The sequence below is a fragment of the Callorhinus ursinus genome, unplaced genomic scaffold (assembly GCF_003265705.2).
Source record: "Callorhinus ursinus isolate GAN/ISIS: 27379988/994484 unplaced genomic scaffold, GSC_fseal_2.0 scaffold16, whole genome shotgun sequence".
NCBI classification, from domain to species: Eukaryota; Metazoa; Chordata; class Mammalia; order Carnivora; family Otariidae; genus Callorhinus; species Callorhinus ursinus.
Window position 1 is genome coordinate 20961474 of NW_027397078.1, and position 72089 is coordinate 21033562.

Sequence of the window (72089 nt, forward strand, 5' to 3'; positions counted from 1 at the left end):
GTGTACTTCATATAACTGGTATCACACGATATTTGTCCTTTTGTGCCTGTCTTATTTCACTTAGCATAGTGTTTTCAATGTTCATCCATTTTGTGGCATGTATCAGAATTTTATTCATTTTTGAGGCTGACTAATATTCTAATAATATTCTATATGTATATATAACACATTTTGTTTATCAATTCATCCATCAGTGGACATTTGTTTTGTTTCCACCTTTTGGCTATTGTGAAAAATGTTACTATGAACATTGGTATATAAATATTTGTTCAAAGTCCCTGCTTTCAGTTCTTTTGGGTGTATACCCAGAAGTGGAATTGCTGGATCATATGGTAATTCCATTTTTAATTTTTTGAGGAAACTCCATAACATAAACTTTTGATACACTTTCCTCGACATTTGAATGTGACATAGACTCTTAAAAATAAAATAAAATGTTTTGTCTTTTCCCAAAAACATGGTCTTTCACAGGTATTTCCTTGGAGAATAGCACTGCCAACCAGGCAGGTATATAAACCAGAAAATAAGAAGTCACCTTTGATACAACCCTCTTTTTCACCTTTCATATCATTGTCTTGTCAGTTTTAACTCTGATATATTCCTTAAATCCACTTATTTTTTTCTATTCTTATTACCACTTCTGTAGACAGAATTCTCATTGTCATTTTGATTATTGGAATAGCCTCCTAACTGGTTTACCTGTATCCATTCTTACCTCCTTACAAATACTGCTCCACAGTATGGTTATGAAGTTCATGTACAATCATGTTACCCACCTGCTGAAAAATATTTAACCATTTAATATTTTTAGGATAAAGAACACAATTCTTAATATGGCTGGCAAGGCCCTGCATTATCTGACCTCCACTTCCTAAGCTTCATCTCACACAAAGCCTGCCTCTTTCTCCCATCTCCCATTATGCTGAATGTACTTGGATTTTTAATGAATCATCTACTACCTAGAACAGGAACATGGTAAATGATATTCACTCTAAGAACCCACCATTTGTTATCATCACCACATGGAAGCTATCCTTCATCTGTAAGACTAGTTTAAACTTCTTTTCATAAGATCTCACTAATACATGTTTCTTTTTCCTAACAACTTCTCATAGAAACATTTCCAAATTGTATTTGTTTGGGTTGTTTATTCAAATCTATCTACTCAGAAAATAAGTCTCAGTAGCTCATCACCATATCTCCTTTTTCAAACCTTTCTATATCTAACAGATAGCATAGTTCCTGGCACAGAGTAGACTCTTAGTACAGGAGGGATCAAGGAATGAATCAAGGTACATCTCAAAGTCCCTCATCAGAATTGAAGCTCCTTTCTCAGGCAAAGGTCTGGCATTATCTTATTCATGTTGACATCCCCAACATCTAGTTCATTTAGGGATCAGTCATATTTGCTGAGGTGAACACCATGATTCCAAGTTCAACAGAGCCTTTAAAATTGGCCAGAAGCATACCCTTATCCACAGTTGTGTTTCTACCCCTCTCTTTAAGAAAATCCTGTAAACTATGTCACCTTCCTTTTGTAGAGTAGTTAGCTCACTCTTCATTTTTTTCCCTAGAGAAAGAGTACAGTATTTTGTTTAGACAGGAAATTAAGACAAGCAGTGAAAAAAAAAAAAAAAAACTCTAGGGAGAGCTGGGAAAGAGAGGAAGTCCAGACAAATTTGTCCCAGAGTGAATGCAAACTATTTCTGGTTGCTCAATTTGTTGAAATGGAGAAAAATGCATTCACAAAATCAATAGATGAATGCTGAATGCCAAGAACTACACTGCTTTTCTCTAGTTAAGAAAACACATCTGCAACAGCAGCTACATTTGGAGTCATTGCCTCATTAAGGTCATGTTAATCTGTTATCCTTCTCCAAGTCTATAAACATTCTGTGCTGACCAAATTGAAGAAACAATGTGATGTGCTGACAGTTACCACTTCTGCTTCTTTTGATTCATTTGTGATGGTTCTAACCTCTGCCATTCTCCTGGGGATATTATATTCACTATTTTACCAGGAGGTTCAAAGGATTCTACTTGAGACTTCCTAAGCTAACAAAGCATTGATGTTAAGATTCTAGTATTTTATAAGTAGTTGTGCATTTAGGTATATATACATATGTACACAGATACTTATATATACTTCTATATCAAACCACATAGACTTTAATTGAAACTTCCTTTGAAATCTCAGCACTGAAGATTCCTACTCCAGAGTACAGTGACATTCGTGTCTTTAAAAATAAGTTTTAATCAATATCTTCTATAAGGGTACCTGAAATGTTTGGATTTCACTTTCTTAGCACCTAATGACTCAGGTAAATCAGTATAAGTCACTTTGGGAAGCCTAGGAAGAGATACATAGTACTCTTGGTGTTATAGGAGAGACTTCAGTGGTATCCCATACTACTCTGGGCTTGGGAACTGACTCAAGGATGGAAATAGGGTGATAAACTGTGACTCCCTTTCATGTTGTCTTAAGGCAGGACTAAAGTTATTTCATTTTGCTCTACATCTGATTATGCAAATTAAGGCAGACTTAAGGTATTTTATGACTAATTAGGCATAACTAGAGATCTTTGCAAGTCGGTATCCTTTGACAGGTGATTACCATACTTCCTTTGCTGCCTGTTGTGTCAATGATGTCCACTTTGTTTCTAGGGGTTAACTGCATTTTGCAACCTTTTGATCCCATGGAAATCTGGAGCCAATAAAATTGCATTTCATCCTACCACCATCCTGGCCTAAAGCCAATAAAGCACTCTTTAAATATTTGTGTGTTGTTATCATCTGTATCTTACTCAAGATTTTAGTGAAGCAAGGCTCTTTGAGTTTGAGAATGGATATGTGGGTCACATGGTATAAGTACCACATAGCATTCCTATTCCTCAAATAATCTGATTGCCCTCTCTACTATGTCAGTGCCATTTAAGATGTTTAACATAATTGCATCCAATTGCATTAGTCACCCAGAAAACTATTAAAGTTTCAGCCGTCTGCCCAACTAACACATTGGATGCACAACTTCTACTAAATTAATATGTGTAAAATAATCAGTCTGATCTAAGGATATACTATACCTTCCTTGGTCTAGCATTTTCACAATTTATTCCCATAATTATTTAGCAGATAGTTGATGTTCTTAACAAACTCCCTAAAATATTTTTGCCTGAATGTTTCTGTTCGCTATTTTTACTCTACACTTCACTGTCTCACCCCCATCCCCCACAGACCATGTTGAATATGGATGTTAATACCCAGGCAAGTAACAATAAGGGATATAAAAGGGGTCTCTGTTAGTGTCCTCTGCTAAGAGATGGAGAACTGCTTCCTGTGGCAAAGGTTATGTAATGGGATTTTGGAGGGTGTTTTGGATAGTCCAAGTCTTCTACATTTTCTAAATCTTAACATTACATTGATTGAAATGTTACTCTTTCAGATCAAGATCCTACGTTTTACATTTTGAGACTTCAAGTGGCAAAAGATAGTATTTGAAACAAGAGAGAATCACATGAAGTATTCATAAAAGCAATTCCTTGTTTGTCTTCTTCAGTACCTATAAACCTGCTCAGTGCAGGTGGTCCTCTTACCACAGGATGTTAAAAAGGGCAGGTTCCTTGATTTCTCAGCTTTTCAGAGGCATAAATTTCTGTGGTTACTCCAAGTCAAAAACAAGCCCTCAATTCTGCAACTGAAAGCATCCAGTCCAAAATATTATTTAACTCTTCCATCTCAATTTGTAGATAAATCTTCATGCACCTTTCTACAGCCTAACATTTTACTCCTACTCAGATTCCTTAAATGATGCTAGTGTCAAAGCATTGGTAGAGATGAACAGTAAGGGAAATAAGAAAGGTCTTTCCTGATGGGCATTATTGTATAATGGCTGCATGCTCTCTCAGCCTGAATGTGAGAAAGTCCATATATGCGTTTTTATAGGTTCTTCGGAGGTGCTCCTGCTTGGTTTTTATATTTCCTTTGGCAGAGGTGATACATTCTATTTCTCCAGCTTCTATTCCCTACCCAAGAACCTGGTTTTCTAGGATTACATTCTTTCTAATTTTGCTTCAGCAGAGAAAGCTGATATAATTAATATTTTTGACTAACGTGACTTACATTCTTCCTTGAAATTGGCAGAAAGGGCATAATAAATAAAATCAATACCATCTGTTGAAATTAATAAATGCTTAGAAATATGATGTTACACACTCACAGACATACAAACACATACCCATATATACATATATATTCTTTAATCTCTTACATAATAATACATTTTATTCCAATTTTATGGAAAATTAAATTATTAAACCAAGGCAAAGAGAAGTTAACTTGCTGAATGGCACTCAATATACTAAGTGGGTAAGTATGTCTGACTCAAAGTCCATGCTTTTAACTACTATGCTAGACTGATTCAATAAACAAATAACTAATTTGATTCTAACAAGCATCCATGTTTGGGAACATTTAGAAAAAATTTGTGAGTTAAGATGGGTGACTCAGGGTGTGGGGTGATATTTAAAGTCTTCTACTTTCTGTTTGTACAATCCTCAGCAAGACATTTAAAGACTATGCCTCAACCACCTTATCTAAAAAACAGGAATACATATAGAATATTGTATCTCTTGAAGGGCTAGTTATGAAAAATAAATTAGTTAATTACATGTGATGCATTTAGAAAAATACTTGACATATAGTAATGATGTAATACATACAGAGAGGTTCAGAAGTCTTTGGCATATGGAAAGGATTCAGTAAAAGTAAATATTGTTATTATTATTACTACCATCATCGTTATTATGATTACTAATCTTACTCCTACTCCAAAGTCTTATCTGAAGCTCAGATTGATCTTTGGATTCTTTAGAACTTGCAAGAAAAATTATAGTCCTATAAATATAACTGATGTGCATGAGACTACTTCCTAGCTGTGTTGCTTGAGGAATGGCGTGTGTATGTATGTGAGTGTGTGTCTGTGGGGGCAGAGGGAGGGGACAAAGTTACCCAAAACTTTTCAGGGGCTCATGGGGACTCCTGATAGGCTTCAATTGTATATTTAAGTCAGGATATCCCAAAAAGAAGTTTCAATTCTCTTCAATCTAAACCAGTATAAAAGCAGTTGCTAGGGCACCTGGGTGGCTCAGTTGGTTAAGCGACTGCCTTCGGCTCAGGTCATGATCCCGGAGTCCCGGGATCGAGTCCCACATCGGGCTCCCTGCTCAGTAAGGGAGGCTGCTTCTCCCTCTGACCCTCCCCCCTCTCATGTACTCTCTCTCATTCTCTCTCTCTCAAATAAATAAATAAATCTTTAAAAAAAAAATAAAAGCAGTTGCTAGCATTGTAACTAATTCAAATAATAGGCAGAGACTTTTTTTCTTTTCACTCCAACTTGAAATCCAAATTTGACTCAGGAAAGGGCAACTTGAGAGATTTTGAGGAAATAACCATGAATTACACTTTATCTGAAATTGAGAGATTTTATTTATCAAATATAAAGGTTTACTCTGGGGACACCTGAGTGGCTCAGTCAGTTGAGTGTCCAACTCTTGATTTCAGCTCAGGTCATGATCTCAGGGTCCTGGGATCGAACCCCACCTCGGGCTCTGTGCTCAGCAGGGAGTCTGCTTGGGATTCTCTCCCTCTCCCTTTGCCCCTCCCTCTGGACTCTCTCTCTCTCAAATAAATAAATAAATAAATAATCTATCTTAAAAAAATAAATAAATAAAGGTTTACCCTGTAGTTGTCTTGGCCTCAAGTCTTCAGACTGCATTAGTCAGAAATACTTTTTTGCCAATCGTGTTTATTCCTGCTATAGGTGAAGGCCATTTTCTCAAAGTGATTAGTTGGCAGTAGTACTCAATCCATTTATCCTTCTTAGGATCCCCTGTTGTAACGCATTGCGATACTCTCCCCTTTCTGTGAAGCAACAAATAAGCGGCAGCTGTGAAAACTTGAATTTGTAGTTTCTTAAAAATGAAAGTGTGAGACCTAATGAAATTGCTCCAACATAATGCTGGGAGTCTTTGAGAAAATGTTCTTCATCTTCTTGAGTGGTTTGCTTGGCAGATGTTGTATTTTAACTGATCTCAAGTCAGGGAAAATGATGTAAATGTCACTGAATAATTAATTAGGATAGGCTAGAAACCCTAGCCAAGGCAATCTTTAAAAGAGATTGCCCAAGTAACCCAGGTCCTGTGGTTTGTGTTACCTCAGTTTCATGACTACCTTTGATAAACTAACCTGTACACACTAGAGCTTTCAAAGAATGTTTCCACACTAATAATAACAGATTATTTTATAGCAATTCAAGCAAAAGCGAACACTCTATGTGATATGGAATCTTTATACATGTTGAAGTTATTTTGATATAATATTTCATCATGCTTTTCTCTAGGACTTGTCAGTTTCTAACATTGTATACTTAATTTTGTTTTTCCTTAGGGAGTTCCTTTCATCTGAATATTTTAGTCCCGTGTGAAGATAGATAGTTTAGGGGCTCACTAATCTTCTTTTAGTATAGCATGTAAAATTCACTACCTCATTCTGGGTTAATTGTTCTAAAAATTGACAAGTTTTGAGGTTTCAGTGAACTCAGTTCATGACATTTTGAAAATGGTGCTCCCTAAATATATAACACCACTGAGTAATTGTATATCTCAGAATTATTTCAGTTGAAAGTAATAGAAAACAGCCAAAATTTGCCTTAATAAAGAGAAATGCACAGTCTCAAGAATGTGCAAAGACCAAGTATGGCTTTTCAGGGATTTGGGTATATCTCTGGGCCTTGAACTCCCTCTTGTAATCCCTTGGTTCTCCTTCCTCAGGGTGGGTACCATTGAAAGTAGGGTCTCACCCCACTGAGGTTGAGAAACTATAATCAAAGGAAGCTGGAGTAGATGCCGGGTAGATAAAAATGTTCACTCTAATGTTTAGAAACATTCTTTTTTGTGTACTCAGGAGTGTTTCCCCATTAAGGCTGCAAATTTGGAGTATGGAAGAGAAGAAGAGAGGCCTAAATTTAAAGCATCATAGAAATTGCTCATAGATAATTCTGCTAAAGGCTCATGCACTGTTACTTAATGTTACCTAAGGGTTTAGTAAGTAAATAGGAAACACATAGCAGTGTTTGAGGCAGGATGAGGATGATTTACATGAAAACATAAGTTATCAGAAAAAATAGAAGGTTTAATTTTATTTTTTCATAGTTACAAGATGTAGTGAGGTTCTCCAAAGTAACCAATAGTAGAGTTTGCTCTGCTGTTGTGGTGTGAGCCAAATTAGTCTGACCCACTTGGATTAGTTTGCCAACTGGCCATGTCTGACATTATGGTAATACAGTAGAACCCTCTGGACTTGTGACTGAGAACATTGGGCAATCTCAGAACCTCACACCTCCCTCTCCCCAGGGTATTTGATCTAAAAGATGGACACATGATCCAAGCTGGGCATCAGAGAAGATTACTTCTCTGATATTCTTCAAACTGGTGCTGAGAAAAAGAAAGGAATCCTTTCAGCACGAGTCACAGCAATAACAGACTGTAAGCTCAGAAGAGCCTACAGTAACATCCTGCTTCAAGTGGAGATACTGTGTTGAGAGGATAATTTAGTAGATGGAGATTGGCAGGGATAAGAGATGGAGGGGAAGCCCAATGGCATTTCACTTACTAATTCTATTGCTCTCAGGCCAGCTCGATCTCCACCTTCCCCAGACAGTCTAGCCAATAAATGTCACTTGGTCATAAGCATGTTTCAGTCATGTGTTTGTTCCTTGCAATCGAAGTCCTGACTAAAACAAGCAATTTAGAAACAGTCTAAGACATTAGGAAAGATGTTCAGAAGCATTAGACAAACAAACAAAGCAAAACTCAGGAAGCATGGTAGCAACAAAGCAAACAGAATTTTAAAAACCATTATGAAACAAAAATGGAAGAGTTATGGAATTGGAGAAACTTGCTTCTCAGTTTCTTTTTAGAGATATTGGTTAGGTGACTTAGACTAAGCAACCCTGGGTCATTAAATAATCATTCTCCAAGAAAAAAAAAAACAACAAACAGTAAAGTGCTCTGAATGAAGCTCATCATTGAAAGAGACTCCTACACAGAGGCACCAATAACTTTTGGGGTGGGAAGGTCCAAGACCAAGGATAACATGTTACCAGAAAACTCTGTAGATAAGCAAAATCATGTTAAACAGTAACTGTAAAGGATTCCCCTTACTAATTTGGCACAAATGTATATTTTCCCTTTTTTGTTTAACAATATCACCTTCTTTTGATAGACCAAGGCAACACAAATATTAATTTTTAAAAATAAGCATTTATCTTATGGTCTCATTTTGAATAATTGGAAAGGGAAGACTATTCTGTGTTCGGCTCATGTCCTGTCTGCCCCTTTTACTATTTGTGTGCACATGGCTTCCTGGTAAGGTTTCACTCCTGTTCACCGGTACCTGTGTCATCTGGAAACTCCCCTCAGGCCACAAAACTGCTTTGCCTGAACAGAGAGAGCCAGAAGTTCCTGGTAATTTATGAACCCCAAGGTGCAGTCCTTAACTACTGAAGGCTGGTCAGCTAGTCGCAGGGGTATAAATACTCCAGCTTCTTTGCCCTCTGGTTGAGACAACTGGAGGTGTGATCTATAGTGTGTCCCAAAGACAGTGACTTTGACACTAATTCAGCTACCCTCTGTGGGACTTTGTTTGATATATTTCTTTTTGATACTTTTTTTTTGCCTTTTTTTTTCCCTGTCCCACTTCTTTCTATTCACTTATCAATTTTTTCCTTATTCATTTGCTTCTTTTTCCACTGAAAAGACTTCCTAATAAACCACTTTCATGCAAATTCCGATCTTGGGGTTGGCTTTTGGGAGACCAAACTGAGAACAGGATGCATCCTACAGGCTGACAATATGTTAGCTGTCAGGACATATCCAAGATTCAGTTTTGTTTTTGTTTTTTTCTAATGATAGTATTTCGTGGAGGCTATTTGTCCTGAATAAAGATGAATAAACATATTTTTTTCCACATGCCAAGTAATCTTGTGATTTTTATATTGGTAAAAATGCAATGACTGATAACAGGGATGAGGACCTTTTTTTCTGCTTGGGAAGGAGACTTACCGATTAGAACCATTTCTTTATCTTGAAAGCTTTGAGAGCCACAGTCGTCGCCTTTAGAAAGGCCACTCCAAACTGATAAGATACGCCTTGCAACTCCGTTCTTTTTCAGTGAAAAAACATCTTGATTTCTATCAATTCAGTTTTATACTCTGGAGCACTAATTCATGCCACAGAAGTCTGTATCTTTCATATGTAAAATAACCAAACAGGAATATTTGAAGTGAAACTTAATAAATTAACAAATTTGGTAATGATTATTCAAGAAAAGAATTCCTGGGAATTATTTTTCTTACCATAAAATGCTCACAGAAGAATAAAATTAACTTTTTAAGTATTTGACAAGCAAATAGCCTCCCTTTCAAACTGCATTGTTATTCAGTATTTAAAAAAAAACATAACCCAGGGCGCCTGGGTGGCTCAGTCGTTGAGCATCCGCCTTGGGCTCAGGTCATGATCCCAGCGTCCTCGGATTGAGCCCCCACGTCAGGCTCCCTGCTCAGTGGGAAGCCTGCTTCTCCCTCTCCCACTTCCCCTGCTTGTGTTCCCTCTCTCGCTGTCTCTCTCTGTCAAATAAATAAATAAAAATCTTTAAAAAAATAAAAGAAATAAAAATAAAAAAATCATAACACCAACAACTACTTACTAGCAAAATATTTGAGTCTGTCAGAATTTGATTTGCTCTAGTTGAACTAGACTTTGCCACTTCTATGTTGTCTTTGCTCTCTCATAGCTGCACATAAGTTACCTAGTACTGTGTCCTTCTCTGCCTGACTCTCCTTGATATTATAAAACAGACCTTTGAAATTACTGTTGGGCTCATTCTTTTTCCTGTAATTAATCTTAGTTTCCTCTCTTTTTGCTCAGTTCATTTATTTATTTTTTCGAGATTTTTTTAAAAAGGTGGCTGCTTACATATTCACTCACTGAACCTCATTTACAACTTAATCTAGTTGTAGTTTACCAGCTTATTCGTAATAATAAAATAACTAAAAACAAAACAAACAAGCAACCATTCACAGAATAAAAATCACCAAATCAATATCTGTACCTGTCAAAGGAAAGTTACAAATTTTTTTTTTCAGTTGCCTTGTATCTTTCCTTTAATACCCCTCTCCTCCCCATTCCCTCATTATGGACTTTTTTTTAAGTGTTTATTTTAATTCCAGTTAGTGAACATACAATGTTATATTAGTTTCAGGTGTACAATATGGTAATTCATCACTTCCACATGACACCTGGTGCTCATCACAAGTGCCCTCCTTAATCCCCGTCACCTGTTTCACCCATCCCCCCATCCACCTCCCCTCTGGTAACCAGCAGTTTGTCCTCTAAAGTTAAGAGTCTGTCTGGATTTCTCTCTCTCTCTCTCTCTCTCTTTTTCCCTTTGCTTCTTTATTTTGTTTCTTAAATTCCACGTATGAGTGAAATCATACAGTGTTTGTGTTTCTCTGATGCTGGCTACTCCACATGTAGCCTTTGGACCAGTAGCATCTGGAAGTATCGTCAGGAAACTGCTGGGCAATTTAGAATCTTGCACCTTCCCCAGACTTACTGAATCAGGATCTACATTTTAACAAGATTCTCCAGTAGATTCAAATGTACATTAAAGTTTGAGAAGCATTGGTGTAGAGAACAGGCTAGTGTTTATTATTGAAACCAATTAGCCCTTTTCATCTCTTGTGTGGGTAATATGTTACAATGAAAAGAAATAGCACTGGACTTGTATTCTTTCTAAAATGGCATTCATTTAAGGCATAAATACACTGTAGAGATAAAAGGTGGCCCATGCTGAAAACAACTATGTCTGTTACAAATTTAATAGGATTTTTGCTTCACATCATAGAAAACAAGATTATCTTTTAAACCAGAATTCAAAAAAGATTATCATCTTTCGGTTGCCCACATAGCATATTCCACAAAATAATACTAAAAAACAAATATATTCTGTTACCAGTAAGGTTTGTCTGAGTTAGAAAGATCTAAATTATTCAGACTATCTTGACACTTTTACACTGTAGAATATTTTCCATCCAAGCAAAAATATGGTATCTGTTACCTGGATAGTTATGACCTAAAATCATATAAGCTGTTTACTGGTAAGGTTAAGTAGCTACTTCTTATACTATTTTATAAAGTAGTAAGTGTCTCCTAAAGCAACCAAATGAATTCAAATACAATGTTGGCATTTCCAGAAAAAATAGTGGTAAAATAAAACTTCCAATTTTTTTTCTGAGCCTCTTTATTAAATAAAAACTGTATTTATTCTTATTGTCTAAAATGTTAGAGGCTCTACAGAGGTTGCATACTCCTTAAGAGATGATTTTTTATTGCAAATTTTAATAAATCATTTTGTAAACATTTACAATTTTCATATTTCTTTAAAAGGACACTAGAGTCAAATCACAATAAAATATAAAATTATTGATAAAAGTGGATATCACTCATTTTTATTACTTTTTAATTATTTTGAGCACATAATGCATGAGTTTTTTTCTTAATAGTACACATTTCCTGAGAATCTTTACCTTTAGTGAATTTTATTGTTCTTGTTGTTATATTTGCTTTAATTGCATTACTTTCACCCTATGGGATACCACTGTGACATAGTGGTAGATTGCCATTATCTGCTATAATTTACCCTATTCTAGGTCCTGAAGGTTGGGGTGATCAGAATTATTTTCATATGCTATTTGCTAATATTTCTTCAGCAAATATTTGAATGCATATAATGTGAAGAATGTAGGTTTTTTTTTTTAAGAATGTAGGTTTTATATTGGGAATACAGTAGTAAATAAAATATGGTCACTACCCACAACAACTCAGGCTCTAATTGGAGATGAAGGACAAGTAAAAATGTAATTGTTACTGGAAAAACACCCTTGCCAATCTGAAGCCTCAGATCATTATAAGCAAATAAGGAAGGACATGAGAGGGACACTTGAAATTCTATGCATCAGATCAATTTTTCTTTCCTTATTCTCTCTAAAAAAAAACAACTTGTACACAGTTCAGATAGATTATAAATTCATATAACCATGTTGTAAGATAGAGGCACAATATCACAAGTGTTTTGAATTGACAGTTTAAATTGTTTGTTTTGAACCAGCACTTCCACATCTAGGAATTTCCCTAGGTAACAAATGTGTGCACAAAGATACATGTACAAGAATATTCACTCTGGTGTTGCTTCGATAATGAGACAATGCTACAACTACATGATAATATGCTGCCTTTAAGATGATGTTGTGAAACATATTTAATAGCAATGAAAGATATAAATAATACATCAAATGAAAAAAACTACAAATTAAAATAGATATTATCTCATATTGAAAGAAAAGATATGTGTATGCATATGTGCAGAAAATGTCAAACTGTGTGTGTGTGTGTGTGTGTGTGTGTGTGTGTGTGTGTGTGTGTATTCAGAGTGGTTACCCTTAGATGGTAATACTGATTAAAAAATCAAGGACGCCTGGGTGGCCCAGTTGATTAAGCAACTGCCTTCGGCTCAGGTCATGATCCTGGAGTCCCGGGATGGAGTCCTGCATCGGGCTCCCTGCTCTGCAGGGAGTCTGCTTCTCCCTCTGACCCTACCCCCTCTTCTGTGCATGTTCTCTCTCTCTCTCTCATTCTCTCTCCCAAATAAATAAATTAAAAATCTTTTAAAAAATTGAAAAATTATTCATATTTCATTGCATATGTATATATCCATTCTTCTCGACAATAGACTAGTCTTTTTTATGTTTTGATATTTTATAAATGCCATTTTATTTCATGTTCCTCTATAGAATTCCTTATAAAATTGTTTATAAATCTGCTTCCCTACAGAAGCAAATATTCACAAACCTTAAACTAACTTTCCCTCTCCTTTCCTTCCCCCTCTTCCTCTTCTCCTCTCCCTTCCTGCACCTCTCTTTGGCCTATCATGACATTAGTCAAAATCCCCAAAATGGGCCATAATATCTAGCTCCAAGTGTCCTAAATATTTCTTGCACTTGATTTTGGAGTTGTCAGAATTTGAAAACATTCATTCTATTTCTGGTATAATTAAAACATTCCCATGACTGGTCTTAAATGCAATTTAATTTCCCCACATTGTCTTAGCTAGAAAACACTCTTGCTGATTTTATTACAATGTAATAAAAACTGAGTCTCTTGCATGTTTCCAGACATCCCAGGAAGTGGTTATTTACTCAAAACCTTCACACTATCTCTCTGACCCTCTTGCCACACAATCAGTGAAACATTTCTCAATGGTATTTTCTCTATTATAGGAGAAATGGTTATTACTATTTCTTTAGATCTAGGACAGATTTATTTTCAATGTTAATTGACTGGTCAATTAAACTTTCTACTTTTCCAAAGTGAAGTACTTACAAATCTCTTTTTATGATTCTCATTCTGATTTATCCTATCTAAATATTCTCCTTAATTTTGGTGGTAATATGAACTTTAATAACATTAAATCAACAAGCGCTTATTAATTACCTACTACAAGAACACCACATAATACCAGGAACATTAGGGAAACAGAGATAAATAGGAAAAGTCCACTGTATTAGATAAAGCTGATTATTGTTTAATTCTAAGACACAGCCTTGTTAGTAACTCTTCTAGCAGCCTGCCGACCATGGCTACTCCCTCTTCTGGAGAAACAACCAAATTTACTGGCTCTAAGTCAATTATCCTTAAACTAGATTTCAGGGTGTTCATAGACACCTGACATTTACTAAAATTATAGACAAAAGCAAATACACATTTTATGTGATAAAATAGGTTTTCATCAGATTCTCTGAAACAGTGATTCTTAATCCTGAGCTACACATTAGGAGTTGCTTGGGAACTTTTAGAAATTACTGATGCCAGCAACTCATCCCAGACCAAGTAGTGATCTTTGGGGATGTTTTAAAGGGCCCAGATTCAGAAAAATCTTAAAGGAGCCATTCTAGATGATGGAGTCCATATTAATGGTGAGCCACAGGGCACCAGGTGTGCAAACCCCTGGCAGTACAGGGTCTTTTTTCCTCCAAATAATCCATTCCAAATGCTTGTGATTGGCAGCAAGATTTAAGATTCCTTAAGATACCTCTTCTCATGTATGCTAAATCCAACCTAGAGGAGGAAAACTTAGGGACATTAGGAGGCGGTGTGTGTGTGTGTGTGTGTGTGTGTGTGTGTGAATTAATTCACCTGACCAGATATATATATATATATATATATATATATAATAGCACAATTTCTGTTTCAGATATTGACTTCCCCTAGCTCAGCAACTTGATTTGTAATTGAGCTTTAGAGAAAGAGGGGCTGCAGGCTGATGGACAAGAATGATCCTTCTACTTGTGCATTGATTACATAGACGCTTCAACGCAATGAGGACCCCAGAGAACGCCGTGTCGTTTGGGTACTCAGAGAGGCTGCAACATCAGAACAAAAAATAGCAGCATAGCATTCGGTATGGGCATATCCCTGAGGGTTAAGTGACAGCTTCATCCAGTTGGGAAAGAGTGGATCCTCAAGTGCTATTACAGGTCATGAGCATTAGTGGAAGGGTTTGATGTGGAGAAAGGGGAGAGGGCCTCTCATGAGTACATCTGAGGGACATTCAAATATAACAGGGAGAGATTTAGGGGGAAGGGACTGAAGTTCTGCCTCAGCAGATCGGGACCAGAATTATTAAATTCTGACATAATATAATTCCATTCTAAGTCATCATAAGTTAATGAATGTTGTGGAAATTTGGTTGTAAATAAATGTTTTAATTTCCTCCTCTAAACAACTTTGTGACATAGGTAGATTGTACCACCATTTCTACGGATAAAAACAAAGCAAAACATGGCTTTGTAGTATTAAATAACTTGACCAAGGTCATTCAACTATTAAAAATCCAGTTCTGTTTGAGTCTAGTGGTGTACAAGCTCATAATACTGCATTCTTTATTTTTTTATTATGTTATGTCAATCACCATACATTACATCATTAGTTTTTGATGTAGTGTTCCATTATTCATTGTTTGCATATAACACCTAGTGCTCCATTCAGTATGTGCCCTCTTTAATACCCATCACCAGGCTAACCCATCCTACCACCCCCTTCCCCTCTAGAACCCTCAGTTTGTTTTTCAGAGTCCATAATCTCTTATGGTTTGTCTCCCCCTCAGATTTCCCCCCCTTCATTCTTCCCCTCCTGCTATCTTCTTCTTCTTTTCTTTAACATATAATGTATTATTTGTTTCAGAGGTACAGATCTGTGATTCAACAGTCTTGCACAATTCACAGCGCTCACCATAGCACATACCCTCCCCAATGTCTATCACCCAGCCACCCCATCCCTCCCACCCCCCACCACTCCAGCAACCCTCAGTTTGTTTCCTGAAATTAAGAATTCCTCATATCAGTGAGGTCATAAGATACATGTCTTTCTCTGATTGACTTATTTCGCTCAGCATAATACCCTCCAGTTTCATACACGTCGTTGTAAATGGCAAGATTTCATTCCTTTTGATGGCTGCATAATATTCCATTGTATATATATATCACACCTTCTTTATGCATTCATCTGTCAATGGACATCTTGGCTCTTTCCACAATTTGGCTATTGTGGACATTGCTGTTAAAAAACATCAGGGTCCATGTACCCCTTCAGATCCCTACATCTGTATCTTTGAGGTGAATACCCAGTAGTGCAATTGCTGGATCGTATGGTAGCTCTATTTTCAACTTTTTGAAGAACCTCCATACTGTTTTCCAGAGTGGTTGCACTAGGTTGCATTCCCACCAACAGTGTAGGAGGGTTCCATTTTCTCTGTATCGCTGCCAGAATCTGTTGTTTCCTGACTTGTTAATTTTAGTCATTCTGACTGGTGTGAGGTGATATCTCATTGAGGTTTTGATTTGGATTTCCCTGATGCCAAGCGATGTTGAGCACTTTTTCGTGTGTCTGTTGGCCATTTGGATGTCTTCTTTGGAAAAATGTCTGTTCATGTCTTCTGCCCATTTCTTGATTGGATCATTTGTTCTTTGGGGGTGGATTTTAAGAAGTTCTTTATAGATTTTGGAAACTAGCCCTTTATCTGATATGTCATTTGCAAATATTTTCTCCCATTCTGTCGGTTGTCTTTTGGTTTTGTGGACTGTTTCTTTTGCTGTGCAAAAGCTTTTTATCTTGAGGAAGTCCCAATAGTTCATTTTTGCCCTTGCTTCCCTTGCCTTTGGCGATGTTTCTAGGAAGAAGTTGCTGCAGCTGAGGTCGAAGACGTTGCTGCCTGTGTTCTCCTTTAGGATTTTGATGGACTCCTGTCTCACATGTAGGTCTTTCAACCATTTTGAGTCTGTTTTTGTGTGTGGTGTAAGGAAATGGTCCAGTTTCATTCTTCTGCATGTGGCTGTCCAATTTTCCCAACACCATTTGTTGAAGAGATTGTCTTTTTTCCATTGGACATTCTTTCCTGCTTTGTTGAAGATTAGTTGACCATAGAGTTGAGGATCCATTTCTGGGCTCTCTATTCTGTTCCATTGATCGATGTGTCTGTTTTTGTGCCAGTACCATACTGTCTTGATGATAACAGCTTTGTAATAGAGCTGGAAGTCCGGAATTGTGATGCTGCCAGCTTTGGTTTTCTTTTTCAACATTCCTCTGGCTATTCGAGGTCTTTTCTGGTTCCATACAAATTTTAGGATTATTTGTTCCATTTCTTTGAAAAAAAGTGGATGGTATTTTGATGGGGATTGCATTGAATTTGTAGATTGCTCTAGGTAGCATTGACATCTTCACAATATTTTTTCCTCCAATCCATGAGCATGGAACATTTTTCCATTTCTTTGTGTCTTCTTCAATTTCTTTCATGAATATTCTATAGTTTTCTGAGTACAGATTCTTTGCCTCTTTGGTTAGATTTATTCCTAGGTATCTTATGGTTTTGGGTGCAATTGTGAATAGGATGGACTCCTTAATTTCTCTTTCTTTTGTCTTGTTGTTGGTGTATAGGAATGCCACTGATTTCTGTGCATTGATTTTATATCCTGCCACTTTACTGAATTCCTGTAGGAGTTCTAGCAGTTTTGGGGTGGAGTCTTTTGGGTTTTCCACATAAAGTATCATATCATCTGCAAAGAGTGAGAGTTTGACTTCTTTGCTGATTTGGATGCCTTTTATTTCTTCTTGTTGTTTGATTGCTGTGGCTAAGACTTCTAATACTATGTTGAATAGCAGTGGTAATAGTGGACATCCCTGCCATGTTCCTGACCTTAGGGGGAAAGCTCTCAGTTTTTCCCCATTGAGAATGATATTCGCTGTGGGTTTTTCATAGATGGCTTTTAAGATATTGAGGTATGTAACCTCTATGCCTATACTCTGAAGAGTTTTGATCAAGAAACGACGCTGTACTTTGTCAAATGCTTTTTCCGCATCTATTGAGAGGATCATATAGTTCTTGTTCTTTCTTCTGTTAATGTATTGTATCACATTGATTGATTTGTGGATGTTGAACGAACCTTGCAGCCCAGGGATAAATCCCACTTGGTCGTGGTGAGTAATCCTTTTAATGTACTGTTGGATCCTATTGGCTAGTATTTTGGTGAGAATTTCTGCATCCGTGTTCATCAAGGATATTGGTCTGTCATTCTCTTTTTTGATGGGGTCTTTGTCTGGTTTGGGGATCAAGGTAATGCTGGCCTCATAAAATGAGTTTGGAAGTTTTCCTTCCATTTCTATTTTTTGGAACAGTTTCAGAAGAATTGGTATTAATTCTTCTTTAAGTGTTTGGTAGAATTCCTCTGGGAAGCCATCTGGCCCTGGGCTTTTGTTTTTTGCGAGATTTTTGATTACTGCTTCAGTTTCCTTAGTGGTTATAGGTCTGTTCAGGTTTTCTGTTTCCTCCTGGTTCAGTTTTGGTAGTTGATATATCTCTAGGAATGCATCCATTTCTTCAAGATTATCTAATTTGCTGGCATAGAGTTGCTCATAATATGTTCTTACAATTGTTTGTATTTCTTTGGTGTTGGTGGTGATCTCTCCTCTTTCATTCATGATTTTGTTGATTTGGGTCATTTCTCTTTTCTGATAAGTCTGGCCAGGGGTTTATCAATCTTATTAATTCTTTCAAAGAACCAGCTCCTTGTTTCATTGATCTGTTCTACTGTTCTTTTGGTTTCTATTTCACTGCTTTCTGCTCTGATCTTTACTATTTCTCTTCTCCTGCTGGGTTTAGGCTTTATTTGCTGTTTTTTTTTTTTTTCTCTACCTCCTTTAGGTGTAGGGTTAGGTTCTGTATTTGAGACCTTTCTTGTTTTTTGAGAAAGGCTTGCATTGGTATAGACTTTCCTCTTAGGACTGTGTTTGCTGTATCCCAAAGATTTTGAACAGTTGTGTTTTCATTTTCATTTGTTTCCATTAATTTTTTTAATTCTTCTTTAATTTCCTGGTTGACTCATTTATCCTTTTGTAGGATGCTCTTTAGCCTCCATGTATTTGAGTTCTTTCCGTCTTTCCTCTTGTGATTGAGTTCTAGTTTCAAAGCACTGTGGTCCGAAAATATGCAAGGAATAATCCCAATCTTTTGGTACCAGTTGAGACCAGATTTGTGACCTATGATGTGATCTATTCTGGAGAATGTTCCATGGGCACTAGAGAAGAATGTGTTTTCTGTTGCTTTGGGATGGAATGTTCTGAATATATCTGTGAAGTCCATTTGGTCCAGTGTGTCATATAAAGTCTTTATCTCCTTGTTGATCTTTTGCTTAGATGATCTGTCCTTTCAGTGAGCGGGGTGTTAAAGTCCCCCACTATTATTGTATTGTTGTTGATGTGTTTCTTTGCTTTTGTTATTAATTGCCTTATATAATTGGCTGCTCCCATGTTAGGGGCATAGATATTTACAATTGTTAGATCTTCTTGTTGGATAGACCCTTTAAGTAGGATATAGTGTCCTTCCTCATCTCTTATTACACTCTTTGGTTTAAAATCTAATTTGTCTGATATGAGGATTGCCATCCAGTTTTCTTTGGATGTCCATTAGCATGGTAAATAGTTTCCCACCCCCTCACTTTCAATCTGGGGGTGTCTTTGGGTCTAAAATGAGTCTCTTGAAGACAGCATATTGATGGGTCTTGTTTTTTTATCCAATCTGATAGCCTGTGTCTTTTGATTGGGGCATTTAGCCCATTTACATTCAGGGTAACTATTGAAAGCTATGAAATTAGTGCCATTGTATTGCCTGCAAGATGACTGTTACTGTATATTGTCTGTGGTCCTTTCTGGTCTATGTTGCTTTTAGGCTCTCTCTTTGCTTAGAGGACCCTTTTCAATACTTCTTGTAGGTCTGGTGTTGTGTTTGCAAATTCCTTTAGTTTTTGTTTGTCCTGGAAGCTTTTTATCTCTCCTATTTTCAGTGACAGCCTAGCTGGATATAGTACCCTTGGCTGCATATTTTTCTTGCCTAGTGCTCTGAATCTATCATGCCAGTCCTTTCTGGCCTGCCAGGTCTCTGTGTATAGGTCTGTTGCCAATCTAACGTTTCTACCATTGTAGGTTACAGATCTCTTCTCCCGAGCTGCTTTCAGGATTTCCTCTTTGTCTCTGAGACTCGTAAGTTTTACTATTAGATTTCGGGGTGTTGACCTATTTTTATTGATTTTGGGGGGTGGCCTCTGTGCCTCCTGGATATTGATGCCTGTTTCCTCTCCCAAATTAGGGTAGTTCTCTGCTATAATTTGCTCCAATATACCTTCTGCCCCATTCTCTCTTTCTTCTTCTTCTGGGATCCCAATTATTCTAGTGTTGTTTTGTCTTATGGTATCACTTATCTCTCGATTTATGCCCTCGTGATCCAGTAGTTGTTTATCTCTCTTTTTCTCAGCCCCTTTATTTTCCATCATTTGGTCTTCTATATCACTAATTCTCTCTTCTGCCTCATTTATCCTAGCAGTTAGAGTCTCCATATTTGATTGCACCTCATGAATAGCCTTTTTTATTTCGACTTGCTTAGATTTTATTTCTTTTATTTCTCCAGAAAGGGTTTCTCTACTAACTTCCATGGTTTTTTTCAAGCCCAGCTAGTATTTTTAAAATCATCATTCTGAACTCTAGTTCTGACATCGTACTAATGTCCATATTGATTAGGTCCCTGGCAGTGGGTACTGCCTCTTGTTCTTTTTGTTCAGGTGACTTTTTTCCATCTTGTCATTTTGTCCAGAGGAGAATAGATGAATGAGAACAAAATGCTAACAGGGTAACAACGTCCCCAGACAATATACACTAAACAAAGCAGAAAACCCTGAAACTGGGGGACTAGAAAGGGAAAGAAAGAAAAAAGAAAAAGAGGGAAAAAAAGAAAAAGAAAAAGATAAAGACAAACAAAAACAAAACAAAAAAAACAGAATATGATCAAATATGATCAAGCTGGTGCATAGATCAGTGCCACACACTGGATTTTGGGTGTATTTTGGTCCGTTAGAAAAAAGTGCCTCCCAAAAGTTTAAGGGAAGAAAAACCTATATATGTACAAAAATAAGGGTTAATATGATGAAGGGATAGAATATGACTGTAAAGATGAAAATTATAAAAGTTTTATAAAAAGAATTGATAAGAAATTGTTTGAAAAAAGAAAGAAGAGGATTTAAAAAAAAAAAAGGGAGAGAATGTGATCAGGCAGTAGACTCGAACAAAGCCATACACTAGAGATTTAGGGTATATTTTGATCTGTTAGAAGAAACTGTACTCAAAATTTTAAAGACAGAACAACTTTATATATATATATATATATTTTTTTTTTTTACCAAAAATAAGGGTAACTACTATGAAGGGATAGTATATGACTCTAAAAATGAAAAATAAAAACATTTTTTTAAAAAGGGTTTGAAAAGATGTTGGTTGAAAAAGGGAAAAAGAAAAATTAAGAAAAAAGTTAAAAAAAATTTACTTCGAAAGACTAAAGAATCATGGTAAAAAAGCCATGAATTCTATGTGTAGTATTCCCCTAGTGCTGTAGTTCTGCCGTTCTCATTGATTGGTTAACTTGGTCTTGGATGGCTGTTCTTGCTGATCTTCTGGGGGAGGGGCCTGTTGCTGTGGTTCCCAAATATCTTTGCTGGAGGCGGAATTGCCCTACCCTTGCTGGGTCCGGGCTAAGTAATCTGCTCGGGTTTGCTCTCGGGAGCTTTTTTTCCTTGCAAGCTTTCTGTTTGGCTTTGGAGGATGAGAGTGAGAATGGCGGCCTCCCAGTCTCTGCCCTGGAGGAGCGGAGAGCTCAGGGCCCCATTCTTCAGTGTGCCCCCAGAGAAAAGCAGCAGCAGATCTATGTGGTGCGCTCCCGCGCCGCTCCTCCCGGGTGAGGAAGAGGAGTCTCCCCAGATCTGCTGCTTTTTGGGTCCCTGCTGGAGGAGCAGTGACCCAACTCTGCCACGGCTCACGGTTTATGGCAACCCCGAGCTGAGAGCTCACTCCTTGGCTCCGTCTCTGCAGCCGGCTTCCCTGCTCCGATACCTGGGAGCTCTGCCACACTCAGGCACCCCCGGTCTTTCTGTGACCCCGAGGGTCTTGAGACCACACTGTCTCAGCGAGGGTTCCACCCCTCGCTTAGCCACTGGAGCGACGTCCCTCAGCGGAGCCAACTTCTAAAAGTTCTGGTTTTGTGCTCCGAGGCTCTAACACTTGCCAGAAGCAGCCATCGGATATCCCCCTCCCCCGCCGTCCATCCTCCCAAATATCGCCTCCAATTCACTTCTCCGCTTGTCCTACCTTCCAGAAAGTGGTCGCTTTTCTGTTCAGAGAGTTGTTGCTATTCTTTTCTTCGATCTCCTGTTGAGTTCGTAGGTGTTCAGAATGGTTTGATCCTTATCCAGCTGAATTCCTGGGACCAGAGGAAATCCAGGTCTCCTACTCCTCTGCCATCTTGCTCCGCCCCTCCAATACTGCATTCTTTAAAAATAATTATTGAGTATTTATTATATACCATATGCTTTCCTCAGCAGAACAAACACACAGAAATGCTCTTAGCTTCCTAACTTACAGTCTGCATTTAATGAAATTCTGAAATGTTTTTGATGTGAAGTAAGGGAAGTGGACCAAGTGTGAGATTCAGTACAACTATTAATCTTGAAAAACATAAAAGTGTCTAAGACAAGGAGTCTATGTATTATTTCACATACTACACATAGACTTTCATTTCAGTACATTAGTATTCCAGTTTCTATGAATGCTGATCTTGGTCCCAAATAAAATCCATCTTTTCTCTGTGCATGACTTAACCTTGGGGAGGGATCTTGTGACTTGGAGGTTGGATTTATGTCAGAGTCCATCTTATTTAATTTTGCCATGTTGTTTTCATGTTTATTCCAGAATGTTAATAATTTGTGGTATTTACTAAGCCAAACTTTATACAATGAGGAATAGTAGGCAGACAATATAGAATTATCACTAAGTCCTATGTTACACACTTACTTTTTTTATTCAACTAAACTTCAGGTTTCTGAAAACAATTGGTTTTTAAATAAAAAATGGATATTTGCAAAATCAAGAACCAGTGCAAATACAAACATATTCCTTTAGACCACATTGTTATTGATTACCAAGAAGGCAATTAGGAAATACTTTAATTAGGAGTGTATTTACATTTCTGCTGGGACTGAAACAGTTAACTTCCAGTCACTAAAGTTCTGCGGTTATTATAGCCATTTGTGGCTTTTGGTTAATGGTATTTGAATCTACAAAACTGTATTTGTTTGGTACGCATTTTTTAATAAAATAGAACCAGTTATAATTTTATATGTGATGTTTATTGTCAAAGAAGAGGGTCTTTCTTGTTTTAAGGATTAATAACTGATCACAGAAAAAGTATAAATGGAAATTTAATTTATTAATTTGCCTGTGGTTCTTCCCTGCTGAGGATATTATCTTTATTCTGTCTCATGTATAAATGAATTTCAAGGCTGACTTAGAAATGAATAGTATTATCCCAGCAGAATTTTTGTTATGTTCTATCCTTAGTCATTATCATTATAATGATGACTGAATATTATATCCCATATCTTTATAAGCTCTATACTAAATATAGAAATATTCTTTGAAACCAGGTAGAATGGAACATTTGAGAAAATTGCATAGTGTTTAAGATCTGCTTAGATGTCAATCATTGCTTTATCATTTGCTGGCAGTGTGGTCCTACACAAGTTACTTAATCATTCTGAACTTCAATTTCTTATTTGTAAAATATGATAATAATACATGGGACTGCTCTGAAGACTAGATGAGATGATGTATGTAACATGCTAATAAAGGAGCCTGGCCCATTACGTGGGTAATAGATTGCATTATTGGCTTAAATTTTTCACCCCTCCTTTTGTCGTGTGACTTTTCAGTCTCTCTCACTAAAGAAAAAAAATGTGTATTTTCCTGACACTTGAATTTGACCAGAAGAATAAAGAGGAGGTGAGTGTTTTGGATCTTAGTGTAAGCTTTGAAGCCTCACATGTTCTGCTTGTACCCTTGTGCCTCTGCTAACCCAGGTATAGAGTATTACCTGGTTAGCAATAGGTCTAACGGGGTCACTCCAACCAACTCACAGATCTGCAGTGAAAAGGGTCCATGCTGGCTGTCACAGCCTGAAACAGAAATGCACGCTGAGCCCAACTCCCCAGATCAGCCAAACCCCAGTCAACCCATAGGCACATGAGCAATAATAGTTTATTGCTTTAAGCCAGTGATTTTAGAGGTAGTTTTTTATGCAGCAAGAACTGACTGATACAGTGTATGATCAATAAAGATTAGCTATTGCTGTGATTATTATTTACTATCATTTGAAATAAAGCCCCCAAAAATAAGGCAAAGCAGTATGATAATCAGTAAGGTACAGAACTCTGTTTTGCAAACCTGAGGTTGTTTTTAAAGAAATAGTTTTATCTACTCCTGTTTGTTTTCTGAAATTGCTGTTGGCAGACAGCACCTTCTTCAGGAAAAGGAAATGCATATGCTGGGGAGAGTTTTGTCTAATCTGCCACTTCTCCAAGGAAAATAGAGTCCTATAATAAACAATCTTGTGATCACAGATATATAAATGTAATGGCGGTGCTACAAATACATCACACATGCAAACTTCAAATACATATCTCCCTCCTACATATTCTTCCACAAATATTCTGCTGCATCTCATGGAATGAATCGGAGCATTTCTTCTGGAAGCCTCAATCTGTGGCTCTCTGCAGAAGCCAAGGCAGAAATATCCATTTGAGCTGTGACAGAGGGTGGGGTCAGGAGACAGAGGTTTTTACAAGAAATTAAAGGGCAGGGTAGGGAGAAAAATTAAAGGCAGAGGTGCTTAACTATCCGAACTTTTAACTGCTCACAAATTTGAAGCTTTTAAAAGCATATAAAAATAGAATGTCCTTCAGGGGAATGCATGGTACAACTTGGATTCCTCTTTTTGGGTAGATATTTAGCATGTAAACTGGAATAGTTTGTGGGTTTTGGTGTAAAGGAAGACTGCGTGATCAAATCTGGTTTAAAATACAAATAAAAGTTGTACTGTAATCCTGCACCAATCTGATTAGATGCTCTAAAAAATGGGGAAGAATCTTGTGATAATAGGTGAAATAATAATAATAAATGGTTTAAAAAGCTGTCCACCATTAAGTTAAATTGTGAAATCCAGAGGGAAATTGCAGTTTGTTTCTATATATTGCTTTGCCCTTCAGCTCAGCTGTTGGCTCTGCATTAATATTCAGGCAGCATCAGTGCCAGTCCTGGTGATTCACTGAGGTATTATGAATATGCAAATGAGCAAGAGCTTTTTATGTCTTTTTTTGTCTTTCTTAGATGTCTGAAGGACTAATTGGAGCCAATCAGCTACTGATAATTTGTACATAGATAACTATTGCTCTGGAACCCAAAACCATTTAATAATTATTCTTATACTAGGCCAAAGGTTTGATTTCAATCAATCTCTTCAAAACAGTGTTTCCAGTATGCTTTCAAATTGATTGACTTAGAGGTTAGAGTGTCATATTATTTTAGCTTCTTAGATTATAATGACAGCATTTTGGGGTGAGCTGTGCACAAAGTGGAATTTGTATTAGTCATTCACATTTTATTTTTCCTTGAGTCTTTACTAATTTTCCCTGATTATTTGAAAATCAAGGATGTACAGGTTGATGGAGTGTTCCAAGTAGATGAATTCTAGAGCTTCCGAAGTACAGAGACAGAATAGACAGAAAGGAGGTTGTAGGAGACAGAAAAAATAATTTCCCATATTCAACAGTCTTTCAAGTTTGATTTTAAAATCACATTAATGTTATCTTAATGATATACATTAAGGAAAAAGAATAAACCTTAACATTTCTGTAAAATTCAATTTAACACAAACAAGAATAACCTACCAAGAAAAATAAAAGTATATAATAAATGACCTAGGTAAAATTTAATGTAAGTTTTGGTGGCTCATATTACTTGATTAGGAATTTTGTAATGCAATTAAATAATTTTAATTTAGTTCTCAATCGGTGTGACACAGTTAAAAAAGCTGCAACAATATATATGTTTCTATTATTGCGCCCTGTGACTAAAACATTTGTGGTCATTTTCTTTTGATATGCTAGCACTGTCTCATTTCTATGAAGAGATAACTTTCAAATTGCCACTGCTTGCTGAATGTATATAGAGAACCACTTTATGACTGTGTGAAATAACCAGCATTCTGCTAACATTTAGCTACTTTGAATTAATTGAGAAATTATTTCAGCTATAGAAAATGGTTTTTTAAAAGAATATTGTATAGTTAGGTGATTCCTGTCTACCTAGAAAAGGACTTTTTAAAGTCTTTTTTTTTCTGTTTTTTATTAAAGGACAAGTACTAGGTAGTTCAGCCTCAGTCACGTTCTGTTTCACTTTTGTTTCTGCTTTTGCTGGGTTTGTTTGTTTGTTTTTAAAATCTCATTTTGAAACAACAAAGACTAATTTCTTGCACATGCTACATGTACCACTCAGGCTGGTAGAGGAGCTCTGTTAATTTTAAGTATTTAGACACCTAGATTGATGGGAGCTCCAAGTTCACTCCTGCCTGCCTACTTGCCAATGATAGAGGAGGAGCAGTCCTGGAAGTTTCTGTAGCAATAAACAATAACTTGATTAATTTAAGCCTTGTCTTGCTATATAATTATTCCCTGGACATTTAATAAGCAAGCAGTAAGCTGGTATCTATGGGGGAAAGAAATGAAATGTTCATGCCCTGAAGTGACACATGTCGCTGTGCCTACAGCTCATTGACTGCAATAGTCATATAGCCACACCCACCTACAAGAGGTGGAGAAAACAATAGAATATTCTCATGTACCTCAAAGAAAAAGAGAAAAGGAGTATTTATGCGCAATAATTTCAGCCTTTTGACACAGCATTCCTGCATTCTCAATAGAAAGGCCATGTTATTTACCGAAGTCATATTTCAAATTAAAGAAAAAAATCCATAAGACTCCCCCAAAATACTCAATAATTGGTAAAAGCTGAGACATATTAAAACTTTTCTAGAAAAATGTTTGTGTGTATTTTATTAGTATATGCCCTGTGACTGACTAAAAAATCATGTTTATTATATTTTACGTATTCTATTATATATATGTATTCTATATTTGGGGCTGGATTGAGTTGAGGCTAGACATGCAAGTGCTCAGCAGGAAACTATTACAAAGGGGACCTAAAATGTCAATGAAAATATAAAGAATTAGAGAAAATATATTTTTCAGAACTCTTCTTTGGAAGTATTCTGAATGCAATTGCAGGGTATGTTTTATTTTCGCAAGCCATTTGGGGTGAGACTATTAAAGTGTGGGTAGAAAAAGTTCTATTCTTACCTGAGTTTAGAGTGCTTTTTGCATAATTTTTTAAAGCTCTTATTTAAATTCCAGTTAGTTAACATACAGTGTAATATTAGTTTCAGGTGTACAATAAAGTGATTCACCACTTCCATACATCACCCTGGTGCGGTGCTCATCACAAGTGCCCTCCTTAATCCCCATCACCTGTTTCACCCATCCCCCCACCCACCTCCCCTCTGGTAACCAGCAGTGTGTTTTCTAGAGTTAAGAGTCTCTTTCGTGGCTTGTCTCTCTCTCTCTCTCTCTCAGTTAACTCTTTAGTAAAGGGTGACAGAGATCAAAGGAACAGACTGAATCAGATTGATTCCCCCAGAGAGGCTCTGGGCCCACTTCCTGCTGCTTGAGTTCTTGCTTCAGGAGAGATGAACAAATGGGAGAGTTCAAGCTGTGAGCTCAGGATTACCTTAAAAGGAAGAAACAGCCATCAAACTTACATTTAACTTACTTTATTAGAATAACATAATTGAGGAACCATCAGATATCTGTATTTTGTCTGGCACAGTAAAAATAAAATTAAAACCCAGATCATCAAGAAAATAAAGGGGGAAGGCGACAGTTTTTTTTTTCTTTTATCCTCCTTCATTTAACATCTTTTTTTCCCCAGCTTTATTGAGGAATGATTGCCAAATAAAAATTGAGTATATTTAAGGTATACAATGTGATGTTTTGATATACATAGACACTGTGAACTGATTACCACAATGAAGCTAATTAGCATATCCATCACCTCATCTAGTCACAATTTTTTTCTGTAGTGAGAACACTTGAGGTCTATTATCTTAACAAATTTCCACTACAATATACTACTATTAATTAGAGTCACCATATTATACATTAGGTCTCCAGGACTTAATCATTTTATAACTGAAAATTTGTATCCTTTGATCAAGTTCTCCCCTTTTCCCTAACTCCTTAGTCTCTGGTAACTACCATTCTATTCTCTGTTACTATGAGTTCAACATTTTGTTTGTTTGTTTTAGATTCCACATGTAAGTGAGATCAAGTCATGCAGTATTTGTCTTCCTGTGTTTGACTTATTTCACTTAGCATAATGTTCTCAGACTTATCTATGTTGTGACAAATGGCAGGATTTCCTTTTTTTTTTAAGGCTGAATAATCCATTGTGTATATATACACTGCATTTTCTTTATCCATTCATCTCTTGACAGACTCTTAGGTTGTTTTCATATCTTGGCTACTGTGAATAATGCTGCAGTGAACATGAGAGTGCAGCTATCACCGCATTAGTAATTTTCTTTCCTTTGTATGTATACTCAGAAGTGGAATTGCTAGATTATATGGTAGTTCTAGTTTTAATTTTTTGAGAAACCTCCATACTGTTTTCCATAATGGCTGTACCAATTTACATTCCCACTAACAATGTACAAGGGTTCCTTTTTCTTCATATCCTATATGGGACATCTAAAAGTAATAACAGAGGATCATTAGATTGTTTATTAAGAGGGTGGGGCCAATAAACAATGATCTGACTGATGTCAGTGAGTGGGGTATAGTAATTTTAGAGTCAGAGTTTTTGACAAGTAGATTTGCCCTTCTTACCCTTGCACACAACAATCAACTGTCCTCCAAATAAAAATTGAACAAATATTAAAAGAGTAGTGATTTGAATAAACCAAACTGTCAGGGATGTGGCAGAGAGATATACTGCCCATTAACCTCCAGAATATGACTTCATTGATTAGACTCTCTAGATGGCAGCTACCTCCTTCCTCACCACTCCAGTCAGAGCATCTCATCAAATACCATGCAACTCATCCTAGACAAAGGGAACATTATTATTAAGTCAGTGATACTGTGAATTAATGCATTAAGTCTATATAAGAAAACACAACTATATAAAAAGCAAAAAAAGTTAATATAAATGAGCTTAACTTTCTCTGCATTTATCCCTTATTTTTAATTTCTTAGGAATGGAATTCCTAATCATAGTAAAAAATTTTAACGATAACAGTAATTTGCCTTAAAGTAACTTGATCTAGGGACTTCTGAGTGGCTTAGTCAGTTAAGCCTCCAACTCTTGATTTTGGCTGAGGTTATGATTTCAGGGTCATGAGATGGAGCCCAAGTCAGGCTCTGCTCAGCTGGGAGTATGCTTAAGATTCTCTCCCTCTGTCTTTCCACCCACGCATGCCCTCTCTCTCTATCTCTCTGAAATAAATAAATTAATTTAAAAAAAAAAGTAATTCAGCCTAGGCACTTTATGCATTCTAACTAGGAATATGTGCTCCAGGGAAAGTTAGATATCACTTTTTCAAAGAGGAATCCCTTCTGTCCAGAGGCGATGAATACAAACACATTAGCTATCTTTGTCTTTGATCTTATCCATATGTTTTTCTAATCACCATATTTCATACCAGAAATGGGTTTCCATTGGTTAGGTCAGTGGCTAGCTTATTAATTAACATGACACCTGTTAAAAATGGATGGTAATTGATATAACTAAAAGCTTTCAACTTATACAAATTGGCTAAAATAGTACGAAGACACTCCTCATCTTTGAATAAGCTGGACATAAAATCTAGCAAGATTTGTAGCTTCTACCCTTGACGATGGTGCCAAAGACTTGGTCTGTAAACTATCCTGTATCCTGCCTTTGGGTTAGAGGGATTCTGATTGCCTAATACTGAGGATAGAGTAAGTCCTACTTCCTGGATGTTGTCCAATGTTGAGTCAATATTTCTTATAAGGGGAGAGGGGCAAAGCTTCTAAAATGACAGAAAGCTAGGAATTCATCAAGCTTGCAGAATAGGCTCTATGAACCATTTTTTCCTCTTTGCTAATAAGTGTTTCTATTATGAGAGAGCTTGTTGGTTACAACGTTTAAGGCAAGTAGCTAATCCTTATTCATATAAAATATTTTGTTGGCTACTATTTATTAAAAGCACACAAACAAAAACATCCCTGAGTTTTGCATGCTCAAATTTGCTTATGGTCATCCCCAACAGAATTAAATATTAATGGTATCTCCATTTTTACTACTCAACATTAGTAGAGCCCATCTACTAGAGTGATCTTTAAAACAGTACACTACTCTTGTACAATTTACATTAACTAAACTTTCATAACTGCTAATCACCATCTTCATCTCAAAACTTGACCTTCCATGAAAAACAATCAAAGTAAATCAGCAAGTTCTATGAGATAATAGCATCATTTTAGATGATGAGATTATATACTTTTTCATTTTTTATTATATAAACCAAATTTATTTTCTGAAAGATCATTTTACATACAAGAAGCCACTGAGTTAAGGTTTTAATAAATGTTATACAAATAATAACTGAATAAAGCTTGTAGATAATAATTAAAAATGGCAAATTCTCAGAGAGCTGTAGAAAATGTTAAGAAATAACATTCTCCATTACACCAAATTTCAAAAGCAAGAAACGAAACTGAAACTTTATGCCTCTTGATTGATAGCTCTCTATTTCCCCTTCCCCTGGTAACCACCATCTAAGTCTTTGATTTTATGAATTTGACTGTTTTCAATAAATTTTGTTACAAGAATTTAAAAAACCAAGAGACAAAACCTAATTATTTTGCTCAAAACTATCCCCTAATTAGATCAAGGATCAATCAAATGAGTTACTATCTGAATAAGTTAATGTTTCCCTAGAGAATCCAGGAACCTATTTTGTGGCTGCCATCTACTGTGTTGCATTCAGGGGATCCACTAATGAAAAAGATGGGTTCTGCCCTTAACAAATTCCAATCCAGCCAGACACCAATAAATAACTCTTGGTCATTATATGGTATAATCAAAGCTATATTGGAGACAGTATTATTTTTTTTTGAAACAGAGCTTTTTAGAAAAAGGTTCCAGTTTTAGTTTGGCATTTATTAAATGGGAAGCTTTGGGTAAAGCATTTAACTTCACTGAGACTCAGTTTATTCATTTTTTTAAAAATGAGATTATAATGTGTATCTCACAGAGTTCTCATGTCCTCATGAGGATTTAAATACACTAATGTTTTTTAAATGCTTACTTTAGTGCCTGCTATACTTTGCAACAAACAACTCTTAAGTACTTTTTTTTAAATTATGTTACATTAATCACCATATATTACATCATTAGTTTTTGATGTAGTGTTCCATGATTCATTGTTTGCGTATAACACCCAGTGCTCCATGCAGTATGTGCCCTCTTTAATACCTGTCAACAGACTATCCCATCCCCCCACCCTCCTCCCCTCTAGAACTCTCAGTTTGTTTCTCAGAGTCCATAGTCTCTCATGGTTTGTCTCCCCCTCTGGTTTCCCCCGCTTCATTTTTTCCCTTCCTGCTATCTTCTTCTTCTTTTTTTTATTTACATATAATGTATTATTTATTTCAGAGGTACAGATCTGTGATTCAACAGTCTTGTACAGTTCATGGCGCTCACCATAGCACATACCCTCCCCAGTGTCTATCACCCAGCCACCCCATCCCTCCCACCCCCCACCACTCCAGCAAACCTCAGTTTGTTTCCTGAGATTAAGAATTCCTCATATCAGTGAGATCATATGATACATGTCTTTCTCTGATTGACTTATTTCACTCAGCATAATACCCTCCAGTTCCATCCACGTCATTGCAAATGGCAAGATTTCATTCCTTTTGATGGCTGCGTAATATTCCATAGTGTGTATATATATATATATATATATATATACACACACACACACACACACACACACACACACACACACCACCTTCTTTATGCATTCATCTGTCGATGGACATCTTCACTCTTTCCACAGTTTGGCTATTGTGGACATTGCTGCTATAAACATCAGGGTGCATGTACCACTTGGGATCCCTACATTTGTATCTTTGGGGTAAATACCCAGTAGTGCAATTGCTGGGTCATAAGGTAGCTCTATTTTCAACTTTTTGAGGAACCTCCATACTGTTTTCCAGAGTGGCTGCACCTTTTTATGCATTAATTCACTGGATTGTGCAATTGTCCTCAATAAATCCATAAAACATTACTGAAAAATGTTCTGGACACCTTGAATGCTCATGGCTACAAGTCTACTCTCTACCACACCTTTGAACATCCATCTCAATCAATTGAGTTATTTGCTTATCAAAGAGGCACTTATGCTTTATCCCCTCACGTTTGTTGTGCCATTTTTACTTGTTTTAATTGTGTAATTTAATTCAATATGAAAAAACAAAACAAAACATTTAAGTGGTGAAGCAGGTTTTTGTCTACAAAAACTAGGTCGAATTCTTTTGCTAACATTTGATAAATGTGAGCTGCTTAAATATGTGAAGGAGACACTTGTAAAAAATCATAAAAATCACATTCTAGAAATATTTTTTACACAAAGTACTTCCCAAGTGTCTTTGGGCTTCCACTTAATGAATCATGGAACACCACATCAAAAACTAATGATGTACTGTATGGTGACTAACATAACATAATAATAATAATAATAATAGTAATAATAATAACAAAAACCCTAAAGCTAAAATGTGTGGATGACGCATATAACTGTGACTTCCATTTACAAAATCAAACTCAAGGGCGCCTGGGTGGCTCAGTCGTTAAGCGTCTGCCTTCGGCTCGGGTCATGATCCCAGAGTCCTGGGATCAAGCCCCACATCGGGCTCCCTGCTCGGCGGGAAGCTTGCTTCTCCCTCTCCCACTCCCCCTGCTTGTGTTCCTGCTCTCACTATCTCTCTCTCTCTGTCAAATAAATAAATAAAAATCTTAAAAAAAAAACAAAATCAAACTCAAAAAAAGAAAAAGGAACAGTCTTAGCACCACATCAAAAAAGTAAATGAAGGTATATTAAAGTTAAAATGAAGCACTGTAAATTAAAATATGTTGATATTTAAGTTAAATGAACATTTTAAAGTATACATTCATACATATGTAGTTCATACATAGTTCTATATAGTTCTATAGTAACTGTTGTTATTGCCTCTGTATTGGACTTTTTTGATTAACTGACCAGTCACCCATTTCTGGCTGCTTCAGAAAAGAGTGCAAAATCGTTGGTAGATATAGGTGCATGAAAGCTGGTTTTGTCCAGGGTGAAGGTTAGGGAATTGTTCTTCTTGAAGAATCTCAGAAATATAAGCACAGCATGTGTATTATGAGCATTCATTTAAAAACACAGCTATCCATTCACATAGCCAAAATATTAATTGAATGTTTAAATAAAAAATGGATGGCTTTCTTCACTAAGAATTATTTTATTAGGATTGTTTTTATAAGATGTTAGGCTTGGCTGCTGGAGGGGAGGTGGGTAGGGGACTAGGGTAACTGGGTGATGGGTATTAAGGAGGGCACTTGATGTAATGAGTACTGGCTGTTATATGCAACTGATGAGTCATTAAATTCTACTTCTGAAACTAATAATACACTATACATTAATTGAATTTAAATTTAAAAAAAAAGATGTTAGGATTATTTGTGTTTGTTAATTCTAGTTAGAGTTTTTTTGTAAATAAATATAATTTATATAATTTCTTCCCATAGCATTTTTCAGGGTTACTTGGATAAGATACATTTTTATAAAATGTGATAAAATATATTTTTCTAGGAACAAATGAATATCTGGAAATTACTGCTTTCCAGCTACTAAAATGAAGAGTGACCCTTTTAAATTTTATTTCCAGACTACTCAAAAAAATAAATCATATTATTTATTCCTAAACCCACAGGAGACATAAATGTCACAGAATGTGGCTAAGTTCTTTAATAATGCATGGTCACTTTGCTTCATAGACTAATGTGTCAATGAGTTGGTCTCATTCTGCAGAAATGTTACCTAAGATTTTTTTTCATATTTTTCTTTAAATTTTAAGGAATAAAAATGTATTAGAATGAACATTTACTAGCAGATGCTGCATAAATCCTTATTCATAAATATTTAGACCTTGAACTGACGAGAAAAATCTAAGATTACAGTATATGTCACAGTCTTTCCACCTAAGTGTATAACTGTATTCTTGAATTATTCCTAGTGCAGATGTAATGTCTTTAAAAGTATTTTATTATAGCAATGGATTTCCCCAAGGAGGAGTATTTATATATATATATATATATATATGAATCAAGGTGATGAATTTTTTTGGTATTATTTTCTTGCTTTCTTCCTGGATTTGCTTTCATAACTTACAAAATATTTTACAACAAAATGAACCAATAGGAATTGCCATATTGAAGTAGACAAAGGATCTAGTTATTCTGGGAACTGTTATATGAATGTGTCTTTTATTTTTCTTAAAACTAAAGAAATGCATACTTGCAACAAAATTACTTTAAATGATTAACTCTCTCCCAAATAATCTAAAAGTAAAGCTAATCTATTTAGAATTCTTCAGATTATGGTCACCAAGAAAACAATTTTTTATTGATAATTCTTTATTTAATTTTTTAAAATTTTAATTCCAATATAGTTAACATACAGTGTTATATTACTTTCAGGTATGCAATATAATAATTCAACAATTCTATATATTATTCAGTGCTCATCAATATTAAGTGTGCTCTTAATCCTCTAGAAAAAATTTTATATCCTAAATTGAACATGTACTTGGTCTTCATGTCAGTTTAATCCTGTCTCTGTTTTTCTGACATTAGAAGTATGTATAAAAATCATTTTTATCACTGTCACTTAGGAGTAATTGTGATCAATTTAGATGAATAAAACGAATCTAAATTTCTAAAAAAAATTGCAAGCAATTTGGTTTTGGCTCAGGTCCTGATCTCAGGGCTGTGAGATCAAGCCCCACATTGGGCTCCATGATGAGCATGGATCCTGCTTAAGATCGTCTCTCTCCCTTTCCCTCTGCCCCTGCCTCATTCCCCTCTCCCCCTGACTTGTGCACTCTCTCTCTGTCTTTCTCTCTAAATAAATAAATAAATAAATCTTAAAAAATAAGTAGCTAGCACTACCTTGTCAAAGTTACGTGTTCAAAACACCATACTTCTCCAGTTTCTGAAATTAAAATAATTATCTGGCATTAAAATGTCTACTTTTAATCCTAATATTTGCATTATTTTTATCAAGAAAATACTTAGAGTGATTTTATACATACCAATGAAGACAATAACTTAGGCAATTTTCATAAGCAGCAAAATAAATTGACTTATTTTGCCTTAAAATAACATGGTGAATAATGTGTTAAATGCTGGCATTAGTAGGATTTGAATTATTCCATGCTGTCCAAGAGAACTTTCTGTGTTGATGGAAATGATGTATATCTGAGTTGTCCAAGACAGTAGCTATGAGTCACATGAGGGTACTGAGTACTGGAAATGTAGCTAATGCTAATGAGAAACTGATTTTTAAATTTTATTTAATTTTAATGAAGTTAAATGTAAATAACCATATGTAGCTGATGGCCACCATATTGGACAGCGTAGATTTAGATACATGTCACGACATTCACTTCCCTTTTTTGGCAAAAGTATAAACGTGGGATCATGTTTTGTCAGTTACAGAGCTTTCATTTTCAGAAGCCAGTAAACCTAAACTAAAATGTATTATGAAATAGGATCCAACAATACATTAAAAGGATCATCCACCACGACCAAGTGGGATTTATCCCCAGGATGCAAGGGTGGTTCAACATTCGCAAATCAATCCATGTGATAGAACACATTAATAAGAGGAGAGAGAAGAACCATATGGTCCTCTCAATTGATGAAGAAAAAGCATTTGACAAAATACAGCATCCTTTCCTGATTAAAACTCTTCAGAGTATAGGGATAGAGGGAACATTCCTCAAGTTCATAAAATCCATCTATGAAAAACCCACAGCGAATATCATCCTCAATGGGGAAAAGCTGAGAGCCTTTCCCTTAAGTCAGGAACACATCAAGGATGCCCACTCTCACCACTATTGTTCAACATAGTACTAGAAGTCCTAGCAACAGCAATCAGGCAACAAAAAGAAATAAAAGGTATTCAGATTGGCAAAGAAGAAGTCAAACTCTCTCTTTTCACAGATGACATGATACTTTATGTGGAAAACCCAAAAGATTCCACCCCCAAATTACCAGAACTCATACAGCAATTCAGTAATGTGGCAGGATACAAAATCAATGCACAGAAATCAGTTGCTTTCTTATACACTAACAACGCAACTGTAGAAAGAGAAATTAGAGAAATGATTCCATTTACAATAGTACCAAAAACCATAAGATACCTCGGAATAAACCTGACCAAAGAGGTAAAGGATCTATATTCTAGGAACTACAAAACACTCATGAAAGAAATTGAAGAAGACACAAAAAGATGGAAAAATATTCCATGTTCATGGATCGGAAGAATAAACATTGTTAAAATGTCTATGCTACCCAGAGCAATCTATACCTTCAATGCCATCCCAATCAAAATTCCAATGACATTTTTCCAAGTGCTGGAACAAACAATCCTAAAATTTGTATGGAATCAGAAAAGACCCCGAATCACCAAGCAAATGTTGAAAAAGAAAATCAAAGCTGGGGACATCACGTTGCCCGATTTCAAGCTCTATTACAAAGCTGTAATCACCAAGACAGCATGGTACTGGCACAAAAACAGACCTATAGACCAATGGAACAGAATAGAGAACCCAGATATGGGCCCTCAACTCTATGGTCAAATAATCTTTGACAAAGCAGGAAAAAACATGCAATGGAAAAAAGACAGTCTCTTCAATAAATGGTGCTGGGAAAATTGGACAGCCACATGCAGAAGAATGAAACTCTACCATTCTCTAACACCATTCACAAAGATAAACTCAAAATGGATGAAAGACCTCAATGTGAGACAGGAATCCAACAAAATCCTAGAGGAGAACATAGGCAGTAACCTCTTTGACATCGCCCATGGCAACTTCTTTCAAGATACATCTCCAAAAGCTAGTGAAACAAAAGCAAAAATGAACTTTTGGGACTTCCTCAAGATAAAAAGCTTCTGCACAGCAAAGGAAACAGTCAACAAAACAAAGAGGCAACCCACAGAATGGGAGAAGATATTTGCAAATGACACTACAGATAAAGGGCTGGTATCCAAGATCTATAAAGAACTTCTCAAACTCAACACCCAAAAAACAAATAATCAAATCAAAAAGTGGGCAGAAGATATGAAAAGACACTTCTCTGAAGAAGACATACAAATGGCTAACAGACACATGAAAAAATGTTCATCATCATTAGCCATCAGGGAAATTCAAATCAAAACCACATTGAGATACCACCTTACACCAGTTAGCATGGCAAAAACGGACAGGGAAAGAAACAACAAGTGTTAGAGAGGTTGTGGAGAAAGGGGAACCCTCTTACACTGTTGGTGGGAATGCAAGTTGGTACAGACACTTTGGAAAACAGTGTGGAGGTTCCTCAAAAAATTAAAAATAGAACTACCTTATGACCCAGCAATTTCACTCCTGAGTATATACCCCAAAGACACAGATGTAGTGAAAAGAAGGGCTATATGCACCCCCATGTTCATAGCAGCAATGTCCACAATAGCCAAACTGTGGAAAGAGCCGAGATGCTCTCAACAGATGAGTGGATAAAGAAGATGTGGTCCATATATACAATGGAATATTACTCAGCCATCAGAAAGGATGAATACCCAACTTTTACATCCACATGGATGGGACTGGAGGAGATTATGCTAAGTGAAATAAGTCAAGCAGAGAAAGTCAATTATCATATGGTTTAACTTATTTGTGGAACATAAGGAACAGCATGGAGGACATTAGGAGAAGGAAGGGAAAAATGAAGGGGGGGAAATTGGAGGGAGCGATGAACCATGAGAGACTATGGACTCTGAGAAACAAACAGGGTTTTAGAGGGGAGGGGTGTGGGGGGATGGGTTAGCCCGGTGATGGGTATTAAGGAGGGCACATATTGCATGGAGTACTGGGTGTTATACGAAAACAATGGATCGTGGATCACTACATCAAAAACTAATGATGTATTATATGATGACTAACATAACATAATAAAATTTAAAAAACAAATAAAAAATGTATTATGCATATTTTTGCTATATAGTCTGAAGTATTTTATTCATGAGGTCCTTTTGTTTCCATTAAATGAAAGTTGCTAACTGAGCAAATGAATGTGCACCAGTATAAAATTGTATCAAATTTAGTACTTAGTTTTAATTTCTGTAAAGATAAAAATAGGAAAAGTCTTATTCAGAACTGAGGATTTTTTTTCCCAAAGGTAAAACACTTTTCCCTTAGTTTTCCTGCCTGTCTCTCCTCACCTCCATTATTCCTCCTGCTCTGGTGGAAATAAATCTTTTTTTTTTTTTTTTTAGGTACACAATGACAAACTAAATTTATAGTGTAGATAATTATTCATTTGTTTTTGGTGAGTGACACTGCAATTTAATTTGTTACTGTGTCATCTTTATTATTTAATTTAGGAAAGGTAAACACACAGAACACACTACTGTTGTTTCCATATGTTCTCTTTTTAATCTCAGTTCTCTGTCTTTATTTTTACCCTAAGATTTTATCTTTCATAGCTTAAAATTATCTTTTTAAGGGAGTATATTACAAACTATATTGGATCCTAGAATGTCCAGAGATCAGAAATAACGTTACTTAATCTCATATCTGAATATATAAGAGTCCTGAACATAAAGGGATAAGAATCTTCCAATATTCCTAATTCTTTACCTCTATCTGAAAGCATTCCCTCCGTTCTTGTGCAGAGATAACAAACAGGTTTCACACTATTTTCAGGCTAATCAGAGCAGTTGACCACTCAAAGTGCTATATTAATTCTGAAATTGCGGCTTCATTCTCAGAGTTTCACAGAGTTGCATGTGCCAACTCTGTGCTATTTTGCTGAAGGAAAGCGGTTCTCAACTCTTGGTTGCAAATTAGAATCACATGGGAAATTTTTAACAAATACCATTGCCCAGGCTCTACCCCAAACCAGTCCAGTCAAATTCTCTAGGGCTGGGGCCCAGGCATCAGTATGTTTTAAACTTTCTCAAATGTTGTTAATGTACAGCTATGTTTGAGAACCTTGGTTCCAATAGGATCTGATATACTAACCCATCTGCCATCCAGTAAATCTTATTTTCATTCTATCTTCAAGTCAAATATGTATGAAATATTAAAGTAGCTCTAATAGAACCATTTTGATTTGCAGGTTCTGACCAATTCCGGGTTACATAAATCTTACTTAGGATCATTATCATGCCACTGTGCTTTGTCCATCTTTTTCTATCTATATATCAACTTACAGTCCTAAAATGAAGGTGGGCATGAGGATTGGGGATGTGCAAAACGATATGGTAACTGCCTTGAATACCTGAGACTCCTAACATCATTACTGTGTCCAGTCAGCTGAGAAAGACATTGTAAAAATTGTAAGATAATACAACATTGTGCAATTGTAAATTCTCCTTTTAGAAAGGTTTGAATATTTCTGTCCGTGATCTAATTTTTTAATAACTGAATGCAATTCCAAAAGGTATATCACAGATAATTTAAAAATTATGTCTGATCAACTGGGAGATATTAATACTGGCCTTTGAAATCAGTTCTCCTAAAATACAAATAATGCCTCTATCAAGATATTATCTGATGTCACATAACTCTTCCTTCTCCTTGCCTCTACTTCCTTCACAGAAGTATCATTATCCTGAATTTAGTGTTTATAATAATGTTTTCCATTTTCTTATTACCATATTTATATATCCCTTAACAATATAGAATATTACTTTGTATATTTTTATGTTGTAATTCCAAATATGAAAATTATCTTCAGAAAGTTCTCAGTCATCTTTGTTTAAACATTTTACACATACTTATTTTATCATCTTTACTTGCTAATATTAATATCACAATTTCTTGATCATCAAAATCTGTCTTTTTCTTCCCTCACTTTTGCTTATGGTACCTTGTTTCTTTTTCTGGTATGTAATTTTTAGTTCTGAGCTTCAACTCAGGGAATCTTTATATGAGGACAGCCTATGGGCCCTTTTTGCGATTATCGTCTTCTAGAAAGGCCCTTCTAGAAAGGGCCTATGGGCCCTTTTTGCGATTATTGTCTTCTATTGTCTTCTATCGTCTTCTAGATTATCGTCTTCTATTTTTACATTTGTGAGGTGGCTCAAGTTACTACCAACTCAGCGATCTCTTCAAGTTAATTTTGTGGCATGGAGTGTTATGGACTATGTGGGTACCAAAGATAGGACCTCATATCTTAAGTGTAGGTAGGAATGAAGTTGTGAAATCTCAGTAAGACCTTTTAAACAAAATTTTGCCAGATCCCAAGCCTGGATAGATCATTTTACTTGTTATTGGCCTTTGACAGGAGGTTGGGCTTTGTCTAGTTCATGCTTTCATTGAAGGTGTAGATCCTGGCTTGGTCTGGGTTCTTTTTTGTTCCACCTTTTCCTGTTCCCTCTTCTATTCCTTGCTAGGAGCCAAGGCCTTATCTCCTTTTCTCCAGCTGTGGAGGTGCAAGTGTTTTGAATACTAAAAAAGACAAAAAATCCTCCAAATAATATAGTTACAGCTTCATTGTACTACTTGATTCCGAGCTTCCTCTTCATTTTTGCATGACTCCTGGAGATTTCCCTTAGTTTCCTGAGAGCTCAGCTATGTAATTAAATACCTATTGGTCATATTTATCTAGCATATCTAGATGATTTCTAACAGGCAGTTGCTCATAGGAATGCCTGCCTTATCCCTGAAAACAGATGTGTCCTACATTACTGAAAGTCTTGATGATGAAGCTTCTGTAATGAAGTGTATCATCTACTTCTTACTTCATCTGTTCATTCACTTGACAAATATTAATTGAATATCTCCTCTGTGTCTTTCACTCTTCTGTACCTTGAGGAGAAAGTGGTTACCAAAAACAATTGCTACTGTCAAGGAGTTTACATTCTAGTGGGAGAGACAAACAGCAAATTAAATGTATGTGTGTGTGTGTTTTTCAAATATGTGTTATACACTATACACAAACATATACCTGAGAACATATCATATTCTTAAGTAGCTCTCAAAAATATAGAATCTTGGGTCAGCATGAGTGATGGGTGATATTGTAGATATAGTGGCCAGTTAGTTGAGCTTCTCAGAGGAGGGGACATTGATCAGGTAGAAAAGTAGTGAGGGAGCTAAGCAGATGGACAGTCTGGGCAGAGACAACATTAAGTGCAAACACCTAAGAATGGAAGTTGAGATGATTTTATGAAGTTAAATAAAAGCTCAGGAGAATGTAATCCATTTAAAGAAAGTAGAATTTTTGGAACATTAAATCAGTCATTTGGTCATTGAGGAACTAGAGATTTCCTAATCAGTTCATTTACAGTCCAATCAATCATCCAGCCAAATAAAAACTTATTGAGTACTTCATATGTTAGGTGTTGATTGAGACACAAAAAAGACACCAGTAACTCAATGTGTGCTCACAGTTTAATAGCAAAGGCAGGGGATAACCTCATGGAAAGTAACGTAGTCACAAGAAATATTGTAATTGTTGTCATCTTTTGCTTCCAGAAGAATAACATGAGAAATCATGTTTTACTTTTTTCAATTTATTAATCATTTATAGCTTTAAAATTATAACTATACCAAATGTATATGTAAGCACTAATATTATAAGTATGTTTATAAAACTGCTGGAATTTGCCAAAAGTTATTTGGATCTTTTATCAGTTTCTCTTGGTATCTGGTCTCTCTCACTTCAGCATAAGCAAATTTGTTTTCTGAAAACAAAAGAGAATACAAAAATAAGAATAGCTCTTTTTTTTAAAAGATTTTATTTATGTATTTGATAGAAGAGACACAGCGAGAGAGGGAACACAAGCAGGAGGAGTGGGAGAGGGAGAAACAGGCTTCCTGACGAGCAGGGATCCTGATGTGGGGCTTGATCCCAGGACCCTGAGATCATGACCTGAGCTGAAGGCAGATGCTTAATGACTGAGCCAGCCAGGCGCCGCAAGAATAGCTCTTTTAAAAATGAACAACAAACTTTAAAAATACCTTTAAAAACAATTTTATGGAAAAAAAGGAAAAGTAAAATTTCCCACAAAATTCATGGTGACAGTTAGGGGCACAATTGTTAATAATGTCCAGAACACTTGCCATAACAAAGCTCTGGATCCTTATAGCCCTTTCTTCTACTAAGTAATACAGATATCTCTCACTATAATATCAGTAATACATTCCTGAAATGAGATGTTTTAAGTGCAAATGCTAACTAGGAGCTGCTTTCCCACTGTTTGAAATGGGAAATATATTTCTCATCACCCTAAAACCTAATCCAATTTATTAAAGTATAACAGAAGCACAGTAAAAGCATATATATATAAATAACAAACTTAACCAAAAATGGTTAAGACATCATTTTCTGATTTAAAAAAGGACAATGTGGTATAGTTAATAAACAATGGCATGGTTGTAATAATGATATGATGCTTTTATCAGCTATAACACCCAATTTGTATGTTACCTTTATGGAAGCTATATGTTCTTTTCAAAATGACTATGATTCTGATGGCATACCAGTTATATTTAGAAAATATTTCCAAACTTCTCCTACACATCTTTTAGTTACAAATTTAAAAGTTTAATGAGTTTGATGAAAGTAAAATTAAATTTTACCATATGAATATTAGCTGAAATAAATTGTTGAAAGAAACACACATTGCATGAAGTTCATACGTTGGAAAACAAGAGGTATTCTATGAGGAAAACATTAGCTAGAGAGATAGTCTATAGAGTGTATCTATCCTGTTTTTATTTAAACTTATTCTAAAAACCTAAACATATTTTTCCTTGTTCATGTAAGGAAATGGAACTAGAAGAGAATTAAAACATGAATGATCATAAAAGTCCATATACATACAAATATACATGTATACATAAATCTAGAATGGTAGAAGTTTATATAATCTTCTTATACAAATGGTATAAACAATTATATGACTAAGGAAATATTCACTGAATTTTATAAAATTGAATTTCTTGAGTATTAAAAATCAATCATTATAAAATATGTTTATGTAATAATATCTTTCCAGAGGCCAACATTTAATAGGGGATCTCATTGTTTGGGAAATTAATTTAGAAAGTTTGTAATGGAGTATATTTTGAAAATCATGTTTCATTTATCCAGATTTTCATATTTTCAAACGTGGAATAACTTGTTTATGCTTTTTAAAATGGTAGCTTTGAAATAATATGAGTTCCTTATTCAACAGTAAGAATATGATTGAAGTAAGTGACAAAATAGAGATGAAGAGATTGTTTCCTTTATAGCACTGTGCCAAATAGTTTACATACATTATTTTATATAATTCTTATAACAACCTGGTGAAGTAAAGATTATGACAAATGTTATAGAAAATAACAACGTAAAATAAGAAGGAAATAAACAGTTAAGCTTCTAGTCAAGATGGAGGGGAAATAAAGGACCAGATTAACCTTTCTGCCTTAAAAAACTTAGAGTGGGAAAAATATAAAACATTAGTTTTCAGATGTTGGACAACAGGCAGCACAGGACAATGATCTCTGAAAGAGGGGAAACAAATGAAGTTGAGTTTTATGATTACCCAGAATAATATCTGAAGAGAGTTTTCAGACCGGAGGACAGGGTTGTGAAAGGGTGATCCCAGCAGTGTCCCTGAACTGAAGAGATGAACTTGGGAATTTGGGAAGATCAAAGTATCTGGAGGTCACAGGGCAGAGTAAAGAAGAGAGAGTTGCGGAGAGAGAAAGCTGAGATCAGCAGAAGGTCCCACTTCTCTGACCCTTCATCTGAGTATTTATCAGAACATGCATGTGAGGAAGCTACCTGAAGCCAAGGAAAGAATAACATGAAAGAAACAGGCATAAAAATCTCCACAGCTCAAATGGAGCAGGAATTATTGGTGGTCTCAACAACTTAAGTAGAAAACATTATAATATATGAAGAATCAGGTACACTGTGCAGAAGGGTATTGGCTCACTTTTGGGGCAAGATAATACCTAGACCAAAGGCTTATCTGGTCCTGCTTAACAAAGCTTAAAAGCAAATATTAAAGGTTCAAACCCCAAGGAAAAGAAATTAATAAAACTTCACCAAGACAGATCACAAAGAAATTGCTTACAATCAGTGATAAAGAGGGGAGAACACATTCTGCAGAGAAACAAATATGAGAATTCCAACAGACTTTTTTGGGGGAACAGTACCTATGAGAAGACAGTGGGACAATACCTTTCAAGTGCTGAAATAACAATCAACCTTGAATGGTATAACCAGTAAAAATATATTTCAATAATAAAAGTGAAATATTTGTTCAAACATACAAAAAATGAAGTAATTCATCACCAGCAGACATGCACTTTTAAAAGAAGTCCTTCAGGAAGAGTGAAGTGAACCACATAGGAATCTTCATCTATACAAAGGAATGAAACACCAAAAATGAGAAATATGTGATAAATACAAAATGATTTTTTCTTATATGCTAAATTACATTAAAAGATAATTGAAAGTTTAAATAAAAATAGCAAAAGTGTTTTGTGATATTTATAACATATGTAAAAATAAACTGTATGACAACAATAACACAAAGGACAGAAGGGAAATAAATTGTACTATTTCAAGGTTCTACCATAAGTGATAAAATATTACTTGACAGTAGACTGCTCTAAGTTATCTATACAAGAAACATTAAAGCAAAATTTGACCAAAGGTATATGGATTGCAACTAGGTACATGAGTAGATATCAACATCATTAATCATTAGAGAAATTTAAATTAAAACAATGAAATATCAGCATATACTTATTAGAATGGCTAAAATTAAAAAACAATAATAAACTGACAATATTAAACTTTGGCAAAGATGTGTAGCAACTAGAACTCTCATGCATTGCTGTGGGAATGCAAAATGGCATGGCCACTTTGGAAAACAGCTTGGCAGTTTCTCATAAAGTTAAACATACATTTGCCATATGACCCAAAAGCTCCACTCTTAGATATTTACCTAAGTGAAATGACTGTATTTCTGAATATTAACAGCAGCTCTATTTATAATGCCAAAATTTGGAAATATGAAAATGTCCTTAACCTGGTGAATGGATCAATATAATGCAGTATATGCATACAGTGGGATACTACTCAGCAATACAAATTAATGAAATACTGACAATTGCAAGAATGTGGATAAATGTCAAATGCATGATGGTAAGTGAAAGAAGCCAGGCTCCAAATTCTACACACTATATTGATCCATTTATATAACCTTCTGGGAAAGGTAAAACTATAGTGACAGAAATTGATGAGGGATTGCCAATGGCGGGGGGTATGAGAGGTGATGAATCCAAAAAACAAACAAATAAACAAAAGCCCAAGAATTCCTATATGAAACCCACACTTGCTTGATACAAAAGGTCCTATACTCTTTTTTTTTTTCAAAAGGTCCTGTACTTTTAATACTAATCCTGTGATGACACATTCAAGTTTAACTAAAGAGAGAGAAGTATGAGAGCAATTATTTGGGTAATTCATATTCTAAAAAAACCGCTATTCTTGTATATTACTTTCTTGGTTCTCCAAGTGTGTTACTCAGACCAGCAATATCGGCCAGACCTGGGAGCTTGCTGGAAATACAAATTCTCAGGCTCCCTTCCCAGACCTACTGAATCAGAAACTCTGGGGGTTGGAGTGGATCCAGTAATGTGTTTTAACAAGTCTTCCAGATGATTCTGATGTGCACTAAAGCTTGAGAACTGCAGATATACATTAACTCATTAGCCCTCATTACTTCAAACAGTAAATGCAAATGAATTGGGTTCCTCAGTTAATCTGCATGGGAACACTACTCACCTGTATACTCTCTTATGAAATCCCAACTCTTAGTGAAATCTTCCATTCCTCCCTACCCCTACACAATACATTGTTTACACCTTTATTAAACAATCCTTTCCTTTCACCTTGTGTTATATTTCATTGCTGACATGTCTACAGCCTTCACTAGAATGCCAGTTCCATGGGGCATGGATTCTCATTTTTCAAGATTTAGAAAACTCATTGCCAGTCTAATCAGAGTAAGGACAGATCCAGCTGATCATGAAGGTTAAAATAATTGGGAAGTGTCAGTTTCCAAGGTACATAAAGTTTCAGGCTTGGTTTAAGTAAATCATTTACATTTAGTAGTCATCATATTTTCAGACCCATCAAAATGAGGGTGGGGGTGTGGCAGCCATGAAAACATTGCTCACGGGGCACCTGGGTGGCTCAGTTGTTAGGCGCCTGCCTTTGGCTCAGGTCATGGTCCCAGGGTCCTGGGATGGAGTCCCATATCTGGCTCCCTGCTCAGCGGGAAGCCTGCTTCTCCCTCTCCCACTCCCCCTGCTTGTGTTTCCTCTCTCGCTGTGTCTCTCTCTGTCAAATAAATAACATCTTAAAAAAAAAAAAAAAGAAAACATTGCTCACAGATTTCTTACTGCAGGGAGCATAATTGATCAGTGGCCCAGCCGTTGAGTTCTGAATCTATCATTGCACTTCCCACAGGTTGCTTCTAGCCAATGATAGCATGCAGCAGGGATACTAAATCAGGGGTATTCCTGCAAGGTACAGGACTTCTTTAATGAGCAACTTTGGCTCAAGGACTACCCATCAGCCTTGCTGAAACTTTCTTGAAACTGAACTGCATCTAAGACTTTTCCTACCTAACCTTCCATTCTTCCATCTCTCCTCCATTGGAGTTGAACTTGCATTGTGGTCTGATAGCTCTCTAAGCCTCTTTCAGTTCCCTCCACACTTTCCCTCACAGCCATTTTTCCCAAATAGATCTCTGCCTTGTTTAATGTCTTAGTGTCTGTTTCTCCCAGGATCTGAACTAACAATGCAGGGATTGTGTCTAGTTTGAGTTCCATGAATAGTTTTGCTTCCCTTAAGCAATTGCTTTGTTTTTAATATATGGACAATGTTACCTGGGTAAATGACCACTTCCCGTTTGCAGATTGGATGCTAGAAAATTGAAAACAAAAGGATGACTCTAGGGGCGCCTGGGTGGTTCAGTCCGTTAGGTGTCTGCCTTCGGCTTGGGTCATGATCACGGGGTCCTGGGATTTAGCCCCACGTTGGGGGGGTGTCCCTGCTCAGCGGGGAGCCTGCTTCTCCCTCTCCCTCTGCTTTCTCTCTCTCTCTCATGTAAATAAGTAAAATCTTAACAAAAATACTTTAAAAAAAAGATGACTATTTTATGGAGATAATCATCTTTTCTTTAAATTTTGAATCCACTTTAATTCACAAGTTTTTTAAAGTTTCATTTTGGACTTAATTGCATAAATTTTTGTAAACCATATGAAATAATTTCTGAAAGAAAAACAGTATAAAAATAACTCAAATATTGATCAAATATTAAGGGGTGGTGTCAGGATTGCCATGTTCAGCTAGTCTCATAGGCTATGTACTCAATGGCTTGAAACTGGATGCTCAATATGATTGGTTCCATCTGAAGTTGTGTGTTGGTCCTGGGTGGCGTTTGCCCAAAGATGGAAAGAACATGATAATGGCAAACCCAGACAGTGACATGGGGAAGTCCAGTTAAGCAGACAATTTTACTGGGTAACAATATATAGCTGGATAATGATAATCCTACTAAAAAATTTAGAAGTGGAGCCCCATTCTTCAAAGTTAAGCTAGAGCGCTCTTTAGATCTCTGGAATAGGGCCCCCCCCCCCAGTGGAGAAAATTTAGAAACCCTGAGTACTAATAAGAACTCTTTAGGGCAAAAACAACAGATTAACTTGAAGCAAACTAGCTTAAGCCAAAAGGTTAATCTAATAAATCATATAATCACAGTGCACAGAAGAAAACAGCATTAGGTGAGGCTTTACATGTGTCTTGTTAGGAAGGAAAAACTTTTCCTTGACTGTTTTAGATTCTGTACCTGGGGCCTTGTTAATTAAACCAATAAAAGACTAACAGGAAAAAAGGCACACAGTTTTTACTAATATTTACATGCACAGGAGTTCAGAGAAAAAAAGTGCAACTCAAAAAAGCAGTGAGAGTTGGGGGCTTATATACCCTTAAAACAAGGGAAAGAGTGCTAGGTTTCAAGGGAAAATAAATTATGGGGAAGTGACTAGGAAATATATATGATAGAAATAATGGAAGATAAAGGCTATTTTAGTAAGGTCTGTTTACACAAACTCATCTTAATATCAACTCTAGTCTGATGATAAGAGCCCTTCTTCTCTCCCTGATACTGGGACTGTGGGAGGGAGCACCTTCCTCAAAGGGAAATTCATGACCTGCTTTTAGGAAGATAAGCGGAGGGCAGAGAACTCTCCCTGCATTTGTTGATTGTCAGTTGCCCTCAGCTCAAAATAATCTTTATGTCAAAGTGACATATTCTGATTGCCTTCAGTTTCAAACAATATGAATGGGACCTTATATAATGTATATTTGTCATTTGTCATTTTTAGCTGCTTAGAAAATGAAGAGCCATTCTACTTTTGGGGAACCCTACTCTGCGCTTCTCAGCAGGTGATAGAGCATCTCGCAATAACAGAAGCTTAGAGGTAAAATCTATTGTCTTCCCATCTCCTGGTGATCAGAGCTCAGGAATCAACACTCAGATTCTGTCATCTAGGATTGCGTATCTTGAGCTAGGGACCTGAAGGAAAAAGAGTTTCATCGTTTAGTTGCCTGCATCTGACTATGTGAAGGAGATGGGGAACAACAGTGTCACATACATTTGAAGATCAGATTTTTTTTTCTGCAATATTACTCAACTCTTTGATTCCTTCTTATTTCCTGAGCATGGTTTTCCAATTCTCCCTTTGATTCTCTGAACTATTAATATTCTTCTAATTAATTTCTCCTCTATTTAATTTTATAGAAGTGATTTTGGGTTCATGCAGCCCACCTGATATAGCTGGTTTCTCTGTATCTATTTGTCAGTTACTCTTCCTTAATCTTAGAACCTCCTGGGGCTACATGCTTCCTCATTCAGGTGCAGCAGGAAACATGTCTGAATTTTCCAAGGAGTTACATTAATGAATGAATAAACATGCCACTTTTTTATACCTTGAATCAGTTTGAGATAATTTACTACAGCTAAATGTTAGCGATTAATTTAAGTTGCAATAGCAGTGGCTTTTAGGTTATAATAAAATGGGGTTAATAATAAATTATCATCATAAAATTAAATCTTTAAGGGTCAGAGGAACATGTTGTTTCTAAACACGGAGAATGGACCATGAACACAGATGAAGTGTAAGGCCCCAGCTGTCTAAAGTAATTTATTTCAACATTAGGGTTTTCATGCAACACAGTTCATTAGGAAAATAAAATATTTCAAACACCCTGTGTTTCTACTGACATTAATAGAAGTTGCTTGCATACATCAGGTATTGACTATTATCCAGACATATTGAAATAATACTTCAAGAAGTATCACTTTCAATATGAAACACTGATGATTGAAAAATTTTATTTTTCTTGTAAGCGGTAAATGTGAAAGTAGAATGGCCAGTTGAATGAATGTGGAATTGTCAGGAAACAAGATGTTTGCTATATTCTCGAGTTTCTCAAGCCAATGAAAAAATTACTTGACCCTTCTGTGTCTCAGCTTCCTCATGTCTTAACAGTATCTATTTCACAGGGTTGGTTTAGAAGAAAACATTATATTGAGTACAGTGACTGGCACAGTTCCTGAAACTGATGAAAGATGACTATCAACACAGTTCCTTAAGCATGATACGTTCAAATTACCATGAATTCTTTGGGCATGTAGTAGGAACTAATCATTAGAGATGTTGATTGTTTCCTTAAAATGATAATTCAGTTTATTTAGTCACTGTAAAAAATATTTATTGTGCTTTATTGAATATTCAACACTGTGCTAGATCCAGCAGATGACGGAGTGAAAGTATCTTACCTCTGTGAGCTCATGGTTTGGTCAGGAGGCAAAAGTAATTAAGAATCTGTTAAAAAACAAAAGCAAACCAAAGAACCTGAACTCCCAGAACAGACTGGAGGTTACCAGAGGCAGAGGGTGGGGGCAGGGGGGTGAGCAAACCGGGTGAAAGTTGTCAAAAGGTACAAACTGCTATTATAAAATAAATAAGCCCCAGGGTTGTAACATATAGCATGGTAACTATAGTTAATAATACTGTATTGTATATTTGAAACTTGCTAAGAGAGTAGACCTTAAAACTTCTCCTCACAAGAAAAAAATTGATTTGTAATTATGTATGGTAACAGATGTTAACTAGACTTATTGTGGTGATCCTTTTACATATATACATATGTGATGTGTATGTTGTACACCTAAAATTAATATAATGTTATATGTCAATTATATCTTAATAAAAAAAATCAATGTTACACAGTAATAATAAAATTATGTACTGAACTCTGTTTAAGGGACCAGAGTGATAACAGATTAGCAATGTCAATATACCATACTGCTAATAAAAGCTAACATTTATGTACTACTTACAATGAGACAGATCCTGTTCTAAACTCTTTGTATGTATTAACTTACTTAATCCTTACACCCCTATGAAATAGATGCAATTATTTTCCTTACTTTACAGTTGAGGAAACTGAGGTATGGAGAGGTTAAATAACTTTCCTTAGGTTATTCAACTCGTAAAAGGCAAAATAAACCAATCCCAGCCATCTGATTTCAGAGCCTGAGCCCTTAACCACAAGGTTACAGTCCCACCCTGAGGCATCAGAAGGGCCTTTGTAGAGGAGGTAATGTATGAATTGAATCTGGAAGGATGTACAGGACTGAACCAGGCAGATATGGGTGAAAGGCATTCCAGCGAGAGGGAATAGCATGTGTGTTGGCAGATAGAACAGGTTATATTCAGACTACTTACAAGTAATTTACTATGTCTGCAGCCCAAGTCAGCTATGAAGAAACCAGAGATGAGGAGACTAGTCCAGAAGATTATAGCTCTAGTCCAAGTAAGAGAGAATGAGAAACCAGGCTATGTTGGTGCTACCTGGAATGGAGCACCTATTATGTGCTAAATTCTGTAGGGAATACAAAAATGAAGGGGACATAACCTTGTCCTCAAAGGGTTTATATTCATGTGGGACTAGAGATGGGATAGATAGTAAATTTTGCTGGAAATAGCAGCTTTGACAAAGGTTGTGAAATAGCCTTTCCAACAAGAGGGAAAATTGACCTTCACAAGTAGAAAGAGAGAAAAAACATGCTAATTTTAACATTGATAAGTATAGGATAATTTTAAGGATAAAACATGATTTCCATGACTACACAATCAGAAATAACCAGCTCTGAAGCAGTTGCCAGAAAAATATTCCAAGGCTTATTATGGGCTCAAAGTTAAATTTGTCAGTAATATAATTCTTTTAAGAAAGGAGGGATGGAAATGGGATGTGTACACTGAAGCAGAGTCTCTAAAAACAGCAAGTTTTCCTCCCACAGCTGTCAGCAGTGGTCAAGTGTTATGGGAATACTAGGTCTACTTTGGGGCTTTGAAATCAGTATCAGCAACTTAGAAAGGATACAAAATGTGATAATGGGTTTAGGCAATAGGCACACTGAGCAAAGGTTAAAGGTGTTCTGACTATTTATTCTGAATTACACTGACCCGTGCAAGCATGCCAAGGGCAGTCTCACATCTAGAAAAGAAATGGTCTCTTTTTAAAAAGACACGGGCTTACTTTTTAAAAGTTTCAACTAGTTTAACTGGAAATTGCTTTGAATACACATACTTCTTTTATGCTCTGAAATTTCCTGGAAAATTAAATACAAAATGCATTTTAATGAAGTGCTGTAAGTATTAAAATTAAAGATGGAAGGACTTGGGCTTCAAAAAAATTAGAATTTTCTCTAATAACATTATCTTAGCCCAATTGAACACATCTAGGATTTTATATCACTATTAAAACACTCTGAAACAAATTAACATTTGCTAAAGAAACTTTATGACATTTCATTTAAAAAATTCTGACATGGCAATTTTCATGTTACATTAACAATCAAATATATTTACTCACAAAAGTTTAATTCATTAAAATCATTCCATATATATGAATCATAGATATGTGATTCTGATTAATAAATATTTGCTAATGTATTTAATATACTTTTATAAAGTGCTTATTTTATGTTAGGCACTTTTCCACGTGTTTGGGGTATATAACAAAACAAGCAACATTTGCTGCCTTCCTGGAGTTTATATTCTACCGGAGGAAGGGAGACAGTGAAAAATAAACATAGTAAATAAATGCTCTAGTATGTTAAAGCTGATGAGTACTGTAGAAAAAGGCAAACCAAGAAGAACAAAGTTAGAGAAATCAGGAGGGCTGGGAAGTACTGAGGACAGGGGGCAGAATTAAATAGAGTGGTCAGAGTAGCATCTTTGAGGAAGGAGAATTGAGCAAAAACTCAAAGGAGAGGAAGGAGACAGTCATGGAGAAGATAGACAATACTCTGGCTGAAGAATGTTTGGAGGCGGAGGAAATGGCTTGTGCAAAGGCCCGAAGGCATGTGCCTCATGTTTGTGAGTAAAAGCAAAGAGGCCAATGTGGCTGGGGCAGAGTGAACAGGGGGAGGAAACTGAAGGTAAGATCAGAGAAATAGCTGGTGGAGACCATGTAGGACCTCAAAGTCCATTGCAAACTTTGACTTTTACTCAGAACAAAATGGAGTCACTGGAAGGTTTTGAGCAAAGAAGTGACATGATCTAACTTTTGTTTTAAAATATCACACTAGCTGCAGTTTTGAGAAGAGACTGTAAGGAGGAAAAGATAGAAACAGAACACCATTTAGGAGATCTCTGTAAGGCAAGAAATGAGGATTCCAAAGTGGCAACAGTGGAGATGGGGAAAGTGGCTGCACCTAAATGAATGGAAATGAAGGGAATGAACGAAGAAGCAGCTTCTGTATTTTAGTTGTGTTTTGCTTTCAGTCTCCCACTATAGATTTTAATGGAGTTTTCTGGGTTCTTTAAAATGCTATCAGAAAATATTTATTTAGTCCCCAGTTTTTATCATAGCTTCCTAGCAGACACTGAAGGAAATAAAGTAGGTAACAAATGCCCATCCTGGCCCTAGAAGTGCTTGCACTCTAATTCTTTTTTTTTTTTTAAGATTTTATTTATTTATTCATGAGAAAGAGAGAGAGAGAGAGAGAGAGAGAGGCAAAGGGAGAAGCAGGCTCCCAAGGAGCAGGGAGCCCGATGCGGGACTCGATTCCAGGACCCTGGGATCATGACCTGAGCCGAAGGCAGATGCTTAACCATCTGAGCCACCCAGGCACCCCTGCACTCTAATTCAAATAGAATTCTATGTAGAATAACTATCAATTTAGAGGGTAGATAAATATGGAAAATTTGACTGTGAACTCACCAGAGATAATTTGGCTATTCTGATTGGTAGAAAGGAATCACCTTTTTACCTCAGTGTTCCCAAACTGCCCTTCTTGAAGTTACTCATTATGGAAGGAAAACATTTCTCTATCAAGTTTGAACAATGACATTGCTCTGTGCTGCCCCAAAATGTAGTCATTGTTTATATGTGCTATTTAAATTTCAATGAAAAGTAATTAAAATTAAATCGAATGTGAAATTTAGTTCCTCAGCCATGATAGCCACATTTCCAGTACTTAATAGCCACATGTGGCCGGTGGCTACTGTACTAGATAGAACAGATATAGAACTCTTACCTCATCTCATAAATTCTATTGGATAGCTCAGGCTAGGTACTTACATGGAAATTTATGTATATATATACCAGATGTTTCTGGTATCCCTCTTTCTAGATTTTATCAGTATGGATAATTACGAAAAAAGAATAGGAAAGAAAACACATACTTGTATCACTTATGTATTCTAATGAAATACCAGCCCCATATTTTTCCCATTTCTTTTGTATTTGTCTGTCACAGCTTCTTCCTTTTCTTATTCTTTTTTTTGTCTTGAATTTCTTGGTGCTATCTATTTTTTCCACCACCTAGAATTAGAAATCAATTCTTTTGTTTCAAATGTGAATTCCCCCCTCTAATTATAAGCTGCTACTTTATATAACAAAAGAATTGATTTCTGAAAGCACTATTCAGACATTAGCAAAACCAACAATTGGAATTATCATTCAAATCAATGTCCCTTGTGAACGTTAGCAGGCAATGCTAAGATATAGCCTTATTTTTAGACTCTTTTCCCCATTCGTCTACTTTATGCTTTTTAATCAATCTTATATGATAGCAGGCATCTTTCTTTGCTTGTTACATTTCAGCTTGCTTTATCATCCTTTTTGTGCAGCGCTATTTATTTAGATTTCTTGCTAACTGAAACAGCAAGTATGGATTTATTCAAGTAACAAGATGATTTATTTTCTTGGGAAATGGAATAAATATTACATATTAAATTAATTATTCTAAAATAAGCCTGGTTGGTTACTTTAGGTAATTTCTCTTCTCCATCTCCGCTTGGGGCTGGGTTAATTTGAGGTAGGCTAGAAAGCTAGCCTTGTGATTTGACAATTTCCTCTTCACTCAGGTCCACCCCCTCTCCCATTTTGCTATGCTCTCCTCTATATCACAGACCACAGACAGAAGACTTCTACAAACTACATTTCCCAGATCCTTGCCAAATTTGTTCCTTTTGGGATCCACCAGTGGGAGGCAATGGCTGGAGACTGGAGGTGAGAAGCCAAAGTTTGTCTTCCTTCCTCGCTTTGGTTCTGGAGGTAACTTTGTTAGTGTCGACAGCAACTCTGTGGTTGCAGCTCCTACAAGCCACAATTTCCTCTGCAGTCCCAACTCCCAACTCACAGCTCATTCTATGACTTCAGCTCCTGCCGGATGAGCACTCCTCCATGTTGCCAGATTCCCCTTGGTAGCCAGCTGTGCTGCCGCGCAAACAGCCCCTCCTCCAAGTTTTCCAGCTCCTGTCAAAGGAACTCAGAGCCTGAGCTCTGGTAATATCAACTCCTTCTGTTCTTCTGCAGCCCCAGTAATGGTAGCAGCTTCTTGTATTTGATAACCTCTGGGCTGTCTCCCCTTTTCCTGTTGTTTCATCAGCTCTTCTAACAGCTTGAGACTAGCTTCCCATATAAAACTACCTTTATTGCACTACATGACAGGACTTCTGTTGCCCTAATTGTACTGTGACTAATAAACCCTGACAGCATGGTATCTGAAAGTAGCAGGGAGGCACAAAAACAAATGATCTTAGGGTCAAAAGAACTGTTTAAAATCTGAACATTCCAATTCCTTAGTGTATGACGACAGAAGATACTTATACTTTGAGTTTCAATATCCTCAACTGTAAAGTTTAGAAAATAATTCCCATTCCATTGGTCGATCATAAATATTGAATGAGCTAACTTAAGTGAATACACACAGGAAATATACAGCAGGAAATACTCAATAAATATTCAAATTATTGTAAAAGCATTTTCTTCATTTTAGGAAGCAACTTCTCTGTTGTAACTTTAGCTCTTGATCTTTATCTAATTGGCAGACTTCCAACAAGATTGGTCTGAAGGAAATCTAATCCTCTCAGGTTCATATGTGTTTAAATCTGCATTGCTATTTTCTCAGAGGTTGTGTGAGGGATATATTCTAACTATTAAAAAAAAGACTGTGACTAATTCATCATAAAAGAAATCATACTTAGGCTGCTGTGCAATCTTTTATGCTGCGATATATATTCTAGTTATTCTAGTGTTCTTGAGTTTTTCTGTCCCTGAAGGTCAATGGGAGAAATCTATCCACAGTTTTATTAAACCCTGCCTTCCTATTGTCACCAAGACATCCATTTCTGGTAACCAAAAACAAAACTAAGTGGTATGAAATGTAGACCATAATATAAGCAAAAATCTTCCAGCAGTGATCACAATTTTCAGCCATCAGTCACTGAGGCCTATCTTGTGTCATTGGCAAGTACATTTATAACTTCCTTGTTCTAGGCAAAAGTGTTTCTCTATAATTAGAGCAACTCCAAACATTAGAGGACTATGTTTTAACCAACTATTTTGCATTTTAGTCATTTTATTGTTAACTATAATATACATTGAGGAAAATGTGTAAAGTAGGAATTTACAGCTCAATTTTTTCTTATGTAGTGAACTTCTGTTCAATGACCTCCAAGATCAAGGAATAAAATAAAGTCATCAACCTAAAAACCTCATTCAGACCTTGTCATAATCACTACTTCTATCCTCCAAAGATAATATCAATTTTACAGTAGTTATTTCCTTCTTTTCTTTATAGTTTTACTTCCTAAGAACGTATCCTTAAACAGTATGATTTATGTGTACCTGATGTTTTTATGTTGTTTAAATGGAATAATCTAGAAGTCTAGCATTGTATTTATGGGAAACATGCATATGGTTCTAATTCATTCATATTTATGTTTCATAGTATTTCATTGTTTGATTTGACACAATTTATTTATCCATTTTATTTTTCAGTGTGTTTGGGATTTTTTCCAGTTTAAGATACAACAAATAATGACACCAAGCATATTGTTGTATATGTCGCTTGCTGTTTACTTGCCTACACTTTTTTTGGGTAGAGATATAAAAGTAGAATTGCTTGAGTCATAGAGCAAGAATATCTTCAATTTTGGTAGATAATATCAAACTGTATTTCAAAGTATTTTTAAATAATTTATATTCTTACCAATACTTTAATAGATTTCCATTGCATATATCCTTGACAATACCTGGTAGTGTGTGTGTGTGTGTGTGTGTGTGTGTGTGTGTGTGTGTACACACACATGTTTCTTAAATGTTAGTGGTATCTAATTATAACTTTAATTTGCATTTAGTTGATTACTAGTTAATTGAGCTCATTTAATGTGTTTACAGACCACTTGGACATCCCTTTTGGAGGGAGGGGAGATTTAAAGTGCTGATTCAGGGGCGCCTGGGTGGCTCAGTTGGTTAGGCATCTGCCTTCGGCTCAGGTCATGATCCCAGGGTCCTGGGATTGAGTCCTGCATCAGGATCCTTGCTCAGCAAGGAGTCTGCTTCTCCCTCTCCCTCTGCCCTCCCCCACTCATGCTCTCTCTCTCTCTCTCTCTCTCCCCCTCTCTCTCTCAATTTTACCCCTTATTTTCTATTTGGTTGTCAGGATTTTTGCTGTTGAATTTTAGAAGTTCTTTATTTATTCAGTAAGCTAGTCTTCTATCAGCTATATGTATTATAAATGTCTTATACAACTCTAGCTTTTGTGCCACTCTCATAATGGCATCTTTTGATAACAAGTAAGTTAAGTAGTAACCCAGTTAAAAACCAGGCAAAGGACTTGAATAGACCTTTCTCCAAAGAAGATATACAAATGACCATTAAGCACAAGAAAAGACGCTCAACTTCTCTAGTCATTAGGGAAATGCAAATCAAAACCACAATGAGGGACCATGTCATACCTACCAGGATGACTATAATTTTTTACAAAAGTTAAAAAACATGTGCTTGTGAGGCTGTGAAGATATTAGAACCCTAGTGCATCATTGGTGGGAAAGTAAAATGGCATAGCCAGTGTGGAAAATAGTTTGTTGTTTCTTCAAAAAGTTAATAATGGAACTACCATAGGACCCAGCAATTCCACTCCTTGGTATATATCCAAATAATTCAAAGCAGGGACACAAACAGATATTTGTACACCAATGTTCATAGCATCATTATTCATAATAGCCAAAAGGAGCAAACAACCCAAATATCCATCAACAGATGAGTGTGTAAACAAATGTTTTATATATATTGGAATATTATTCAGCCCTAAAAAAAAGAATGAAATTTTGATATATGCCACAACATGGATGTACCTTAAAAACATTTTGGTGGGGGCACCTGGGTGGCTCAGTCGTTGGGCATCTGCCTTCGGCTCAGGTCATGGTCCCAGGGTCCTGGGATCAAGCCCCGCATCGGGCTCCCTGCTCAGTGGGAAGCCTGCTTCTCCCTCTCCCACTCCCCCTGCTTGTGTTCCCTCTCTCACTGTGTCTCTCTCTGTCAAATAAATAAAATTTTTAAAACCAAAAAAAAAAAAAACAACAAGAAAAAAACAAAAAAACATTTTGGTAAATGCAAGAATATTTACTTACACCTACATGCAGACTCCATCCCTGGCACTATGGTTATTCTGAATAGGGCCCATTGGGCAAACACTGAGATGGCTTAGGGCAAAGACGGGCTGAACTCCACTAAATGGGTGAAGTTAACCACTTGGTTTTTCAGTGTCTCTCTAGTGCTGCATGTTTTCTTGTGGGCATGAACATGAGAAAAAGATTGGCCTACTTTGTCACCACCCCAGTATGTCCATTTATATGCTTTACTTCTTAGAACTCCTGGACATGATCTTTTATTTATGTTCCTTCTAGATATCCTTTCTAACCAGCTAACATATTTGTCACTGCACAGAATTCTATCCATATCCTAACCTCAGGCTGCTTATTCCCTCACATCAAGTTGATGACCAGATATACTGTTTGAAGCTATGTTCATTGGGATGCTTTCCCCCTCACCACTGTGTTTAAGGGCCACCCTTGAGTGAGGCTGTAATATAAGGTAGTAGTAGTAAACTTACAACTTGCACCAGCATATTGAGCCAGCTCATCTGTGCACCAGGCCTGTAGGGAATTCCCCATAATTCCATTGGCATGAATTGAAGGAGAGTCCTGAGTGCAGCAACAATAGATATAAAATAGATCTGTGTTACCTGACTGAGTACTTTGTTTGTAACCTTTCAGGCTGGCCCAGGTCCATTATGAACATACAATTTTTATCATTTAATGAATTCTTACTATGCCTTATTCTGCAATTTTTTGATTTGGTGGATCAGAAAATACCCAGCTTATGATAAGCAGTTCTGGTCACATAGTCCCTTGATGCCCCATGGTTAGATATATCATTTCTATCAGGGCCCAGTAACATGTCAAGAGTTGCTTTTTGAATGGTGAATTGTTTTCTGCTATAAATGGCATGTCTTTGTTCCATGTTTAGCAACCTAAACTGTGAATATATATGGTATCCTTATATATTGGTACTTCTAGCACCTTGGTATCTGCCATTTATGATAGTCTAAACTTGTTCCAGAGCAATCTCTTTCTCTGGACCCTACCCAAAACTGACAAGCTTCTAAGATCAGAGTAGCATTCTCATATGTGTTGTATTCTGCCTGCAAAGTCTGCAAAGACTTTTTTTTAATGATAAAATGTACAAGGTACAATAACATGTCTTTACCTTAAGGGGATGTCCTGGCATATACCAGATGCCTAGACTCCTAAAAAATTATTAAAGTGGCAGTCTCTCGAATCTTTGTAGAGTTTACTTTCTACCTTCTTGCATACGTCTTTCCATAACATCTAGATTATTTGCAATTTTTTGCTTCAACTTCTATTAACTTGATGTTATATCCTGCAATTTTATGACTTGGTGGATCAGACAGTATGTTGTAATGAAAAATCATTGTTGCCTCTATGATGTAAGAAGTCTACAGTATTATCACCTTGGACCAGCATTATGTTCTACAGAATATACAAATGATTGATTGAAGTCTCTTGGAATTACGTTGTGACAGAGAGCAGATGAATGAAGATAGCTCTGGAGCAATACTGTGAATACATACTGCTTCAAATGAAAGCAAATCACTTCTGCTCCTTCTCCTTGATGAGGTTGAAATGGATGTATTTGCCATATCAGTAGCCACATACAAAGTCCAGGGGATGTGTTGACCTATACTAGTAAATACTTTATATTAGGCAATATAACTGTTATTAGGATTACTATTTCTTGAAGTTTACAGTAGTACGATGATGTCTATCATATTCCATCAGTTTTTTGCATGAGATGGGCTGATGACTCTGCTTCCTTTAATTATCTGAGTATGTTCTAATCTCTGTTGGTTCACCTGAGTTGTGGTATTACTTCTGAATTGCTATTCTGTTTGGATTAAGACCATTTCAGGCATTAGACTTGACCTTTATTACTGTTATAACTCTTAAAGTGAGTGTTCTAACAAGTAATAAGTATATTCATACAAATCATGCACTCGGGGACTGGGAAAATAACAACAGAGTTGTTACATAGCCCCAATGGATCCATGGTGGAATCGTCTCGAGCCAGAACTCCACCTATCATCTGGCCTCTATAGCCTCCACTTTAATAAGGAACCATGATGTTATTTTTGTACTTCTGCTGTCAGTATAAACTCATCCAACAGCCTTTGGAAGTTCTGAGCGTTCTCCTTTCCTCAGTGTACCTATGGGTTATGGCCATCTTTTTGTGCAACACCCAGGGGAATTGCTGTTGTATATACTTACTATGACATAACCTCCCCTTCAAACTCTAGGCTCTGGGTGCAAGAACTGTCTCAGTTTTGGAAACTGGGAAAGGGATTAGGATTTTGTGTTGCAGCAGATAACATCAGCCTTTTGCTCTCCTGCTTTTGCTTTTTTTGGGGAATCTTTTCAATGTTACTTTAGGCATTATACCTTTTTGCCTTTAAATGCTTCACAGTGTGTCTCCTAAGAACAAGAGTCTTATTTCCCTCAACAACAGTACAATTACCAAAATTTAAAAAATTTAATAGTTATTCATTACTGATATCTAATCCAGAGTTCGTGTTCAAATTTCATCAACTGTCCTAATAATGTCCTTTATAGCTCTTTTTTTTCAATTCAGTCAAGAATCACATATTGCATTCAGTTTTCGTGCCTCAGTTCCTCAGTGTTATGTTTTTGTTTCTTTCATGGCCTTGACATTTTTGAAGAGTACAGGACAGCTATTTTTTAGAATAACCCTCATTTTAGGTTTGCCTAACTTTTGTTCTATTATATTCATGTTACACATGTTTGGCAGGAGCATCACAGAAGTGGTTCTGTGTCCTTCTCAGTACTGCATATCAAGAGGCACATAATGGCTGTTTATCCCATCATTGGTGGTGATGAGAACATTGGTCATTTGGTTAAAGTGCTGTCTGTAAGCTTTTCCTCTGCTAGGATAACATTTTTCCCCTTGTAATTAATAATAATGTATGCAGCGATACTTTGAGGCTATGTAAATATCCTTTTTCTCATCAAACTTTTACCCACTATTATTAGTATCTATGTTTGATTCTTGCTTGAATCAATTATTACTAAAATAATGATTTTTTTAATTTAATCATTTCTTCTACATTTACTAGCTGGTATTCCACTGTTAGGAAAAGCTTTAGCTCTCCTACACTGATTTGTTTTTTCAGTTATTATTCACAGCATTAAGGACTCAGAGATTATTGTTTTATTCAAGGGCTTATATTCAGCTATTATTATAATTACTGCTTTTGCTGCTAAATTTGTCCCAGATGTGGCCAGAGCAAGCCCTTTTGAACTCATTTATGTGTTCTTCAGACATGTCTTAGTCACTCATTGTGGACATACTCCTTTCTATCACAATAAAACATTCCTGGCTCATTCTGTACATTCCCTGACCCAGAGCTAGATTTGCTATTCCTCCAGAAAGCCCAAATTCCTCTTAGTAGATAATGATATTTAAAAACCAATATTTGAACTTTAAGTGTGCTCCTTGTTACTTTGGGTGTCATTGCTTTCAGCTCCTCTCATCTGCGTGTATCTATATATGTGTATCTATATCTATATGTATAGGTATATCTTTATCTGTGTGTGTATCCACATCTGTATTTTCACGGATCTATACCACTACCTGTACCTATACCAACCTCTATCTTTATCTACATATTTAAACCATGAATTTAAACTGTAGTTCCATTTTCAGTTCAATACCACAATTTTTAGTCCTTTCCCTCTACGTATTTGTAACTCTTTCAGAACAGTGAAAAATTATCTTCAATATATTTATTGATGTGCGCAATCCTAGAACATGGAGAATATAATTTCAGAATTATACACTGCAAAAGTCAAACCTATTAACTAGAATTCAATAATTGTTTGAAGTTAACAGTCAATATAATGTATTAAAAAGTTGATATTAATTTGGAATATATTAGGCTCATTTATTTCTATTCAAATTCTATTTTAGAAATTTTCTATATCCTTGTTTTATTTTGTTTTCACTCATTTCCTTTCATTTTATATTTCAAGTACTTAAAATGTCAACATAGTTCCAAGAGTCAAATCTATACAAAAGGTATTATTACTGAGAGAAGTTTTACTTACCTCCACTCTCCCAACTCTTCCATCACTTTCTCATCCCCCATAGGTAATCAATCTCAGTAGTTTCAGCTTCACTTTTCTCTTGTCTTTTTTCTTCTTTTTTCCCCCTTTTATTTTTCTCTTCTTCATACATGAAACGGAGCATGCAATACATAACGCTTTATATTTGTTTTTTCCCCTGATGTGTATCCTGGAAACCATTCCATGTCAGTTAAAATAAACCTTCCAATGAAGAACTCCATTGTGTGTATGTACTGTATATTACTTATTTAATGTTCTTTGTATGGAGATTTGCATCATTTCCAATATTGTTCAATAGGAAACAAATGCTATCATGAATAGACAGGATGTTTTCTTTTTCCTTTACTTTTCTCTTCCTCCTCTTCCTCCTCCTGCCATTTTTGGCACATACCCTCTGGCTAGGTTTCTGAAAGTCGTAATGCTGGTCAAAGGGTAAAGGCATAAGTACATTTGTTAAATTTTACCAAATTCCCTTCCATAAAGTTTGTACTATTCTGCATTCCCACTAGCAGTGTATGAGAGCACCTGTTCTCCAAAGTGTTGCCAACAGAGGGTGTGGTTGAACTCTCAAATTTTTGACAATGAGATATGTGAGAAATTGTCAGTATAGTTTTATATTACATTTTCCTTGTTATGGGCAAAATTTAGTATCTTTTCACAAGTTTAGGAACCTTTTTTATGTCTCTTTAAATTTGTTTTGAAATGTAAAATTATTCAGGCCATTTTTTCTATAATTTTGGGGGATGTTGTTAAACTTTATTGTTTAGATTTCTTTATTGGGATATTAATCATTTATCCATTACATGTATTACAAATAGTTTCTCCCAGATAATTATTTTCTTCTGACTTTGCCTGTATTTCACGTTTTCTTTTCTTTTTTTTTTTGCTATGAAATTTTTCTTTAATTTTAAACCTTAGAATTTGTCCTATCTTCTGTTGCATCTGGATTTTGAGTCATAGTTGAGAAAATTGGTTTTTCAGAAGTTTGGACAGGTTACTAGTGAATCCCTTTCTCAAGAGTGTTGGAGAATGGAAGGAGAGCAGCAGCCATTTTGTAGATTACACACGCTGTTGCTGATCGGCTGATTCACTTCATTGGGAGGAAGCAGAATCTAAATCTGCAATTGCTCTAGCTTCCTTGAATTTTCCTTCATTTTCTTCTGACTCCTGGGCCAGCTTGTGCTCATGGGTTTTCCAACCTACTGTGATCTTCTCTCCCTGACTGCCTTCCCTGTGAACTTCATGTTCTAGCATCAGATGTGGACAAACAGCCTTAAAAACTTTGTTAATAACAGCTCCCACAATTGGGAAAGCCAATTCCCTATAATAGTTCTGCCTGCCTATCTATCTATCCACCATCACCTGTCATCTATCTAATCTACTAGTTCTGCTTCTCTGGTTGAACTACCTCTGATTCAGAAATGGTTTCCATTTTAAATTATTTTGGAGAAATGTTGCAAGATTTATCCCTGTTTGGTGATTCACAGTAGATGCTATCATATTAAAGTCTCTAAGACAATCTGGAATAAAGAAAACTTGCTCTATTCATCACAGATTTGCCACACTACTTGCCTTACTATCAAAACTACTTACATGAAATTGATTCATATCTCATAGAGCTAGTTTTCCAAATAAAATTTGAAATTTGTATGGAATATATATAGATATAGATAAAGATAAATATATCTTGAAACATATATCTATCTATATCTATATAATCTTAAAGCATCTATCTATCTATCTATATATAATCTTAAAGCAATATCCCAAAAGACGAGATAGGTTTAGTCATATAAGAGTTATTTTCAGTCTTTCTCAACACTGAAACAAAAAAAAAGGCATACATTAAAAAAAAAAGAAAGAAAGAAAAGAAAACTAAGCCTTTCCCTAAAGGTTTATTCCCTTTGATCTAAGAGCAATAGAGCTGAAAAGCAAATCACTATTAATTTGCCTCTCACTTTTCCATTAGTATTAATGGGACCCACAATAACCAGGTGGGCTGGGCCCTGAACACATGTTTCAGTTGTTCATTTTACATAGAAAACCAGCCAAGAGGGCGAGTGGTGGTTGAAATCAATTGCAAGCTCTTCTAAACATCATTTGCTTCATGGGGGCAGAGCTGCATTGGCTTGGAGTAAGGGCTATCTTTCCTAATTAACACAGAGGCTCCATCTGCACTACTAAATGCGACTGTGGGGATGCGCACATCTGGAGTTAGGTCTATATCCAGTCCTAACAAAGATGCCTTATTTATTTGTGTCTAATGCACCTAAAAAGTCTATGAAGGTTTTTATTATTATTTCCATTTTGTCAGCAAGGAAATTGTGTTTTGAAGAGGATAAATATTCTGCACATAGTTCCCCAACTAAAAACCTGAATCCAAGCTGCATTTATTTCTTTTCTACTCTAATAAGCTGTCTTCTTACACTCTATTGCCTCCATGCACTGCACTTCTTCACATGTCACAATTTTTAATTCTTTGTAACTTCCTTCTTTCTTGTGTATATCCTCTTTAAAATCTATATTATGATCCCACTGTGACAAATGGGAAATTAATGCCTTTCATTCTACTGTGTATTGTTCAAATGCTCACTATATATCTATGTCCTTCAAAGTTAATTCTGTAATTTTATTTCAACAATTCATTCTGCATATTTTACTGAGTTTTCTCCAAGATCCTGTGTTTTTCTAGTGACTTTATAACTATGTGCAACTAATCATAGAATAGAAAAATGTACCTAAGCATCCTCTGTGAAGTTTCTAAGCCAGATGATATTAAAACATGGAATGCTGCCATATGTTAGAACTATAAATAACAGAAGACGTGCACAGAAAATTGTTTTATTTTTGAAATAATGTCTGTTTATATTTCACATTAAGTAGCATTATCCTTTTTTAGTAAACATATCTTGACATGATTATTTAGTTCCCTTGTCCCAAAGAAGGTGGTGATCCCTTTATTTATTGTCTAAATCATGAAAAGGCAATGCTTTTTAAAAAAGACTCCAAGTAGAAAATATTTAATAAATGAGCAGTTAACAAATGTGTGGAGTAGTCACTAGATGGCAGACAAATGGATATTTTGGGAATATGAAAACATCAGTAGATAGTTTGCAATAAAAACAAATAGAAACCTGTAAAAAGGCATAATACTAAAAAAAGAGGTAAAATAATGGAAGGTTTTTTTCAGCATGTTATTTTCCCAAATATATCATGATACTCTAAGCAAATTAGGAAACCATGTTGATTGCTATGTGAAAATCTTAAATCATGTGACTCAATTCATAGCCTTTAAAACTCCATGAAAGAAAATGTTTAAACCGTAACTCTGAAGCAAATAATACATTATATGTTTAAAAAAGAAGAAGAAGAAGAAGAAGATAGCAGGAGGGGAAGAATGAAGGGGGGGAAATTGGAGGGGGAGGCGAACCATGAGAGACTATGGACTCTGAAAAACAAACTGAGGGTTCTAGAGGGGAAGGGGGTGGGAGGGTGGGTTAGCCTGGTGATGGGTATTAAAGAGGGCACGTTCTGCATGGAGCACTGGGTGTTATATGTAAACAATGAATCATGGAACACTACATCAAAAACTAATGATGTAATGTATGGTGATTGACATAACAATAAAAAAGAAAAAATAAAGAAAATGCTTAAACCATGTCAGGCAAAGCACCATGTGGTACAGATATAAAACAGGATTTATTGGCAGAAAACTGTATAGCATACACATTCCCCCTGGACTCTCCCTATCCCTCATTGAAGACTGGGCACAGGTCTGCACACATCACATTGTACTAGACAGCAGGAATCTTCCTCTCAAATCTCTAAATAGCTGTTTAAGAAAACAGAGGAATTCTCTGATCAGGAAAGTGACCTTGTTAGAAATGAGAAATTTCTGAAGCCCCATAACTGTTATCAGCCTCTTTATTCTGATGAGCTAACGCAAATCACTGAGTAATGCTTCTAAATTAAAGAAAGGAAAGAGATGAGCCTGCCAGAACCCTCCAGATTTGTTGCTTCATATATATTGAATTAGTGTAGCTTGAAACTTCAGTAGGATATTTCTATGGATTACAGATAAAATGGTGTACTCATAATTGTAGTGTATAATTTTTTTTTTTTTGCTTTTTTTCCTACCTCTCCAAGATTTTATCTTTTTTCTAGAAGGAGAATGCATTTTTTCTCCCTTGGGAAATAATTTATGTGATTTTCATAAGACTGATTCTGCCCCCGAATTTTTCTTCCTCCGTCTTCTGGGCAACAGTGGTTAAGCCAGGGGTTGCTGCAAGACCAGGCATGTCCAATCCAATCAGTTTTCCCCAGGCCAGTTTCCCCCATAGCCATCATGAACAAAGATCCTCTTTTTGATGGGGATGTTAAACTGTAGATACACATCTAGGGCTTCCAGCAGCAATTCCTTCCTTCTAACAGAAGGAATCAACATAACAAGATAAGCATTGGCAAGAGTTGAGCGAAAGAGGACAAAAAACTAGTGATATTGTTTAAGCTTTGTATTCAGTTATAACTAAACTCAAGTCCAATTTCCTTTGGAGGTAAATAAATTCACATATTCGATTAAATTAGAGTTGAATTACTCTTTCTTATACATGAACAAACCATAACTGGAATAATTATGAAAAAAATCTGCTACTTCCACTTTTGCTAGCAGAATTATTCAAATTCTCAGAGTATGAGACCTATATTTCCAACTTTTAAGTAATTGATGTACTTTTTATTATACTAATATTATGACTGACAATTGGCATTTTGGAAGACAAAAAACTTAATGTACTTTCTAAGAGAGGATGATTCATTCTTGGGAAGGCCAGAAAGAACACTGTATTGCAACACTTGAGGAGAAAATTTTAAAACAAAAACTGAGAGAATACTAATAATGCAATACTACCAGAAATAGCAGCAACTGTATCATCAACCACAAAATCTTTTACAGAAATTTCATGTGTACCTTTTCATTAAAAAAAATACTGTATAAACCAAGCATTCATTCTTTTATGTCCCTATGAAGTGAAAAAGGTATTAATAATGTATTGTTTACTTTTACAGTGTATTCTAGCTGAAAACTTAAAACAATTTTCTTAGACAGGTGACTTCTCTTTACTCCATAAATCTAAGATATATATCATCTATTGCATTATTATCTCTATATATAGTTTTATTTTTTAATTTAAAAGAACACTGTTAGACATAGGATATGAAAGAAAATTTCTGGTGGCATTAATTTTATTATTTATTTCTAAGTTCATAAACTTTAAGAGGTTTTAATGACATTGTAGATCTTCGAATATTGCAGACTTAAGAGAATTAGGAACTTAGTATTTTAATATTCTCTTCTGATCTATTTTTCAGTGATTCTATTCAGAGTTAATTAGAAAAAGCTTAAAAGTGGTAATGAACAAAAGTTTTATTTTTATTAGAATTATACTGAAGAGTTAGCATATAGTGCAGACTTCTTAAATTGCAAAATCAGGGATCATTGAATCGACTTCTTGGTCACTTTTTCAAATTAAAGATATTAATTGGATTGTGATCTGCTCTGAAATATTTTCCTTTTTTCTGGGTTTGATCACAATGCAGAGAAAAATTTCAAAAATATGTATATATTTAGGTCCTTAGAGATAGCACTACTTTTCAGCATCCCTTCCAGATACATTAGTGTTTTTGGTGTGCTCTTTTGGCCAGAGAGGAGAGGCAGTTTCAGAAGTTTCCACTTGGTTTTTCCCACTATGATATCAGTTACCTCAAAAATGTGCTAAATTTGAACTGACAAAATATGGGCAAATCCCATAAAGTCATTATAACACTTGCTATAACACCAAGTTTACACAAACAGTATTGAGCACTTGTACATGAATGTTTATGTATTTTCCAGTTCCATATTTTGGCATATAGATGTAGGTTCTTATGTATATTTTTTCAACAATTTCATCTTAAGAGTGTACACTATTGTGCATATTTTTTTTCTCTTGTTTGATAATTTCAGAATACTTGGAATAAACTCATGACGCTTAGAAGCATTCAATGAATAGTTTTTGATGGTATGCGTGACTTGAGACAGTTTCAGAATGCCTGGTCTGTGCTATCCACCCAAACACTTTAATTTATATGGCTTAACAATATTGCAAGCCTAATTTCATTTTAATGCTGCATTAGCTGGGTGAGCATGATTGATTGTGACAGAGTGTAAATTCAACTATTGAGTCTTTAACAATAAATAACGAACAGGGTTTGTGATAGGAAACAATAAAATATTATGTTGATAGAGGCAGAATTGAAATGATGACAAAATATAGCAATCTACTATCAGACAACATAATTAAAGTTTAGCTGTGGGGTGCCTGAATTCTATTATTTTAAGGCGGTTTGGGTGTGTGAGTGTGTAAGCTAAGAACAATTATTCTCTACTGAACAGCAGTGATTTGGTTTCTTACTATTAATGAGTCTCTATATAAATTTTGTTTAAAAGCATTAGGCATATGCATTAAGCTTTAGCACTAAAAGCAAGAGTCATTTGGCAAAGAATCCAGTGACCTGAAAATAGAAATCCTGATGGTGGACCATAAGCATTTGAGGGGCCTGCTGGGAGACACACCTGGAAAACTGGGTTCTTGCTTCCCCTAAGCTTGCACCATTCACATGAGAATTCATTTGGGTTGTTTCATACCAGCTGTCTTCTGGCTGGTAAATAGGTTAGCATGCAGCTAGAATTTGCAGAATAGTCCATTGTCCCGAGGGACCTAGAGGGTCTGAAACTGCTATGAGAATGACAATGGTAATTCCAGGGGTATCTCCCAAAGCTGTACCTCCTTATCAAGAACTTTGGAAGATCTGGGAGGTAAAATCCTCCCTGGGATCATGTAATGGCCTTTGTTTTACATAAAACCCTGCTTCTTCTCCATTAAAGAAATTTATATCCTATAACTTTGTGGCAGTTTTTCACAGCCTTTTGAGGGTTTGGGCATAATATTTAGCCACTATTAGTTTTTAGTTTCTTCACAGATGAAATAAACATAAGGACCTCATGAAGAAAATGTGAGATAATGGATGGGAAGGTTTGCGCATAGTTCCTGGCATATAGTAGGAGCACAATATCTTTTGAATATTTAGTATCATTACTTCTTCTGATTAACAAGTGTAACAATATAGGTGTGGTAATAACTTTGGGGATGTCAGCTCAGTTTAAGAGAATCCCCTTTATCAATGAAATACTGCCCCGGCCCCTGTATCTAGTAGTGCAGACAGCTGAAAGCACAGTCACAGTAGAAGTTGTCATTCTATGCACTATTGATTGGACCAGTGTTGGACACCAGGTCTGAGCTGAGTTAATCAGATTCTCTCTCCTAGGAATGTGAAATTACCATGCAGTTAGGTTCTGTAGATGCTGGAACTGACCGAATCATAAATCTTAGAGGAGAAGCCTACTTCTGCCTTATTTGCAAAAAGTCGCAGAGAAAAATGATGTTCAAGATAGTAAGAATGAAGCAGATAGAGAAGCAGGGAGAATGGAATGAAAGAGGCTCACCTACCTGCATTTAACTTTTTTAAATTCCTGGTTCTGGTCTTCCCTTAGGGGCTGGCTCCCTTTAAATTTTAGGATAGGGGCGCCTGGGTGGCTCAGTCAGTTAAGCAGCTGCCTTCGGCTCAGGTCATGATCCCAGGGTCCTGGGATCGAGCCCCATGTCAGGCTCCCTGTTCGGTGGAGAGCCTGCTTCTTCCTCTCCCTCTCCTTGCTGTTCTGCCTACCTGTGCTCTCTCTCTCTCTCTCTCAAATAAATAAATAAAATCTTTAAAAAATAAAAATAAAAAATAAATAAATTTTAGGATAAACCCCAGTATCCATCCTATAAAGACACATTGTTGCTTAAGTTAACTGGAGTTATTTCCCATTATGTGCATTCAAAAGAAATTTAACTAAAACAAAAAGTGAAACAATGTTTACCAGATGGTATCATTAACCAGCTTTAATATTTGTTTTTTTTCTATTTTATCTTATTATAATATAATATCAAGGACTATACGATCAGTATGTAAAAGACAAACAAAACATTTGAGTAACATTACCTAATTAACTGGTTTTATTTTATATCTAAGAAAATAACAAACTTGAAAACAATTTTTCTAAAGAGAAAAATTGACTGTTTAATTCTGAGACCAAGATAGTCTTTTACTTGAAATCTAAATAAAAAGTAAATTAGAATTGCTTCAAAAATATGTTAGCACTCCTGTTAAGAGAAAAATAACTTTATATATTTACTAATGGAAAAACAAACAAGGTTTAAATTAAATCATTATTTGTAACATACAACATATAAGCTATTTTTTTCCTTTAAAAAAAAAGAACTTCTATGGGTTAGCCTGGTGATGGGTATTAAAGAGGGCATGTTCTCGGGGCGCCTGGGTGGCTGAGATGGTTAAGCGTCTGCCTTCGGCTCAGGTCATGATCCCAGGGTCCTGGGATCGAGTCCCACATCGGGCTCCCTGCTCCTTGGGAGCCTGCTTCTCCCTCTGCTTCTCTCTCTCTCTCTCTCTGTCTCTCATGAATAAATAAATAAAATCTCATGAATAAATAAATAAAAAATCTTTAAAAAAATAAAAAAGAGGGCATGTTCTTCATGGAGCACTAGGTGTTACACACAATCAATGAATCATGGAACACTGCATCAAAAACTAATGATGTAATGTATGGTAATTAACATGACAATAAAAAATTTAAAAAAAGAACTTCTTAGTCACATTAAGAGCTTAATTATTTCTTCAAATTCTAACACATTTTTCTAAATTGTACTTCATATTATATCCATTATCTTGGTATAGTTACTAAGGTATTAAAATGGTGGTTACCACAAATGAAAGAAGAGGGGACAGAAACTAAAAATAATGCAGTTAAAGAAATAGGGGTTGGAAAAAATTTCCAAAAATAATGCAGTGAAAGAAGTACTGGAATAGGGCTTCAAAAGAAAATTAAATTCAGTGTAGCAAAGAAAATCATGATTATTTGTGAAAATACATGCAGAGGACGACATCCACTGAGTTAAACATCATGGTTCGCATGCAGCAAGAGTGCTGGATCTTGCCTCTGTCATGGTAGGTTAGTATTCAAAGTGAAAATGCTATGAAGCCCAGTTGGAGATTAAATAATTCTCTGTTAAATAATCATAGATCTTGTTCAACAGACTTAGCCCATCTTAGAAGACTATGAAAAATAATGACAACCACTGACACCACTAAAACTCTGTTCTAGAAAATAACAGAGCAAATCTCATAATAAATTGTGTCTCCCATACAGGAAAAGATTTGTGAAAAAATTACTTGACAATAATTAATATTTCATTATTTCTGGTCTCATGCAGTAATCCAGACCACACAACGCTGTATTTTTAGAATTATTTAAGTTTACTTTTATCCAAAACATAAAAACCAACCCCACATTATTTGTTCACTACTCTGATGTAAGCTGTTCTGAAATGTTTAATTCTTCTCTTTGCCTTTATAAACAGCATAGTAAGCAAGAGTATTTTGTCATAATTTAAAACACCATCAGTTGTACTGATTTTACATTACTCTGCTTTTCAAGTTCCTAATCTCTTCTTTCCAGTTTTATTGAGTTAAAATTGACATATAACATTGTGTAAGCTTAAGGTATACCTCAAAATGATTTGATATATATAAATACTGCAAAATTATTACCACTATAACTTCAGTTAAAATCCATCACCTCATATAGTTACAAATGTATTGCCTGTGATGATAACATTTAAGATCTACTCCTAAGCAGCTTTCAAATATGCTGTATAGCAGTGTTAACTGTAGTCATAATGCTGTGCATTATATCCCCAGAATTTATTCTATAAATGGAAGTTTGTACCTTTTGACCACCATTTTTTTTTACTTTAAATTTTTTTATTGTTATGTTTATCACCATACATTACATCATTAGTTTTTGATGTAGTGTTCCATGATTCATTGTTTGTGCATAACA

The 72089-nt window shown here is 35.8% G+C and overlaps 1 long non-coding RNA gene across 1 annotated transcript; it reads right to left on the reverse strand.

Moving 5' to 3' along the window:
- Window positions 1-44284: 44284 nt before the first annotated feature.
- LOC141374280 (uncharacterized) lies at window positions 44285-57824 on the reverse strand. Its single transcript, XR_012381041.1, has 3 exons — window positions 57728-57824; window positions 49849-49894; window positions 44285-44349 (listed from the first exon to the last, which is right to left on the reverse strand). It is a non-coding gene; the product is annotated as an uncharacterized lncRNA (long non-coding RNA).
- Window positions 57825-72089: the final 14265 nt, after the last annotated feature.